Raw genomic sequence first — 67,604 nt, forward strand, 5'->3', positions numbered from 1 at the left:
GGCAGTCAGGCCTTCCTCTCCAGGGAAGAACCTGCTCTGCGCAGCCAGAGAGGGGACCAGCATGCTGGCAGGGTTCACCCTGATGGCTGGATGGTGACAACCACACCACACATGTGGCTGCAGAGCCCCTCAGCGCCTGAGCACTCTTACGCACAAATGGCACCAGACATTCGAGGAAATCTACGGGTATGAAAAAATCAGGGCCCAGTGTGAGCTCGGGAGAAACAGGCCCAGCAGATGGGGAAAGCGTAAAACAGGAAAGGACTGGAGACGCCATCCTCGGAAGGACATTCAGAGGAAGGATTTCTGGAAACCAGGAGGCAGGATAGAACAAGTGGACAAGTGAACAAGGGAACGAGGCAGGAGGGGGAGAGAAGAAACAGGACACAGAGCACAGCATCCAAGTGCCAGGGAGCCAGAGTGAGAGGCCTGGGGTTGGGGGCTTGTCCCCAAATACATGACTCAGGACAATCTGGCACCGAGGGCCACAGGGCCCTGCTGATGTCCCCTGGGACCCACACAGAGGTGAGCAGGAGTTGCCAAGGCACCCTGGGCACAGAGTAGGTCCCAGCAGCCGCCACTTCTCGAAGCAGCAACAGCAGAAGGAGATAGAACAGGACTCAGAGAGAGCAAGTTCCCACCCACCCTCATGGCGGCTGCTTCGAGGCTGGTAAGGACCTGACGGTGCAGGTTGCTGACCCCAGCACCTCTCCCGGAAGTCCCTGGAGCATGGGCCCCAGGACGATGGGCCCCAGGAAGGGGACTCCTTGGGACCCAGGAGAGGTAGAAGACACCCCCAGAAACAGGTAGGGGCTTTACCCAGGGGGACTGGCGCCCCCTTCCCTGACCTGCAGAAGCTCAAGTGAGCACGGAGACAGTTGTGGGGGCAGGGAGGGGCTTCCTAGATGCTCCAGCCTTTCCGTGGACCTTCTGGGTCGGCTAGTAGCTAAGGGCACAGCTGGAAGTCTACGATGGGGACCCTTTTCCCTGCGCTGAGCCGTCTGCGGGAGCCTAGGCACCGAGTCCTTGGCATTTTCCATCCTGGGACGGGCACTGGGGAAGGAGGGACTCCCCAAGGCCCCAGGCACAGGGGCCCCCCCAGGGACGCCATCAGCTTCTGTAATGGCCCAGCAGGAAGGCTCAGCCCCGGGACCCGGGACCCCTCGCCCGGCCGCGCCAGTGGCCCACCATCCGATGCCCAGGGCCGGGTCGTCGAGCAGAACGCGCACGATGTAGAGCAGGCAGGTGAGCAGCTTCAGGGAGAAGTTGAACAGCCGGATCCTCAGGCCTGCGGGGAGGGCAGCGGCCTCAGGGCTCTGACCCAGCCCTGGGCTTCGGGGAGCAGGGCCTGCACCCGGGTCTGGCTGGGCTCTCTGGATGGCCCCAGCTGGGCTCCCCTCCCGCACCCGGGCTGCACCCAGAGCTCTGGGTGCCCTGCATTGCTTGAGAGCTGATGCTCCTGGGTCAGCCTCCGAGAGGCTCCGTCCCTGGCCCCACCTTACAGGTGCCTGAACTTGGGGTGCAGGGGATTTTTAGAGGCCACTCCACTTCTTAGGGGACAGGATGGGGATTGGGGAGCAGGCAGGTGAAATGTGGAGCCCCTGGGGAAACCCCCAAGTCCTCACCTGCATCCCTGTGGGGGCCATGAGGCCAAGCTCTGGCTGGGAACGGGGCAGGGAGCTGTTGGGGAGGGTGGGGCTGTATGGAGGGGTGGGAGGCAGGGCGTGGCCACAGGGGAGACCTTGCTGGCCCTATGGATGGTCCTGCCCCATCCAGCCCAGTGTCCAGCAGGCAGGACAGTGTCCCCACGGGTCCCGCTGGAGAGGCCCTGGTCTCAGACAGTGTGAAGCTAAGCAGGGGCCACCCTGTGCCCCACTCACCATGCAGACCCACGCCCACCCTGCTTCCAAATCCCCCCGCAGCACTCAGGCGGCTACCACCCCATGGACTCCTCCCTGAGCTCACAGCCCCAGCCTTCGCCATTGCCAGGCTTGCTCCCGGCGCCCTCAACACCTCCCTGCCTGGGAGTGGCCCTCCAGGCACCCCACTCACTCGATCTTTGGTTTTTGATGAAGAACAGCTTGAGCCGCTCCTTGAAGGTGTTCTCGTTGACGTAGAACTCCACCTGGACCCTGGGGGAGCAGAGGGGGGCGTGGGGGGCTCAGGGCCAGTGGGGACGCAGGCTGGGGACACGCCGGGAGCCCCAACCTCACTGACTGCTTCCAACTTTCCAACTGCAGGAGTTGAGAAGTCAGACGGGGCCCAGCGGGGCCACTGCCTCCACCTCAGACCCTGGAGGGCCCTGGGGTCCGTCACACCCAGCAGACAGCCGACCCAGCCTCGGCTCCTCTAATGATTCCTCCCTGCACCCCTGGGCACTCGCTGCTGTGAGTCTGGGCCCTCCAGGCCGCCCTGTTGGGGCTCAGGGTGCGGCACTCACTCCACACACCCTCGCCCGAGCCTCCGTGGGTGCAGGGCAGCTGCCAGGAGGTAAAGTTGCCCATATGGCCCTGGGCATGGTGCTCAGGACACTGCAAGTGCTCAGAACATGCCATAGGACCTGCGTCATACAGGATGTCCACAGCTGATGGTCAGCTGCTCTGTCTGGAGGCCGCCGGTGGCTGTGCTCCCAGGCTATGGGCCACTGCAGCCTCAAGGGCTGTCAGGGAAGATGGGCTGGTGGGAAGTGGTCATCCCTGCACCCACCTCGCGGCCAGCTGTGGGGCCCCTCCAGCCAGGGCTGCTCCTCTTCCGTCAGGCTCACCTATGGCCGCAGCCACTGGTTCCCAGACACCCCTCAACCCCCATGCACACCACTGCTCATGGGGCCTGCCACCCAGCCCTCTGGCCTCCAACTGGGCCCCGGCGGTCCTGAGAAGAGACCACAGTGTGCCAGTTGCCCGGGGTGGCAGGTGGGGTGAGGTGGGGTGGGGAGATTGCATGGCTCACCTACCGTGGCCACCTGCATGACCCAGGCTGGCCACCAAGAGTAGGATGGAGCCTGGGGGTGGACGGCTGCTGTGCCCACAGCCTTGGACGCAGGGCCTCCTGTGCCTGGCTGTGCTGGGATGCAGGCCAGGCTAGGCCAGGGTTTAATGATCCCCTGAGAGGAAAACTCCAATGCTGCCAGCCTGCAGGACAGAAAGCAGCAAGACCCAGAGCCAGGGTTCCTGCAGCAGGCATGGCCGTCTCTGGAAAGGGGGAGCACGTGTCCCCCTAAACGACCTGTGCCCTGAGGTGCTGGGCTGTCCTCCATGGGACCCTCGGCTGCTCCCAGCCATGGCCGCTGTGCCCTCCATGACGTCTGCGCCTATCAGTTGGCTGCCTTAGCCCTCGGGCGCTGCCTCTGGTGCCTGGCCTGGCTCCCTGGTGTCAAAGAGAGGTGCCCCGCCTCCCTCAAGGATGGTGTGGGGGCAGAACACTCAGTCCAGGTGAGCTCCTCAGCATGGGCCCCCTGCCCAGTGTGGTGCGAGGGCCACAGCACAGTAGGGCAGACAGACAGGGGAGCCCGGAGGAAGACTTGTGCTGCCTGGAAGGATCCTGGAGGGCTGCATGGAGGAGGCAGCGTTCAAGCAGAGGTCCCAGGGCAGCTGTCCAGAGGTGGGGGGAGGTAAGCACCAGCCCAACCCCTGTTCCTGCCTCAACCCCCTTCTTGTCACAGTCCACCAGGTCAGGAGGCTGTGACATCCTGTGGGTGGGCTGTGAGCCTCACCTCCCCTCTGAGCAGGCACTGGCTCCCATCAATCGAATCTGAGAATTTGATGTCACTGCCTGGCCCGGGGCTGGTGACCCCAACATCTCCAAAAGTGATTAAAATATTCGATATTTCCCAAAGCTCACAGCACTCAGGGTAAGTGATGTGGACCAGGTGCGTGCAGCAGCCTTCGTGGTGGGGCTACTGTGGGGCCGGCGGGAGGGGCCTTGGTAGAGTCCCAGCACCTGCCGTGATCTGCCCCAGTGGCCACAGTGGCCTCTGCTGGTTACAGAGCTCAAGAAGGGGCCAGGGGCTGGTCACAGTGGCTCATGCCCATAATCCCAGGACCTTGGGAGGCAGAGGTGGGAGGATCGCTTGAGGCCAGGAGTTTGAGACCAGCCTAGATAACATTAGCAAGACCCCCGTCTCAATAAAAAATAGCCAGGCGTGGTGGCGCGTGCCTGTAGTCCCAGCTTCTCGGGAGGCTGAGGCAGGAGAATCGTTTGAACTTAGGAGTTTGAGGCTGAAGTGAGCCGTCAACACGCCACTGCACTCTAGCCTAGGTGACAGAGCGAGGCCCTGTCTCAAAAATGAATAATAAATAAATACATGAAATAAAGAAGGGTCCAGGGTCCAGGAAGAGGCGTGTGGCTCTGGGTGCCCTTGCCCCATGCTGAAGAGGAGGCTCAGGCCAAGTCCTGGGGCAGGCTGGTCACCCCACCTGGCATACTCAGGGCTTCTGGGGCCAGGCAGTGGGACAAGCCTCCCACAGACCAGTGGTGTCTGAACCCAGTGCTAATGGCGGGTCAGTCTGCCCCCAGAGTGCCCCATCACGCCCTGGAATCCCTCAGTGCAGACAGCTCTGCTGTGTCCCCCGGCCCCTCCTCCTGCCCCACGCCTCTTCTCTGTGTGCCTGGAGCCCTGGCTGGGGAGGCCCCTCGCTGCATGAGTGTCTCTTTCGGGGAGTCTGTCCGCCGTCTTTCTCTCTGAATGAGAGGCTCAGACAGGATGCTGGAGGTCCAGGCTGTGCTGGGCCTGGTCTGGCCATGTCAGGGGTGCAGGCAGGGCTGAGCCCAGGGTCTCCTAAGGCCCTCTTCCCCTCACTGCCGGGGGTACCCAGGGACCATGGGGTCCTAAAAACATGGAGCTTAGGAACCCACCCTCCCTGCCTCTCTACCACTGTCCTGCCCTCCATGGCAAAAGCCTCAATGCGGGGGGTCTGCTCACCTCACTTGCTCCTACTGCCTCCTCCCACCCTCTCCTCTCCAGCAGGGAGCCTCACCACGCCCTTCACGGTGACCAGGCCCCAGAATCTCCTCTCCTCCCTGGGCCTCTCAGCACGGCCTCCCCGAGCTCTGTTTTTCTCCTCTCCACTCTGTTCTCCTTGGGGGACCCCAGGGCTGGCCACAGGTGCCTCTCCCCCACCCAGCCCGGGAATTAAGTGCCACACAGGGATGACTTCCCAACTGGCTCTGCTGGCAGCCATCCAGCCCCACTCTACCCTCTGGCATCCACCGCCCCCCCTCCCTGAGGCAGAATTCTCCATTCCTGATGGCACCAAGCCAACCATCCCCCACCAACCTCAGGCTCCTGTACCCTCCCCTCCCCTAGACCACAGCCATCAGCAGGTCCCATAGCTCTGCCCTCAGGATGTTTCTTCCCTCTGACCTCCCTCTGGGCCTGGGGCTCCTGCCTGGCCACTCCTCCTAGGCGGGGGTGCCCAGCTCCGCCCTGATCATCACCCCACACTCCGCTCCAAGGCAACGCCCAGCCAGCTCCATCTCCCCAGCCAGCTCCGGCCACACCCCCAGCCCTCCAGTGGTCATGGGCCTCCAAGGAGCTCCTGCTCCTCCCTTTACCTCCCCGTGGACCTGGTGCAGCTGGACCTCTGGGCCTTGGGCCTCTGCAGCTGCCTGGCAAGACCAAGAAGCCAATGCGTCCCCCTGGGCTCCCCTTGGCCTCCACGGCCAGGAAACAGAGAAATGCAACCCTGCCCACTGCCAGGACCTCACTGGCTTCCTGAGAGCCAAGTTCCTCCCCAGGCACCGTGGGGTCGAGGGCTGCTGGTCTGGGACTAGTCATGCCCCCAGTAGCTTCTCTTTGAAGCCCCTTGACCTCCTCCTGGCACTCCAGAAACAGAGCACTGAGCCCCCCCTTAGGGAGAGAGCCCAGCCAGACCCTGGTCCCCTCACCCAGGGGCTGCGGGCCCCAATCTGGGCAGCCCCCACGGAGCTCAGCGGGGAGTGCCCACCCGCACAGATGGCACCCTCCACGTGGAGCCAGAGAAACGCTGGGGCCTGGCAGGCCTGCTCCCTGAGAAACTGGAGCCTGCAATGCCAGAGAAATTAATGAAGCCTCCTCTGCTTTTAATTTTTAATGAACTGTGGCCGCCCACTTCTCCTAGCACCACCACAAAAAGGAGATGAAAACGATCCATTTTCCCCTGAACTGTATTTCAGGTGACTGGTGTGATCTGCCTTAACGAATCACACAGCGGCACCTGGGGAGGGTGCCTGTGGCTGCAGAGGCCTGGCTGGGGTCACCTCCAGGCCGACCCAGCTGGGGTAGACCTGCCTGGTGGTTCCTGCCAGAGTGGCCCAAGCCTCCTTGCTGCGCCAGAGGTTCATGGACACTGGTAGCCTGGAGGGCTCCGCTAGCTCCTCAGAGTCACAGCGTGCCCCTGGCCCGGCAGCCAGAGGCCCAGGGCTGAGACCCAGTGAGCCCTGTGAGGCTACACGGGCCCTGCTGCTCCTCTGCCCGGCCGCTCCTCTGCCCGGCTGTTCCCCTCCACCTGCCAGCGCCTGGGCCTCCTCCCTGGGGAATGGGAACCAGGACACAGACCAACTCCTGGGGTGTCCTGAGGACAGCGGACAGGTGGAGGAGCTCTGTCTGTGGTGAGATAGAAACAATGGCCTCTGTGTCCCAGGCTTCTCTTGGGACGACGCCCTTGCTCCGTGGCTCCAGTGAGAGGCTGCCCCGGTGCTCATCTGGGGGCCAGCACCTGTCTGCTCAAACCATCAGGACCCACGTCAGCCAAAAGAGACAGCGCAGGCCTTCGACTCACCGTGGCTCCCAGGCTATGAAGCCACAGGTGTGGACCACAGGCAGAGGCGGGACCCCGGGTGGGGCCACACAATCCGTTTCCTGTCAGGGCCCGACCCGTGGGAAAGCAGGGGACCGGCTCATGGCAAGTTGCTCCTGGGAGCCGGGCTTGGTGGAGCGCCCTGAGAGGTGGGAGACGACTGAGAACTCCCGTGGGGAGCCGCCCCCAGGGCTGAGAAGAACCTGCCTGCGAACACAGGCTCCCAGGACAATGGGCAAGGACGGGGCAGAAGAATCTACTTCCTGTGCTCATTCTCATCCACTCATCAGTTCACTCATTTGTTGAGCGCTCATGGCAGCATCCGTCTGGGAACATCGCCATTCCCAAACAGAGTCCACACCCGGCAGCGGGCGCTGCACTCCTGGACCCCCGGCCACAGGTCCCGACCCCCACCCTGGGAGGCGGGCTCAGGACGCAGCCACACACTCACCACAGGGGACCGGGCCCGTCTGACCTCTGCCAGTCTGCATTTTGGCTGGTGGGGAGGACGGGGCACACCAGGGACCACCACTGCCCACAGCCTACAGCCCAGGAGCAAGGCGCATGGCCGGTGGGACTCACGGGAATGTGCGGGCAGGCCTGGCCAGGGGGTCCCAGACGCAGCAGGGAGCCTCAGACAGTCCCTTGTGCACCCCCTGGGGTGAGGCCATGGTCCCTGAGGAATCCACAGGCCAAACCCTGGCCCTGGCCCTGGCCCTGACCCTGGGAGAGCCGTCAGCTGCGCTGGCCCGTGGCAAACAACTTGTCCCCGGCACCGTGAGGACAGGGCAACTCCCGGCCAGCCCCATCCCTACACGGCTGAAGCCCGCTGTAGCCCCCTGAGGCTCCCTGAGGCCCACGCTTGCCCCAGCCACTCAGCAGGTCAGAGGCAGTGCCGGGCCTGGGTCCTTGGGGCTCCCCGTAGGGGCAGCAGGGGAGTCTGTCCCCAGGTGGCGGCTCTGCCCCAGTCCTGCAAGGCTGGTGTTGAGCCAGGCCTGGGCCCCGTGTGTACCCATGCCCACTGCCTGCCTGTGCCCAGGGGCTCACGGCACTGCTCTGCCTGAGGAGGCCCTTGTGCTGCAAAGGGGCTGTCACAGTGCCCACCCCCTCACCAAGACGGGACCCTTTGAGGCAAGTGCCGGCTGCCCTGTGACAAATGGGGTCGGCAGAGGCCGGGTGGCAACGGTTCTCCCTGCTGACCGGCAGGCCAGCTGCAGGCTGGGGGACTGGCCTTCCAGGGATTCCTGGCGGGTGGCCATACACAGATGGCCATGCCAGGAAGCCCCACACCAGCTCCAGGCTGCCAGGCACATGCCTCGGGCCCACCATAGCCCTGCACTCACATGGGGCCGAGGTCCGAGCTGCCTCTCTCTGGCAGTGGCTGGGTGCCGGCTGGCTCTTAGGCAGGTGCCTGGGAGCTCCACGCAGGCCTCTGCCCCCGGCACCAGGCAGGCAGGAAGAAAGGGCAGGCTTCAGGCCCACTGCCAACCCTGGGGCCAGCTATTCTGAGCCTGGACAGAGCATCTGACACGCCCAAGGGCCCAGAAAGGGCACACACATGGCTCTGTCCCCCTGGGGTCCCTGTTTTGACACCCTTGGGCCTCTGAGGCCCCCCATAGCTTGGCCAGGGGCCCAGGTGAAGCTGGCCCAGGGCTGAAGGGTGAGTCCAGCTGGACCTCCAAAGGTCCAGGAACATCCGCTGTGTCCAGACAGTGCCACGGCGGCACAGACCATAGCCTTGGCCGCAGACACATCCATTTCCTCCACAGGTCTGAGACCTGACTCCTGGGGAGCCTGGGGTGGGGCCAGGAGAGCCCTGGGTGGTGGGCACACCTTCTTTCTCACACCCGTCACCCTCTGCACCATGGGGCCCTGGGCTGGGAAGATGGAGGCCCGGGGGTGGCCACTGGCCTCCCAGCCTCCAGGACTCTTTTGGGATAATAATAGGCCCCACCACGGGTGCCGGGCAGCCCCTGGATGCTCAGCAGCCGTGAGTGCTGAGTGCTCGGTGGTTTCTGCTGCTGGTGCTGTGCATGGAACAGTAAGCCTGGGGCCCCTCCTGGAGACCGCGCTGAAGGTGGATGGTGGCGGGGGGCTTCCCAGGAGTGCGCAGGGCCCGGCTGCTCTGAGGGGCTCTAGCTGCCCTGGCCTCAAAGCCTCTTCCATTTGACCTACATCTTAGCCGAAGTCAGGAAGCACCACCGGCAGAGCCCTGGCAGCTCAGCGGGGAGTGGCACAGCCTCCGAGCGCACATCCCAGCTCCTGGGAGCTGGACCGGCACAGGCAGCCAAGGTAGGCTGAGCCAGAGCCCAGGCCCCAGCAGCGGCCTGCCTGCCTGTCCCTGGGAGGCACCATGACAAGGGCCCCTGCTCTGCCATCTGCCTCTCCTGAGGCCGTGGCCACCACTGCAGGGGCTGTGGAGCACCCACCTCTGGGAAGCCCGTGTCCCAAGTTCAGGCTCCTCTCCAAGGGGGGACACTCACTGTCCTGTCTCCAGCCCCAGCATCTGGGACCCAGGGGCACCAGCGGGTGCTGGGAGGTGCTGGCGGCCCTGGCCCAGCTGCAGGGGATGCTGGGTTGAGGGGACCCCCCAGAGACAAGGGCTCTCACGCCTCTAAGAGCCCTTGTCTGCCACCAAGACAGTCCCTCCCTTGCAAAGCACTTACTGAGACAGGGAGGAGTCCAGGCTGAAATCTTCTAGAGGAAGCCTGGGGACACAGAGGGGCATCAACCAGAAGGCGGCAGACAGATGGACGGATGGAGAAGGCAGCAGACAGATAGACGGACGGATGGAGAAGGCAGCAGACAGACAGATGAAGAGCCTGGCCTCTGGGACCAGGCGGGGCACAGACACGCAGGGAGGCTCTGGGGGGCCCGGACCTTTGGCGCCCCCGGGCACGGGAGAGGTGCCTGTGGGAGGCAGCCCATGTGCAGAGCCATGTGGGGCACTGAGCCAAGCCTGGTCCCCTCAGGGCCCGAGAAAGCAGCACAGCCCGCTTGGGGGTCCCCGCGCATGCACCCTCCTGTGCCTGGGCCAGATGGGGGGTGACACCCTTCAGCCATGCAAGCAGGTGACGATGCTTTGGGCACTCGCCCTGGCCCCGCTCAGCACGAAGCCAGCCCAGGCCTCATGTGTGGTCCCCAGCATCCAGGAGCTAGCACGGTGAGCTCCACTTCAAGCCGAGGTCTGCGAGGCTATCCCTTGTCTCCACTCCCCTGCCCTACACACAGGCCAGCAGGTGAGGCACCCGCCAGCCCTGCCCCAAGGCTTCCTGTGATAGGACAAGCCAGGGCTCAGAGCTGATGCCTCTCAGGGGACCTGGACACACCGCCCTCCACCAGGCCAGCAGCCACACACCTGCTACCCCTTCAGCCTGGCCCCAGGCAACCTGGCCCCAGTTGTCCCAGACTGGCCAGCAGGCGGCTGACACCAAGGTGGTTGCAACCTGCACTGGATGCGGAACTCTGAGGAAGAGGCTGGTGGGAGCTAAGGGCTCCGGAGGACTGGCCTGGTGCGGGGCTGGTCAGGGTGGGAGTGCCGAGGGTCTTTGCCTTCACTGATTATGTGCCTGTCCTGGACCAGCTCCTCCTCAAAGGACTTCGGAGGGACCTCTCTCTTTTAATCCTCAAAACAACCATTTTTTCAGAAAAGAAAACAAAGGTTCAGAGAGGACCACTGTCTTCTGAGGCCACACAGGCAGGAAGGAGGAAGCCAGCCTGGGGTCACAGGCACATGCTCACCGGCCTATGCCAGGCCCTGCGGGTGGGCAGCCTCCCTCCTGGTGCCCCTAGCCCTAGCAGCTTCTGGTCCCTGGGGGGAGGCAGAAGCTGGACACACCCCTGGGAGGGCCGAGGTCCCGGCTGGGCATGGTGGCCGGGCCAGCAGCTCCACACGGAGCAGGCAGAACCCCAGGCTTAATGGGGATGTTCTTTGGGTTTGCTGGGAGCTTCTGGCAGATTCTGCGTGTTTGTCCGGCTCAGGTTCCCTCTCGCTGGATCCCGGTGCTGCCCAAAGCTCTGAGCCAGGGCAACAGCTGTGTCAGAGGCTGGCAGGAGCTCGGCAGTGCCTAGGCCCATGGCAGCGGGTCTGCCTGGCCTGTGGGGTCAGGTCCGGCGTGGCCAGGCCCTGGCTGGGCTCCTCCCTGCTGGGGCCCACTGTGTCCTCTCTCCCAAGTGCTCCCTGGCTGCATCCCTCTGCATCTCCCGATACAGCCCTAGCTAAGTGTCTACTGAGCTGTGCGTGCGGCCTCCCATCTATTCTGCCCAAGGCCCTGTTGTCTGTGTTGAGGAAGCCACCACCTGTCAGACGTCCCACAGCCTGAGGCCCAGGACAGCCATCCCCGCTGATTTTGGGAGGGGCCACCAAGCACATGGGTAGAGGATCCACCCAGGGGCTCCCAAGGGGAGGACAGTGGCCTATGGGCAAAGGGACCTGGGGCTTTGCTGGCCTGTGCAGAACCTGGCTGAGGACTGGAGCCCTGTGCACACGGAGTCTGTCGGCTGCAAAAACCCTGCCAGGTGAACTGCAGGGTGAGGGGTGGGAGGAGAGGGGAGCTGAGGAAGCTGGGCCTCTCTCCGCAGCATCCAAACCCACGGTGGTCCAGTGGGACCCTGATGCTCGCCTGTCCCAGCGGTTGGTGGCCTGGATGTCACTCAGCGCCTCTGCCAGCCCTAACTTAGCTGCTGGGACCAAGTGGTGAGGGCCTCATCCCTGGGCCCACCCACCTCCCATGGCCGGGCTCGCTGTCAACACACAAACAGAACCTGCACCCGAAGCCGTCACTTCCCTCCTGGGAGAGGGTCTCAGCCCTGCTTAGGGCAGCAGTGGTCAGTGGAAGGGTCTGGGCTTAGCCCTGCCTTCCCTGCTGTGTCCTGCAGAGCCTGGGGTCCGGGTCGGGAAGGAGCCCAGGTGAGGAGGGGCCATCCCCACTTGACTTGTGCCCATAAGGAGCAGTCTCAGCTGCCAGCCTCGAGAGGGAGGGACCCTCTGGGCTCTCTAGGAGCCCCTCTGGGCTGACTGGGGGAAGAGTGGGGTGTCCCTCTGCACCCCACAACCCCAAGTCCCATAAGATGCTTCAGGGAAGAGGGGGTTCCCTGCTCGGGGGAGTTTGGGAGCCTCTGTGTTCTAAACCTGGGGAATGCCCAGAGCATAGCCATCCTGAGAGCTGCCAGGTCCCGGCAGGGTCCCACACACGACAAGGGCACCCCCTTATCTTGGGCGGAGTTTTGTCCCCCCAAGCTAACATGCTGAAGTCCTGACCCCCAGTATCTCAGCATGTGGCTGTGTTTGGAGAAGAGGCCTTTAAAGAGGTCATTAAGGTAAAGCGAGGCCATGAGGGTGGGCCCTAATCCCACAAAACCGGTGTCCTTATAAGAAGAGGAGATGAGGACACAGACACACATGGAGGGACGGCCAGGAGAGGACACAGGGAGAAGACGGTGTCTACAAGCCAAGGGGAGGGGCCTCAGGAGGAACCAGCCCTGCCCACACCTTGAGCTCAGACTTCCAGCCTCCAGGACTGTGAGAAACTGAATGAGGTACGGGCCCAGCAAACTCACCCCTGAAAGACAGGGCCTGGCGTCCCCCGAGGGCCTGGGAACACAGCCCCACCCCCGCAGCTGGCCACTCCCTGTGTACGCCCCCGGGTCAAGGATAAACCAGCCGCCCAAACAGGTGCATTCTAGGGTTGGGGAGAAAGAGCGCAGAGCACTGTGTGGAAAGAAGGTGCGCAGCCCGAATGGGGGCAAAGCCAGAGGAGGGCGGGGGCACCTCAGGGGTGACGGGGCCATACTCAGGAGGGGCCCTCCTGGGAGAGAGGCCATCTGGGGCGAGCTCCAAGGGGGGCTTCAGGCCCCGGGGAAGGGGTGTGCCGAGCCAGTGTGAACACCATGAAGAGGGCAGGGTGCCGGGCGTGTGTCCGGGGTGAGGGGGGCGTGGAGGAGCAGCCAGGTTCTTGGAGAGGAGAGGGGTAACCATGAAGGTCTGGATCTGCAGGGGAGGGAGGTCCCGGCAAGGGTGTCCAGGGTCGGGGGGCTCAGGGGACCATCTCCTGAGCCAAGGAACATCAGGGCCAGGGGCTTGGGGCGGGGCCGGGGCTCTGCGTGCCACAGCTGGACTGACAGGCCTGCGGCTGCCGCAGACACTGGGGTGCTGGGCACGGTGGCAGGAGAACTGGACCACACTAGACCTCAGGCTGTGTGGGGGCCTCAGGCTTTTGGGCCAGCAGAGGAGGATGGGGCTGGGGGAGCGGCCCCGGAGAGGATGTGGGGAGGGGGCTGCATTGGTGCCTTAAGTCAGGCATGAGGCTGGGAGGCCCCAGCTGGGAGGGGCAAGGCCGCCTAGGTCCAGGGTTGGTGGGGACACAGAGGGGTCCAGGGCCTTCTAACCCAGCGGGGTCTCACTGAGAGGCCCTGTCCCTCCACTGGGCCCTTTTACTCAAAAGCTCTGCAGTGATGGTCTCCTGACCCCAACACTGAGGCCACGCTGTCTAATCAGCTCCCAGTCCCTCCCCGGCCTCACACAGGGGAGTGAGAAGGAAGGAGGAGACCTCGGAGCTCAGGGCTGGGGGAGCTCGACTGTGTGGGAGGAGGGACAGATGCCGGCCCGCAGCACCCATGAGTGGGTGCAGGGGTGTTAGGGGAGCTCTGGGCAGGGGCACCAGGAGCAAGCACCCTCCCCCAACAATGCCTCCTGTGGCTCAGTCCCTGGTGGGCAGTGGAGACCTCTCCTCTGCTTCACTGTCTTCTCAACAATGAGACAGGCAGAGGCCGAGAGGGCTGAGGGAGCCCGGACCCTGGCTGGCCCATGAAGGCAGCTGCGGGCACTGCGACCCCCAGCTCCCTGGGGCAGACCACACCTGCCTCTCGGCTCTGGCCTTGCCTGCGTTTTCCGTGAGATCCACACTCCAGAAGAACAAACCCACCAAGTCCTCCTCTGCTCGGGAGCCTGCCCTACTCATCTCAGTGCAAGCCCCGTGGTGTGAACGCTCCAGGCCCAGGGGCTGCTCAGTCCAGCTGGGCAGCAGCTCCATTACCTCTGCTCTGCAAAAGGAGGCTATAAGGACTCTGCACCTCAGGGGCTGCCGGGGGATGAGTGAGGCCACCCATGTGGAACTGTCAGCACAGTGCACAGCCCACAGGGCTGGGATGAACATGCGGGAGGGCTTCCTGGAGGAGGTGGGCCTAGGCTACGGCTCCCATGCTGCACTGCACTGCGGGCTCAGACGCAGCCTGGGCAGAACCTGCTATCCCTGTGGGCCCTGCAGGAACAGGGATGGGGCAAGGAGCCTGCCCCTTGAGGGCTGGCTGTAGCAGGGCTTCCAGGATCACTGCCCTGCCCCTTCCCCCCACACCAGCATCCAGGAAGAGGAGGGGGAGGGGACTGTGGTCCCCAGGGCCTTGGCCAGTGCTCGCCTCCCGGGCAGAGGCTGCCCATTAGCTGCAGGAGGCTGCAGCCAGGCGCTTGACCTTAGCCTCAACAGCCTCTTCTGCAAATGGGACTAAGCTGGGCAGTGCCCCCCAGGGCTGCTGTGAAGAGCTAGAAATGGGGGCGCGGGGAGGGGCCCAACAGCCCACGGCCAGGTGGGAGGGGCAAGGGAGAGGCTCCTGGGCACCCTTGGCCCTGCCATCTGCCAGGCCCAGCTCTGCCAGCCCTGCCCCCCAGGCCTGATGAAACTTCAGCCCTCACTGCTCCCGCTACCTGGAAGGCCCCTGCCCATCTCCCCATGCTCGTCCCGGAAGGACCAGCACCCCAGGAGGCCCCGGCTCTTCTGTCCTGGCCTGGCCTGCACTTCTCTCTCCCAGGAACAGGTTCCGTGCCCACGACATGTGCCCACACCAGGCCAGGTCTGATTCATCCTCATTTCCCCCGCAGCATCTAGAATGGCTCCTGGCACGGGAAAGGTGCTGGCTAGGAATTTGCTGCTGCAGACGAGGCCTCGGTGTCCTCATCCGTGAAATGGGGGTGCTGCGTCCCACCCTGAGCTTGTGGAAGAGCCGAGGAGGGGTAGGCGCTGCTCCACCTGCCCAACCATCCCCAGAGGACGTCCACCTGCACCCCACCTGCCACAGGCACCAGACGCCAGCCCAAGCATACCCCACAGCGGGGCTCCCCAGGCAGCCTGAGCCCTGTGTCCCAGCCCCGACCTGCTGTGCAGGCTTCAGCCTCACTCACCTCTGGGGTGGGGACACGGATGCCGGCCCTGTCTCCCCGAAAGTAGCGCTGGCACCAGCAAGATCGGGGCTCCTGTGGGACAGGGCTCGGGCAGGGGCCCCCAGTGCCTGGCACAGAGCCGGGTCCACTTCCTCCCTCCCCTGCAGTCTCACCTGCAGCCCCGCCGTGCTCAGCCTCTAAGTGGGGGGAGTGGGGGTCCCGCAGGCTCTCAAAGGCTGGAGACACAGCAGGAAGCAGGGCGCTGTGGTGGGCTTAGGAGGGGAGACCCTGGCCTCCCCCCTTCCCCGGGCTGCAGGCAACGCAGGTGCAGCCCAGCCAGCGCAGCCCGAGCAGGATGCAAGCGCGATTTGCCAAGCGGAGTCCCAGGCCCGCGCGCCCCTACCTCTGGCCCACGTCGCTGCCCACGGAGCCCCCGCCGCGGGCCGGCAGCAGCGGGCTGAGCCCGTGCGGCTCCTCGGGGGCCGCGGCGCCGGCTGGGGCTCCCCCCGGGCCCGCCTTGCCCTCGGACGGCGAGCGCGGCAGCTTGGCCCGCGCCATCCTGCGGGGAGCGCTCGGCGCGGCGGGCGGCGGGCGGCGGGCGGCGGGGGCGGCGCCGGGCGGAACCATCTCAGCTCGCGCCGCGCCCTCCCCGCGCCGCCGCGCAGTGGAACGGCCTGGAGCCGGGGCTGGGGGGCTGGGGAGGGCGGGGAGGACCGCCCGGCTCAAACCACCGCCAGGACGCCCCATGGAGAAGGTTCAAGCACCCGGCGGTCCTGCGGCTGCTTTGGCAGAAGCCAAGCAATGGTAACAATGACAGTCGCGCACGGGGGGAGGGGAGGAGCCGCTGGGGCTGGTGGCCCTGGGCGCCCACCCCGGGCAGCAGATGCTGGAGAGGAGCCGGATTCCCGCTTGGCAGGGCAGGGCCCTCCAGCCGGCCTGCCGACCAGACCTGGCGCTCAGGATGGCCTGCCCAAGCTGTGCCCACCCCTGGCCCCCAGCCCTGGGGTGGGGTGGGTGTAGTACCCTGGCCGGGGGGTGGTGATGGCTGAGTTTGCCTGTCCTCACCAGGGTCCTCACCCCCCAGTTCCTACCTCCAAAGCTGTCAGGGTACAGCCCATGGGGGCACTCCGGGATGGTGCCTGTATGCCAGGCTGGGCACTGGGCACAGATCCCACCTGTGTGTGTGCAGCGCTGGTCTGCCCCAGATGCCTGGCTGGACCCGCACATCTCACATGATGTGGCTTTTGTAACCGTTCCCTTCCATGTCACAAACGCGGCTCCAGGTGACTCGCCCAGGTGACAGGCAGGTAACAGCTGGGAGGTGTTGGCGCCGGGAGGCCCGGCTGCCCCGAAGCCAGCTCGGTAGAGGCAGGAGGCTGTCAGATGTGCCCCTGTCCTCAGCAGTGCCAGGTGGCAGAGCCCTCCGGACTTGTCCACACTCTGACCCCAGACCTGGAGTCCTTGCAAGCCAGGGGTCTGTCTCCATTTCTTCCCCCAGCCGCGCCCCAACCAACAGCCACGGCCCAGCGAGTACAGAGGCCTGTGGGAGGCAGGTGGGCCTAGGACCCCCTGACAGCACCAACTCCAGGGAGTGGGCCGGCCCGCCCCAAACTCACACCAGAAGCCCTCCCGGAGCCGGCTGCCTGTTCCCCCACCCTGAATCTCCCCACCCTTGGCTGGACGGTTTCTGACCTCACTAGGCCCTGATGCACCCGTACCACAGGGGACTGGGTGGCCAACGCGGATGGGGTGGGGGTAAAACTCCAGCCACAGGTCCCTGAGCCCACAGCTCAGGCTTCCATTTCTTCAGCACCCATGCTGAGGGAGGGCTGGACCACTCGAGGGAGGCCGAGGCACAGGGCCCTGCTCCCTCTGGGGGTCCAAACGCTGAGCCGCCATCGTGCTCAGAAAATGAACAACTCACTAGCGCTCCCGATACCTGCCCTAGCGCCCTCCCCGATGTGGCTGAGTAAGGAAAATCCCCCGAAAAGTCACTGCATGTGGTCTGAGCACACAATCCTATGCACGTCGCCCTGGCTGCCTGTTGTGGCTCGGGTCTACCCCAGGGGAGAGCGCTGTTCATCCCTGCAAAGCACGAGGACCGTCTGCCAGCCCCTGGTGTTGGGGAGCACCAGCAGATGGAAGCCCCCTTCAACCCTCCTGTGGAGTGCCCCAGAACGGCTGCAAAGAATGAGGCTGGGCGCTTCTCCTGGGCGCGCTGCTGAGTGAGCCCCATGCCGTGCTGGGTGTAAATAGACCAGGCGGAGCCCCGCACCACCCCTGGGTGCCACCTGCAGGACCCTTCACCGCACCATGACTGCACAAAGGGCCGGATGGACATCAGGGCTGCCCATACATGGTCACCCTGAAGCAGGGAGGAAGCCAGGAGGGAGGGTGTCTGGGCTGTGGATGCTGTGGTTTCACAAAGAAACAGCTCACTCACTCCCTGGGCACGAACCCACAGCCAACCACAGTGCTGGAGGAAGCCTTACTCAGAAGGCAAACGCACGCTCCCACCCGGGGCAGCTATTCCATGATGCAGTGCTGTGACTTTTTCTGTTCCTGCTTTTCGAGAGTGCAGTGGGTCTTCACTTACTCGTGGCCTTTGAAGCACAGCATCAGAGTTAGGTGATAAGAGAACGTCTGTGCAGTGTTGTCCATGGAGTGCCCACAGCCGGCTGCAGCAGGTGCAGCCTGGGGTGGGGGGAGGGGAGGAGACCTTCCCAACTTGCTGCTGCACCACGTCTGAAGTTTGATTTATTTTGAAATGACTCTCTATGTTCGTCACAGAATGTCCAGTGAGATGATTCCCACGTGGGAAGGACAATCCCTTCGGCATCGAGCAGTGGTCCCAGAAGCCCCCTTTCCTGGCCTCAGGGTACCAGGACGGGTGCAGGGCACATGGCTAGAGCCAGGTGAGGAGGGGAGGGTGGGCTGCGGCCCCAGGCTTGGGGTCCACAGAGCCACATGAGCCTTGAGGTGTCCCCAGCACTTTCCGCTCCCATGGAGCCTAGAGAGGCTCAACCCCATGGCTACACAGAGGCAGACATCCTGGAAACTCAGGAAAAAATAACAACTGCCCTTTTAGGGAGCACAAAGATGCTGCGGTTCAAACGTGTGTCCAAACAGCCCTGCGGAGAGGGCGGGGCCTTGCTTCGCCTACCGTGAGCTGAGTGGGACTGCGGGTTGGACAGAGGACAGGGAACCAGGTGGACCCAAGGTGTGTTTTGAAGGTGGCACTGGCTAGACTTCCTGAAGGACTAGGGGGGAGGGACAGCGCCCAGGCTTGGAGGGAGGGAACAGGCAGGTGGCAACACCCCAAGGTGGGGGAGACAAAAGCAGCAGGCGGGGGTGGATTATGACACCCATTCTGGACATTCTTAAAGTGCCTCCCAAGTGACGTCTCGTGGGTCAGCACCCACACCTGGTGCTGTGGGGGGCTGCCAGTCTGAGACTGTCAGTCTGAGACCCATCTGGGTCTCCGGCTCAGCAGTGGGATCTGAAGCCCCAGACCAGCTGTGGTCACCTTTGTGGAGTGGTGCAGCCTGAAACTGGCCAAGTGGGAGAGGACTGCAGGGCTGGGCAGTGTGACATTTACAGATGTGAGGGCAGGTGCAAAGGCAGGTGTGGGGGCAGGTGTGAGGGCAGGTGTGGGGGCAGGTGCAGGGGCAGGTATGGGGGGCAGTTGTGGGGGCAGGTGTGAAGGCAGGTGTGGGGGAAGGTGGGGCAGGTGTGAGGGCAGGTGTGGGGGCAGGTGCAGGGGCAGGTGTGGGGGGAGGTACAGGGGCAGGTGTGGGGGGCAGGTGAGAGGGCAGTTGTGGAGGCAGGTGCAGGGGCAGGTATGGGGGGCATTTGTGGGGCAGGTGTGAAGGTAGGTGTGGGGGCAGGTGCGGGGGCAGGTGTGGGGGGAGGTGTGGGGGAAGGTGGGGCAGGTGTGAGGGCAGGTGTGGGGGCAGGTGCACGGGCAGGTGTGGGGGGAGGTGTGGGGGAAGGTGGGGCAGGTGTGAGGGCAGGTGTGGAGGCAGGTGCAGGGGCAGGTATGGGGGGCATTTGTGGGGGCAGGTGTGAAGGTAGGTGTGGGGACAGGTGCGGGGGCAGGTATGAGGGCTGCGCCAACCCAGGACAACGAACAAGCATAGTAGGAACTGGAGATGAATGACTCAGAGCCGACAAGGAGAGGGCAGGCCAGCATCACAGACCTCCTGGAGGGTGTCCAGGGGGGTCACAGAGGAGGTACAGGTGGTGCTGCTCCCCACACTGCTCCCATCTTCTGAGTCCAAACTGGGAGTGCTGGAATTCTCACCCTTAGTCCCCAACAGGAGGCAACCAGGGGGTGTGTCCTGACTTTGGTCACTGGCTGGCTGGGGAGACACCAGGGCTGACCCTTGGACTGAGGTGAGACCTCTTGATTGCCCCCAGCGGGAGAAGGGCATGGAGCCCCAGGAAGGAGGGAGGGAAGAAGGAAAGGAAGGAAAGGAGAAAAAAGAGAAGAGAGAGAGAGAGAGAGAGAATGGACTTCAGCAGACAAAGAACCCGGCCAACAATAAAACAAAACCCAGGGAAGAAGGAAGTTCCCAAGGAGGAATTTGGGCACTGGATTAACTTGATAAGGACAAGGTGCAATGGAAGCCACACTGGAAGATGAGATGAGCCTGTTCATCTCAGCAGCCAGTGGCAGAGGGGGAGACCACAGAACTCCAGAAGCAAGTGGAGAGCCCACACGCCATACAGTTATGACTCAATGAACCCAGGCCAGGAGGAACAGGAGAGGCATGGCTGAAATCGCATTATAGACATGTGGCTCTGACCATCATAGCGAAGGCACAACAAGATCCAGGCACCGGAGTAAGGGTGACGACACTTTCACTGGAGGATTGCTTGTGCCCCTGAGTAGAAGCCTCAACGAGTTTTTGGTATTTAAAATATATTTGAAGCTGGGTGCGGTGGTTCATGCCTGTAATCCCAGCACTTTGGGAGGCTGAGGTGGGCAGATCACCTGAGGTCAGGAGTTCAACACCAGCCTGACCAACATGGTGAAACCCCATCTCTATTAAAAATACAAAAATTAGCTGGGCATGGTGGTGGGTGCCTGTAATTCCAGCTACTGGGGAGGCTGAGGCAGGAGAATCTCTTGACTCCAGGAGGCAGAGGTTGCAGTGAGCTGAAATATCATGCCACTGCACTCCAGCCTGGGTGACAGAGCGAGACTCCGTCTCTCTCTCTCTCTCTCTCTCTCTCTATATATATATATATATATATGCATATTTGAAAAGTATTTAGATATGTGATGATGAAGCAAAGAAAGAACTGTGCATGGTGTCCCAGGAAAACAAGACACAGGATGCATTCCATCCAGATATGGATCCTACTCCACCTCTTCAGCTGAGGGTAAAGAAGGTTCTGCAGGTGCACAAGACAGAACCAGCGAGTCACCATGAAAGGGGTGAAGTGAGCTGGCTGCAGATTTTCTGCAGAGGATGACGGTCCCATGCTGATCAAGTTCTAACAGGATTAAATGAGGTCTAGGACTATCATACCCAGCTAAAATGTCCTCCAATGCAAAGGAACGTGAGAGAACGCAGCACAAATGCAGACACCCTTGTTGGGAGAAAAACCACCACAGCCACCTCAAACATGAAATGAAGCTGCCAAAAGAAATGCCAAGGAAAGAATTCCAGCATGAAGAAGCCGTATGAAAGGGTGGGTGGGCAGTGGGAAACCCATTGAGGGGGCTACAGAGCGTTAGAGAATTACACAAAATATGGTTATAGAACAGGTAAGCATTTAAACCTTGGTGGAGTAAAAACAATGATAAAATTAGTAACATTGTGGGTATGTGGGACACTGTGATCCAAAATGAAGACACGCCAGGCGACAGATTCTAATGTGAGCTGCAGTGAAAGACCCATCCCCAGAGAATGACTGACTCCAGGGCAGGGAAGTTTCGAGAGTGTGAAAATCTAGTTTTGCTAGAGAACAAGGAAGTTGCAAAGAGGAATGGGGTCATGTCCAAGGGTACGGAAGTCAGTGGGAAGGGCTCCCACTGGCCAAAGTGGAGGCAGTGGGATCTCAGAGGGGACAATGATTCAAACATGGTGTGTGGGCTTCCTGCTGCTGTGGTTACAAATGACCACAAATTCAATTGCTAAATCACATTTTTTTTTTTTTTTACCTTGAGACAGGATCTCACTTTGTTGCCCAGGCTGGAGTGCAGTGGCATGAACGTAGCTCACTGCAGCCTGGACCTCCTGGGCTCAAGTGATCCTCTTGCCTCAGCTTCGCAAGTAGGTGGGACTACAGGCATGCACCACCATGCTCGGCTAAGTTTTGTATTTTTTGTAGAGATGGGGTTTTGCCATGTTGCCCAGGCTGGTCTGGAACTCCTGAGCTCGAGGGATCTGCCTACCTTGGCCTCCCAAAGTGCTGAGATTTCAGGTGTGAGCCACCGTACCCGGTCAACACAAATGTTTTAAGCACACAATCCCGGAGGTCCGAAATCCCAAGCCCGAAGTGCTGGCAGGCTGGCTCCTTCTGGAGTCCCAGGGAGGAATCCATTTCCTTGCCTCTTCCAGCTTCCAGTGACCACCACCCTCCCCAGCTGGGCCCCTCCTCCCATCGCTCCAGTCCTTGCTTCCGCCGCTCATCTCCCTCTCCAGCGACTCTGAGCCTCTGCCTCCCTCCCCTAGGAATCTGTGATGATCTTGGCTCACCCAGATCATCCACGATAATTTCCCATCTTCAAGGCTCTCCACTTAATCATATCTGCTAATCCCCCTCGCCACGTGTGGTCCCCCTCGCCACGCATGGTTCCATAGTCACAGGTTTCTGGGATCAGGACATGGACATCTTCGGGGGAGCGTTATTTGGCCCACCACACACGGCAGGTCCACAGAACTCCATGGGTCCACACCTGATGCTCCAAAGGGGGAGTCCAGGGAACCCCTCTCCTTGTTGTCACCACTAGAGGCTGCAATTCAACACGGCCTTACTGTGAAAATCTGCCATGAAAGAGAAAGGGTCGAGGGTGTTTCCAGCAGGAATTGTATTTGGGGGTCCACAGCTCCCATGGATGAAGGATCAGCACAGTGCAGAGGAGAGTGTGGGTAATGCTGATGGAGTGAGGAAGAGAAAAAGGCGGCCAGCACCTCCCAGTCCCCAGTGGAAGGACGGGCTTGGGCAAGGGCCTTCAGAGGGGGCCAAGAGCCACAGAGGGGGCACTGGGTGCTTGTAAAGCCACAGGCCACCTTGAGGTGACCAGGGGGAAGTACCTGCCCAGTGGTGGGGTTGGGCTGGCCCCAGCTTGTCCATCGGGCCATCTTTGACATGGGCAACCAGGACCTGAGGCCACACGCAGACACCAAGGGCACGTGCAACATTTTTGAGCCTCGATCAAGTAAGCTCCGTCCAGCAGGCCTGCAGACCCAGCTTCCACTTTGCAAAAAATACTGGAGGCAGAAGAACAAGCTGAACCACCCACAGAGAGGCCACCGGACACGTGCAGACGGTGGAACCTTCTGCAGGACGAGAGGCCTGGTGTACGTGCTACCTCTGTTGCATAACGAACCACCACCAGCCTGGAAGCTCACAGCAGCACCCACTTATCACTTCTCAGTTCTGTAGGGTAGAAGTCCGTGCACAGCTGAGCTTGGTTTTCTGCAGAGGGTCCCGTGAGGCTGAGACCGAGGCATCTGCAGGGCTGGGCCCGCATCTGGAGCCCAGCAGGAATCTGCTCCCAGGCTCATTCCTGCCATCCGCGGAATCCCCTCCTGCACTGTGGGACAGAGGACCCCCTCTCTTGCTGGCCGCCGGCAGGGAGTTGCTCTCAGCTCCCCAGGGCCACCTCCTTCCTTGGTGTATGCCCTCATCTCTAAAGCAAGCACGGATGTGTTCAGTTCCCTGCTGCCTCCAGTCACTTCACCTCTTCCACTGCCAGCCAGAGGAAACGCTGCTTTCAGAGGGCACGTGTGAGTAGACGCAGCCCACTCGGATAGTCACCCTTTGATTAATTCAAATTCAACTCATCAGCGAACTTAATTATATCTCCTGGGTATACCTGTCTCCCCATTCCTCCTTTGTATAAACAGGGGCCTTAGTCCTATTGAATTAGGGCCCAACCGAATGACCTCATTTCACCTTAATTACCTCTAAAGAACCAATTTCCAAATACAGTCATATTCTAAGGTACCATGGGTTGGGGCTTTGATATATAAATCTTGGGGGACACAGTTCAATCCCGAACACCATGTCACGTGACAATCATGGTGTGATGTCTCAGATTCGCAATCCCGGGGGTAGGGTGGGAAATCCTGGGGGACCCGCCTGGTGGGAGCTGTTCCAGATTAAAAAGGGGTTTGTGAATCATCATAACCAGACCCGACAAAACACTCCTGGATTGAGCACACCAGCTGGTGAGGACATGCCGGGGCCGCTCTCGGGCAGATGTCTCTCCAAGCTGGGCTTGGGCTGCCCCTCTCCCAGGACTCCTGCCCGACCCTCTCCCCTTCCCAGCCCGTGGCTGCGGCCCTCACTCTCCGGCCCCCCCGGCTCTCCGCCCCTCCGTGGGCATGGCCTCGGCCTCCCTGAGTTCTGGGGAGATGCCTCCCCCTTCCTGTCCCCCGGCACAGGGCGTGAGTCTTGGGAGACCTAATCAGGGCTTCCTGAAATCTGGGCTTTTCCCAGGCAGGCCGCGGGTGGCGGCTACATCCTCAGTGAGGCTATGGGGGTCACTTCCCAAGGAGGGGCCTGGGGGTGGCTTGGCCGCTGGCTCTTTTCTGCCCCACATAGAAACCAGGTGAATCTGCCCCGATGTTCTCCCTCCAAACAATTGTGCAATTTCCTGGTGTCGGGTGTCCTGGGGCTGCCGTAACAAAGTACCACAGCGGGGGGGCTTGAAGCAACAGTTCTGGAGGCCAGAGTTGACATCAGTGTCCCTGGGCTGAAGTCCAGTGTCACAAGGCTACGCTTCCTTGGAGGTCCTAGGGAAGGTCCTTCCTGCCTCCTCCAACTTCTGGGGACTCCAGGCACCCCTCGGCGGTGGCCACATCACTCCAGTCTCTGCCCCCGCCTTCACACGGCCATCTCCTTCTGCCTGTGTTAATCGTCTTTTTCTTTTTTCAGTTTTTCTTAAGGCGAGCTTGTTTTTGTAGTAAATACGCGTAACACAAACGTTGCCATTTTAACCCTCTTTGCCGCCCTCTTTTAAGGACCTTGTGACGGCGTTTTGGGCCAGGATGGCCTCCCCACTGCCACATCTTTCCCTCACTCGCCTCTTTAGAACCCTGCACAGCAGGTCCCAGTCCCAGGCTGCGGATTGGGACGGTCAATCGGGATGGTCACCCTTCGGCTGGTCTGAGAAGGGCCCTGGCGTGGACCCACGCTCTCTGGGTGGCCCTTTGCTCCCCTGCGGGCCCCACCTCTGTCCAGAGAATCCAGGCCAGCGAGTAGGGGCTGGAGGAGCAGTACCCAGGGGCCGGGATGCGTAGTGACCTTTGGCATGGGGGACACCGCCTGGCCTGGTGCCACACCTCCCTTCAAAGGCACGACAGCACCACTAGGCACGGAAGAGGTCCTCCCCTCCCAAAGGTGACACACGGCTGGGCTCCCCCCCCCCCATTCCCAGGCCCCTCGGGCTGGGCCTTGGCTAATCACTGTGAAGGGGGCCCTACAGAGAGTGGGGAAACTGACAGAGGAGAGGGAGAGAGAGAAAGAGAGAGGGAGAGAGGGGGAGAGAGGAGGAGAGAAGGGGAAAGAGAGGGAGAGAGGGAGGGAGAGAGAGAGAGTGGGGGTGGAGAGAGAGGGAGAGGGGGAGAGAAGGGGAGAGAAGGGGAAAGAGAGAGGGAGAGAGGGAAAGAGGGAAGGAGAGAGGGAGGGAGAGGGAGAGAGAGAGGAAGAGGGAGGGAGAGAGAGGGAGAGAGCGGGAGAGAAGGGGAAAGAGGGAGGGGGGGAGAGAGGGAGAGAGATGGAGAGGGAGAGAGAGAGAATGGGAAAGAGAGGGACAGAGAGGGAGAGAGAGAATGGAAAAGAGAAGGAGAGGGAGGGAGAGAGAGGGGGAGAGAGACAGAGAATGGGAAAGGGAGAGAGAGGGAGAGAGAATGGGAAAGAGGGAGGGAGGGAGAGAGAGGGAGGAAGAGAGGGAGGGAGAGAGGTAGAGAGTGAAAGAGAGAGAGTGAGGGAGAGAGGGAGGGAGAGAGAGAGGGAAGGAGAGAGAGAGGGAGGGAGAGACAGAATTAATTAGCTAATCATCAGGTTGGGGGCGGGACTGGGGTGAGGCCTCGGCAGAGTCTGATCTGGGTCTCCAAGGGGCCCCGTCCGTAGCAGAACTTGGCTTACCCGGGGTGCCTCGCTTTACCCTCCCAACAGGTTCTACCTACTGAGGGACCCACTGAGGCTTGGAACGGGATGGGGGTGAAGATGCGGCCCTGGCCACATGGCAAGCCACGGAAGCCAGGGGGAGCTCTGAGCTCAGACCCCTCCCCAGTGGCCACCCAAGACTGGGCTGGCTTTGCTCCCAGGGGGCTTCTGTCCCTGGGGGTCTGGCCTCATCCAGGTCCCTAGAAGGGATCTGAGACCCAGGGAGGCTCCAGAGGGTCCTGCAGGCTGGGAGTCTGCCCTGGGGGCTGCTGGCCCTGTGCCACGTAGTGGTGTGCAGAGGGGCTGGGAACATCCACGCAGGCCCTCAGCTGCCCCTGCCCCTGCCCCAGCCCAGCCCCCAGCCCAGACAGCGTCCTGGCTCCTCCTGTCCCCTCCCCTCATCCCCCTGCCCCCACGACTGCAGGCCTTTCCCCAGTCCTTTGCTGGCCCTTTTGTGGATCAAGGTCAGGGGAGGATGTGGGGGTCTCTTGCCCTGACAGGCCCCTCCGAGCCCCCACAGCCGTGGCTCCTGGGTGGTGGCTGGGGAGGCTGCTGCCCACCAACCCCTCTTCCTCCCCAGACCCCTATCGCCCAGGTGGTTCCTCCTGCCGGACCTGGGCTCCCAGGGCAGACAGGAGGGGGCCTCTTTTCCGGCATTTCGGCTTTCCAGCATATATTCAATCAACTTAGGACACACCCAGGCGAACCGCCCAGCAAAAGGACGGGGCTGTGCTGGAAACAGACTCTGTCCGCCTAGACCTGGCTGAGGGTCCCAAACCCAGCAAGGGCAGCCACAGCTCCATGTGGGAACCTCCTTAGTGGCCCCTGGGCCCCCCCAGCTTTTGTGCTGTCCCAGAGTGACCCCTGCACCCTCCAATGTGTGCATCGGTGTCCTGGGGCTCAATACCACAAACTGAGTGCCCAAAACTGCAGAGGTCTCTCCTCTCCGTTCCGGAGACCACAATCCAAAATCCTGGTGCTAGCAGGTCCACCCTCTCCCGCAGGCAAAGGGGGTCCTCCGCCGTCTCCAGCTCCTGGTGGCCCTGGGCTCGTGGCAGCGTCGCTCTGATCTCTGCATCTGTCCCGGCGTGGCTTCTTCTCTGTGTCTCTGGGTTTGTTCCTTCTCTTCGTATGAGTCACTGGATCTGAGCCCCTCAGTCCAGAATGGCCTCACCTTGAGATCCTCAACTAATCACATCTGCAAAGACCGTGTTTCTACATAAGGCACATTCTGGGGTTCTGGGAGGACAGGAATCTTTCGGAGGCCCTGTTCAAACACTATAGGGGACCTGGAGTACTCTCCACAGACCCCTTCTTCTGAAGTCCCCCCAGGCAGCTGTGTGGCCCTCGACAGGCCCCTCCCTTCTTAGGACTCCGTTTTCCTGTCTGTACAGGGAGGGGGTTGGGGATTGAGCCACCAAGGGATCCTGGGCTGGGTTTGTCATGTGTCCACCACACACCCCCTCACGCAGCTGCCTCCTGTGGAGCGGGGGCAGGGACAGGCCCCGGCGCTGCTCCCACCAAGATTAACCTCAGGATCACATGGGGGAGCCCAGCACCCGCTCTCATCGGGGGAGGACCCTGTCAGATCTGTTGTCTGCTAGAGGGAAGGTTCAGGGTCATCCTTGAAGCCAGCGGTGGGGGGCCCATCTGTGCCTGCAGGAGCCCAGGCTCTGGCTGGGCAGAGGAAGCTCCAATCCAGGTGGGTGGCCGGGGCCTTCAGGTCGGGCCTCTCGGGGCAGCCCAGCCCAGCGCATCTCAGCCCAGCCGACCCGGCCGGAGCTAGGGATCCCAATGAAATACATGACACACCTGGTGAGGTTTCAATGTCGGATGAAAAATAATCGTCTTCAGTATAAGCACGTCCCCGATATTGGATGGGATACACTTCCACTGGGAAATGATTCACTGTTTATCTGACAGTCATATTTAACCAGGCATCCTGTGTTTGTATTTGCTGACACTCAACTCGACCTCTGTTGCATGACTGAATGAATGAATGCCTGCATACGTGGAGGAAGGAACAAGCAGACTGGCCACGCCCCTCGCCCAGCACTGGCCTGCCTGGATCCTGCAGGTGAGGACCTGGTTCTCCGGCCCCCACAAGGCTGTGCCTGCCCCCATTGGCCTGTGCTTCCCTGGGCGCTGCCTTCACTCTTGTTTGAGGCTCAGGGGGCTCAGGATGGGAGTGCACATGGGGCCCGCTGTCTCTACCCACCCACTGCTGCCCCCTGTACAGATGGCGCTCCCTGAGCCACCCCCAGCCTGGCCTCCAGGGATGAAAAGCACCCCATGGGGAGGACACGAAGTTGAGGCCCCTGGAGGCCTGACCCTGAGGCTGGCCTGGACTGCGAGGCCCTCGGTGCCCTCCCCCTGTGCCTCTCGAGCCTCTGAGCCCAGATCCCACAGTCAGCTCTTATTCAGGGGCCCACGATGGATAAAAATTCAGAGGGGAAAGCAGGAGTGCTGGGAGGAGGGCGTGGAGCTTCCCAGGGCCTCTTATGAAAACCTGGAGAGGAAGACACTGGCTCAGGGCAAAGGTGGCAAGGATACCCAGGCCTCCCCAGCCCACAGCACCCTCAGGAGAGCGGACGCTGGTCTGGGACGGGGCTGTCCTGAGCCATGGCGCTCAGACTGGATGGAGGAGGGGGTGTCCAAGGACATGAGGCACCTGTGCTAGGCCAGGGGCAGCTGGACACCACCAGGCCTGCAAGCCCCGAGGGGTGGCCCTGCACTGAAGGCGGTGATGCCTTTGATGGACTTGGCAGACTGGCAGAATTGTCAGTAACAAGGTCCCTGGGACAGGGCACTTCCTGGGACAGCTCTAGATGCTCCGGAGTCCCACCAGGAGAGCCAGGGCCCCCCTCCTACTGATAGGGCTCTGAGGTCCCCCGAGCCCCGGGGTCCCTCCAGAGGCAGCATGGCCATGCAGCAGACATGTGGATACAGCTGTCGGTCGCACAGGCACAAAATGCCCCTTTGGGAGCCACATGCTCACGTGGTACACAAGAACGTCCTGCCAGGGAGCAGCAGCCTCTCCTCCCCGCCTGCCACACTGTGGAGCCGAGCCTCAGGCAATGGCAGTGAATGCCGGTGCTGGCCCTGTTCATGCAGGCGGCACTCCGTGCTGACCCCAAGATGGACGATACCTCTTGGAACAGGATGCGGGACAATTTCTAGGTACAGCTGGAACTCCTGACACCCCACCAACATTTTTGCTTTTGGGACCTGGTGGAGGGGTGACGGGTCATGGGACAGCTCATCCACCCTGCCAGGCCTCTGGGGTGCTGCCCTGCAGGCGAGCTCTCCAGCCCCCAGCTTCCTGCGCTCTGCAAGTTCACTGCCTTGGACAGCCACGCCCGTCGCTGAATGCTGGGGAGGCACAGGCAGTGTGGCCTCGACCTTCACTCACACAGTGGCCTGAGGCTAGCGGGGGCCAGCAGGGAAGGACCTGATGAGCGCTGGAGAGGAGAGGGAAGCTGCACACAGGAGGCTCTCTCTAGGGACCTGGCAGACGCCCTTGAAGTTTAAGGAATTTGAAATGAAAGTGCAACTTAACCCCCCGGAGGATTTCCCATGACCTCTTTTGCAGCATCCCCTTCTTTCCCTCCAAGCCTGCTCCAGACTGAATTGCGCCCCCCAGATTCCCTTGTTGAAGCCCCCACCCCGATGGGATGGTATTTAGAGACAGGGCCTTCAGGAGGCGAGTAGGCTTAGACGAGGTCATGAGAATGGGGCCTCGGGATGGGATCAGTGCCCCACAGGAAGAGAGCAGAGGGCCTGCATTCTCTGCCCCGTGGGTGCAGCGAGAAGACGCCATGTGCAAGCCTGGGAGCTGCTCTCACCGGGAGCCAGGTCTGCCAGCGCCTGGATCCTGGGCTTCCAGCCTCCAGAACTGAGAAATAAATCTCTGTTGCTGAGGCTGCCGGGTCTGTGGTGCTTTTCCATAGCAGCTGGGAAGACTGAGACGAGGCATAAAAACACTTACACCCATTCCATTTCAGCTGGACGCGCCGGATGATGGAGACGGAACACTGGAGGGAGCGCATTGGGAATTACAACCTGAAGCCCAAACGGATGGTGGCTTCCTGACGCGGAGGATGCCAGCCCCTCCCACTGGGCATCTGTGTTCTGTTTTACACTAATGCGGGAGGAATTTCATTTTGTGTCACGCACATGAGTCCCTGCGACATAGGCTTGGTGACGAAGCCGTGTGCCCTGTTGTGCCAGCCCCAGGGGTGGGACGGGGGATGCAGCACCAGGGGACGTGGGATTCGCCCTCTCAGGGTCTCCCTGGATATCCCTGGGGTTTGGTTGGGGAAGCCAGAGCCCCCCGCTTAAGTCATAAAGATGCAAAGGCTGAGGACTGAGCCAGCCCTGGGCCCAGGGGTATCACGGACCCTCCTCCACGCCCCTGCAGCCAGGTGATGCCCCACAAGACGCCGCTCACATGTGGTGGGTCCTGGTCACCGACAGCCTCTGTGGCCCTCTGGCCCTCCTGTTGATCCTGCCCACTCCTTGGCCACCCAGGGCTGGAGGCGACCCAAGCCCCTGGAACCCACCGTCGGAGGGAGAGACAGGGCTAGGAGGAAGGTGCAGCCCACCCCAGGAGGCACAGTCTCCACAGCAGAGGCGTCACCTTCCCCCACTCGGACTCAGGCCCACCTTCCAGGACCCTGCTTCCTGGCAGGGAGCCCAGGAGACAAGGGTGAGCAGGCCCGGCCCCCAGCCCTGTCCACAGCCGAGTGGCGGCGACGCAGGCAAACCCTGAGCTGGAAAGAGACTGGAAAAATCATGACGCGCAGTTCACTCACTCAGGACACCGTAAAGCACATGGAACCTGCCAGAACTTTCAGACACCATCCCGGGCCTTTCCTGCTCCAATAAACTAGACCTTGACTCAATCACGCAGGCGGCAGACCAAGGGGGTCCAGGAAAGACAGACAGGCAGCCCCGCGGCTCTGGGATTGGCTCCTGGTATGCACATGGTCGGCACCCTCCCCTGGCCAGGAGTCCCCAGCCTGCCTGGGCCCCACTGGCCTGGCCAAGGCCATTTCTCAGGCTGGCTGTGTCCTCCCAAGCCTGTGGGTGTTTGCTCTGGAAAGGGACCCAGGGAGAGAAGGGCCAGGGGCAGGACTGGGCTCCCACCTGGCCCCTCCCTGCCCTATCAGTGTGTGCCTGCACACAGCAGGATGGCCCCGCGCAGAATGTTCAATATAACCACCCCCCACCCCACCACCCCTGGGGACTGAGCAGGCTGGCGTTTCCCTGAGCTAAGCAGCTCTGGGCAGGAGGCACGCCAGGGGACCTGGTGCTAGAGCGGAGTGGCTTCCAGGCTGGGGCTGGCCCAGCAGCTCAGGCTGAGAGTGTTGGGGGCCACTTCAGCCCCTTCTGGGGGGTCCCCCAGTCCAGGGGCCACGCTTCCCAAACCCAGCTCCAGGCCTCTCCCACCCCAGCCGTCACCCTGCATGGCTCCCTGACTCCTCCTCAAACCTTCACTGCCCCTAAACCACCACTGCCCCTCTCGAACCTTCACTGCCCCTCTCGAACCTGCACTGCCCCTAAACCACCACTGCCCCTGAACCTTCACTGCCCCTTGGGCTCGGCCGTGTGTCCCCCAATCCCCACCCTCACCTTTGGGTCAGGCCTGGCCACGCCCTTCCTCCTGACTGTTCCACCATTTCAAAGCTCCAGCCACACCTGAGTCTGTCACATGGGGACCCGGGGCCCTAAGGCAGGAGCAGGGTGGTGCAGGCGCAGCCCAGCCCTAGCTTCCCCAGAGCACCCCCGAAGGAGAGCCAACCTGTGTGCTAGGTCCTGCCCAGGCCACTCACGGGACTTCACACAAAAACTCTGGGCTCAATGCCCCTCAGGGAGCTGGGGCTAGCTCCAGGTCCCAGACGTGCCTTCTCAGCTCAGGGTCCCAGGGTGGCCTTCGGAGAGCAGGTGGGGGTGGGGGTGCAGGCAGGACCCAGCCCCCAGCCCCAAGAGAAGCGGAGCAAAGCTCCCTCCGGAGGAAGGCTGCCTGGGCCCCCTGCTTCTTCAGCAGGAGCCGGGCTGGTGTGTAGGGGCAGGATAATGGGGGTGGGGAGGGGACAGGAAGAGATGATGGAGCCGGGAGGGCTGGGCAGGAGGAGGGCACTTATTGCAATCCCAGGCTCTTTGCAGAAGGGATGATTCTAGAAGGCCCTCAGCACACCCAGTCACCCGGGGCTCGAGGCACTTCCCCGATCAGCTGGGAAATTGTTCAGTTATTAAGGATGACAGATGAGGGCTCAGAGGGTGGGGCTGTTTCCAGAGACATCCCCACCGCACCCCCTCCTGCTTGGAGGCCTGCTGGGGCCTTCACCCTGTGAGAGAAGCCTCTCTCTGTTCCCAGCCACCCTGTCCCTGTGGGGCAGCTGGATTCACTGTGGGGTAGGGTTGGGTGAATGGAAGGGGTGCATCCGGCAGGGCCAGGAAGGGGTCTGGGCCGCCCCCTCCTTCTGCACCCATCCCTGCTCCTGCGAGGCCACCGCTGGGTCCCTGCTGGCCCTGCCTGGCCCGTCCACAGTTGCTGCCTGTGGGGCCGGCAGGGGTCCACCCTCCACGCAGGCCCGCTGCCCCGTGTTCCCAGCAATGCCGGGCCCTGTTTGTGGTCCACTTCTCAGCTTGTTGTGTGAAAAAATATTTGCTGTTGCTCAACTCCAGAGAACCAAGTCAAGTTCCGTTCTCTGCTGTCGGAGGAGCTAAGGAAACAGCCTGGTCAGGCCCCTCTGGGGCAGTGTTCTGACCCCGGGAGGCCTGCACTCGGGCCGGCCTTTCTGCAGCAAGGCGGCCGCTCCCTTCCCAGGTGACCCTGGTGCCTGGGCCCCATGGCGGGGGGTGCTGGGCTCAGTTGGGGTGGCCCGAAGAGCCAAGGCAGTGGCCCTGGCCATGCTCAGGGACGAAGCTTCCTCTTGCCTGCCAGGAGCCCCAGCCAGTGGGCAGGGCCTTCCTGGCACCTCTCATGTCCTGCTTAATGCCTGGGAGTGTTGGCGACCCTGACGTTGCCTCCAGTGGTGGCTTCAGTGGCCCCGGTGGGCTGGGTCCTGGTGCAGCATGGCGGGGGGCGGCTGCCTGCCCCACCCCTCCCCACTGGGACTCTTTGTCTGGAATCTGCCCCTTTGGAGAGATGGGCCTGTGGTGTGACAGCCCCAAGTGCCCCCAAAGCATGCATCCCCCGACACACACAGCATCTTCCTGGGTCTCAGTGCAGGGCAGGATGGAAGCCGCGCCTCCACTGCCACAGACCGGGGTCTGCGCAAGGTGCCCGGGACCCAGCTCGGGGACACCGCCAAGACCCAAGCCCTCAGGCAGCCCCTGTCCCGCTGGCTCCTCAAGCTGCTCTTTGGGGGCTGTTAACCCCTCTGCAGAAGAAGAGGCCAAGTCTGTGTCCTCCAAGGGCCATGATGCTCATTTAGGCTTCCGGGACACTCTCGAGAGCTGGCTCTGGCTGGGAGGGCCAGGGCCTCCCTCAGCTGCCCCGGGGCTCCCAGGCAGAGGGGCAGTGAGACTCTCAGCATGGCTCAAGGGCTCCAGATCCTGGGCGCAGGTGGGCTGTGGCTGAATGCTGCTCCAGGGAGCACCCGAGACACCATCTGGTAGGCAGTGGGGAGGGTCCACCCAGGACCTCATCAGGTCCCTGAGGCGAGTGAGCTCCCAACTCTGCTCACTTCCCCGACCAGGCGGTACCGACGGGCTGGGTCATCCCCGCTGGGAGCGGCCTGCCTAGCAGTACAGCCTCCTGTGCCCACGTGGCCAGCCGAGCTCTTCCCAGCCCAAGGCCACAGGCGATGGAGGCTGTGGTGACTCACTGCCAGAGGCTCTACTCCCTGGGGAAACAGGAAGCCCGAGTCCTGCCCGCCCACCTGCTCGCTCACAGCCTGCCAGGGGTTGGCAGCAGCACCCGCTCCCCTCACAGAGCCTGCCCTGGGGTAGAAACAGGGAGGGTGTGAGGGGCACCAGTCTGTGCTGAGCCCCAACATTGAAACAGGGAGGGTGTGAGGGGCGCCGGTCTGTGCTGAGCCCCCACATTGAAATAGGGAGGGCGTGAGGGGTGCCGGTCTGTGTTGAGCCCCAACATTGAAACAGGGAGGGCGTGAGGGGCACTGGTCTGTGCTGAGCCCCCACATTGCACCTGCCCTGTGCTGGTGGTTGGGTCTCCCTGCCCCCCACCCTCTTCCCCTGGTGCAGAGACAGACCAAGCGGCACTTCCACCTTATCCAGACCTGAGACGCCCCCATGGCCAAGGCCACCGTGCTGGTCCCTCAGAGGCCCGAGCGGAGCCTGTGCTGCCGTGTCTGGGCACATGAGCCCTTCCTTCTGCAGCCCAGGACCCCATCCCAGCGTCCCCTCCCCTTCACCTAAGGGCTCTCTCACCCAGAGCCGGCAGGCAGGTCTTGCTGGGCTCAGCCCTCTCGGAGCTGGGCTCCCCATGGCCTCCAGACCCCCACCAGCGCTCCCTCCCGCATTCAGATAAGCACGTCCTCCCACCTCACACGGCCCCTGTGAGTCACTGCGGTACACAGGAAGGGGGTCCCACCAGGCCAGGCAGACGACCCCGGGTCTCCACTCCAGGAGGGGGAAGGCATAGGCACTGGGGATGAGGAGGAAGATGAGGAGAGATGGGGTGGGTTCTCATGGCAGGTAGAGGCATCAGACCCCACCCCAAGCACCCAGGAGGGTCCTCCAAGCGGCCGATCCCCTCCTCCAGGTCAGCTTGGGGTTTCCACAGAGCCAGGGCTGGGGTCCCCACATGCATGTCCTTATGGATAGGGGAGGGCTTGGGTGACCTCAGGACCCCTGGCAGCATCCTGATTTCCCTCATCGTTACCCACCCATTCCAGCATCAGGGGTCATGAGAGAGGCCAGGCCAGACTCACCCAACCCTGCCATGGAGGCTGAAGCAGGCCCCTTTGGGCAAAGAAGTTTGAGGAAGAGAAAGCCTTCAGGCCAGGCTCCCTGAGCTGCCTTTGAGAGGAGAGGCCCCCAGGCTGCTGCTGAGACCAAGGAGCTGCCATTCCTGGGTGGGGTAAGTGGGGGTTCCCCGGGCTCCCAGACCTCTAGGGCACCCTCTCCTACATCCAGTCGAGGCAATCTCAGGAAGGCCTGAGTCCACGTGAGGAGTGGGTTCAGCTGTGCAGGGGGGCGGCTGGCGAGCTGGCAGGTGACTCGGGCAGAAGCCCCCAACTCACTTGCCCCTGCGCCCCTGGAAAGCTGCCCACTCCTGTACTGTGCCCAGCCAGCCTCACTGGCCCCCGCAGCCTCCACGGGGAGCCAGGCAGAGCTGCTGGGAAGCGAGCTGGAGACCAGCCGACCAGCAGCCCCCCACCTTCCAGATCTCAGGGTGCCCAAGGCCACCATCTCCACCAGGCCCAGGCTTCCTCTCAGAGGTGAGAAGTGGGGAACCACTCTAAGAGGGAAGCTAAGTCCCCTCCCTGTCCCGTCCTATAGACACCAACACCACAGGAGCCAGGTCCCCTTCCCTCCCGTCCTATACACACCAACACCACAGGGCCAGGTCCCCTCCCATCCTTCACACACGAGGAAAGGTATGCAGCACAGCATCTCTGAGGCCATCTTGAGGGACAGCACCACAGGACAGGTACAGTGACCACACAGCCCTGATGCTCTACACCCCTGGCCACTCTCCCTCCAATAGAACTTCACTGTATACTTCATTTCCAACCAGACAGAGCAGGGCACTTGTGGGGTGGCACAGATGCCCTGTACCCCATGGGCCTTTCCTGGAGAGGACCCACAGCCACACACATCCAGCGGTCCACCTCCTAATACCATCGGCACACAACCCATGCGAACACTGGGCACAGCACGCCAAGGCCACTGGAATGCAAATCGGTGGCTGCCAGGGGCTGGGGGATGAGGGAGCACTGGGGAGTGAGTCCCAGTGGTAAGGAGCTTCCTTCTAGGGTACACAAATATTCTCGAATTACAGTGGTGAGGGTGGCACAATGTTGTGTACTAAATGTCACTAACGGTAAATTCTGTTTTACGTATTTTACCACAATTTTAAAAAACCGCACCCAGGATCAGGGACTCATTGTGAAATCCCAGCTTCTCCTCTCCCAGGGACGGGCACGGTTCTCTCCAGGCAGACAGCGAAAGCCTCTGCTGTCCACTCCTGAACACTCAGGAATACAGCAGTACAATTAGATCAACCACAGCCACAGGCGTTATCGAGTCATCTGGGAGCCCCAGGCACCATTAGGCGGATGGACACTACTTCCTGCCCAATATTGGAAGGATCTCCCAGGGCTGCTGTTTTCAAGAATTAACCAAGTCCCAGCTGAACAGGCACCTGAGGGGCTGGTGCTGGCTTAGAAAGATGTTGAGTCCACCGATTCCGCCTAGGGAAGCTTTGCGTGGCTCCTAGGAGAGCCTCCCAGCCATGCATGCCACCCTGGGACCAGCCTGGCTGACTGCCCTCTGCCCACACAGGGAGGTAAACTAAATTCTTCACCTGGGCATTTGCGCTTAGGCGGGCTCATTATTAGAGCACCGAGTTCAATAAGATAAAAAACCAGTTTAAACGGCCTCTCTGCAGGACGCGCACTCCCTGATTCTGAGTGGATGAAGACTAGGCTCAGTCCCCACTCCTGACTCTTGGTTCACACAACCCAAGTTATGGGAGGTCTGGCAGAATATTCCATTCCCCGCAGGCAGAGGGGTTTTAAGATCCCCTTTTTTACAAATCTTCATGGTCCTGGTGGATACAGTCCCTAGGACTGACCCTAGTTACAAACATGATTTCTTTTTCAGCTGCGGTTTCAGCAGTAGATTACTCTGAAAGCTCAGTTTGTGTCCTGACCATTTTCAACCTCATGTACTTTGTGTGCCAACCTGAATAACTGCGTTGTTGGGGGAAACTGTGGATTGACTAGCTGAGCCCAGGGCTGGGTGGTGACGGAGCCCTGGAGACAGTGACAACTCCGACCCTGCCATACCCTACCCGCTGGAAGGGCAGCGGCTCCTGACCTGAAGCCCCCGCGGGCTCCAGCTCCACGTGAGTCCTCAGAGCACTTGCTTTCACTTGCAGGCGAAAAAGCGCCTCCCCGGAGCCTGGCAGAGCTAAAGTGCTGGGTGTTTACCCAAGACAGCTATTTGGGGAAAAGGAGGAGAGAAAAGCAACATTTCTTCCAGCTTCCTGCCAGCCCCCTCAGCGGATGAATTATTCCCATGGGCTCATCCTGTTGGTCCTTAACTGAAAGGCACAATTCATTTTGCCTTTTTAGCCCAGGAGATGTTGAGGGGACGGGGACACTGACTCGGAATAAGTGACCAGGTCACGAACCTGAAGGACACGCTCCCTCACTGAATAATTAATCAAGGACCGCTGCCTGAGCCTGGAGGACGCCAGCCCTCAGCCAGGCTGCGGGCTCCGCCACCGGGGCGCTTCCGGCCCCGGCTTGCCCCCAAAACCAGAAAAACTGGGGTGCTGGGGGCTGGGAGCAGACACCGGAAGGCCAGGCCGCCCTCCGCCTCCGCGCCCCAAGTCGGGCTGTGGAAGACTCCGCAGCTCCGAGCATCCCGCGCCCTCCTCCGGAGACCCCCTCCCGAGAAGATGCTTCCCCCTGCCCCCACCCCCTCCGAAACTTCTGCGTCCCCAGAGGCCGGGAAAAGTTGAAGGGCGCCGGCGGCTGCGGGGGCGCGCGGGACCGGCCGTCAGCACCGCGGACAGCTCCGGGCGTGCGGCAGCCCCGGGACGGCGACCGCAGCCTCCCCGCAGCCCCTACCTGTCGTCGTTCTGGAAGGACGGGTCACCCAGCAGCAGGTCCCGGAAGCGGTAGCGCGGCGGCAAGGGCAGCACCTCCGAGTCCAGGTCGCTCATCTTGAAGCCGGCGGTGTCCAGGAGCGCGCCGTCCCCAGCGCAGGGCCGCCTGCGGGCACACGCCAGCGCCCCTCAGCCCGCGCCCGGCGCCCTCGCGGACGCGCGCAGCCCCCGGCCCGCCAGGCCCGGCCCGCGAAGCGCAGCCCGCGGCCACCGCGACCCACCGGGCGGGCGGCCGGGCGGGGGCGGGCCTGGCGGCACATGCGGGCGGGGGCGCGCGGGACCGGCTGCGCCGGGCTGGGGCTAGGGCGGGGGCTGCGCAGGGGCAGGGGGCGGGGCTCCCTCCAAAGCGGCCCCGGGGCCTGGCAGGAGGTAAGGGGGACGGGAGCTGTTATGGCCAGCTCAGGGACAGGCGCGCACCACTCCTCCCTGATCCCCCAAGAGCCAGGATGGAGGCCCTCCCCCTGCTCTGAAGCCCCGCCAGACGCCTGCAACCCCTCCCAACTCCCAAGCTCCCCTCCCCGTCCCCAGGGTCTTTGCCGAGGCCGGCTGCTCAACCTTCCTTCAGGGTCCAGCCCCAGAGACCCCCGTCTCAGACCCTCGGGCTGTTGAGGGGTGAGGGTGGAGTGACCAGGAGGCCTAAGAAGCCACCCTTGTTTGCAGCCTCCCCAGGCGGAGCAGCTCAGCTCAGGTCAGAACCCCGGGGGGCTGCCAGGCCCTCTGGGCCCTGAGCTGCCCTGCCATTGTCACCAGGTGAGGGATCAAAGAGACACAGAGAGCTGGCAGTGCTGGGTAGGGGCATCGTGGCACACCGGGTAGAGTGGGAGGTCCCCTGGTGGTCTGCAGTTCTTGGGGGCCCAGGCAGGTGTCTTCCAGGGGTCTTGCGTCTTTCCTGTCCCCGTGTCCCCCATTGAAGTGAGTTTTGGCTGCTCCAGAAGAAGCAGGAGCTGAGAGGCAGGGAGCTCCTTACCTGGCCCAGGCTGGCCCTTGTTCAAGGCTTCGAGGCCAGCAGGAGAGCAGAGGGGGAATGGAGGGGACTGGCTCCCCCACAGGCAGGGGCAGGAGGCTCTGACCACACCCAGCTCCCCGTGCTGTGCCCGTAGGCCCTGCAGAGGCCACTCACTTGGAACACCAGGTCCAGGGACGCTACAAAACTCTCTTCTCTCTCCTCAAGTTGGGAGGGGTGGGCACATTCCTTGAGCCCCCACCAAGTGCCTCTCCTGTGTCCCCTAACCCTCAGACAAGCAGCAGGTAAGGAGCTATGGGCACCCCAGGCTGAAGCTGCAGGCAGCAGGTGCGTGCCCCAAACCCTGCTCCTTGTTCTGAGGTCACAGGTTCAATCCCCAGGATCTGGCAGCGTTTGAAAAATAACATTTTCCTAATTGCATCAGCGTAGCTGCATGTTTTTCCTTAGTCACAAGCTGGCTGGGCCATGGGGAGGTGCAGGCAGGCAGGGGAACCACGTGGCCAGGGGTCGGGGCTCTATTTTCTTGATTTTGTGCCTTCCTTACTGAAAGCCCCTTTCAATGGCAAAACCCCAAGAGACTGCCGGCGCCTCAAGCATGGCTGCCTCCTCCCGTCCCCGCCCCGTCTGCCGTTTGAGTGGCTCTGGTTCCTCCTCCTGGCCTCAAGGCCCGGTCTTGGCAGGGCCCATGGACAAGCTCAGGGGGGTTGGACCTTGGCTTGCTTCAGGGGTCACTGGGGGAAGGAAGTGCACCAGGAGTCCAGAGACCTGGCCCCACCCCTGCTCCCCAGATGTGGCCTGGGGAGGGTGACAAGGACAAGCTGCCCTCGGGAAGCTGCTTTGACACTTGAGTGAGCACACGGCCATGCGCAGGTGTCCCGCAGGCCTCCTGGCATCCTGCCTTGTTCCCCCCACAGAGCCAGAAACCTTGAAAATACTTGGCTGTTGTGCTGGCTGAGGGCCGGGGCTACAGGGTCTCTGGAAAGGTGCCCATCGCAGGAGGACAGCAGCAGAGCAGCTGCTCCCCGTGTCCTTGGGGTCTGGTTGAGACTTTTCCCAAGCAGGAAGGCCTACATCGGCCAGCTTTTTTGGCCACAAGGGGATAGGGGAGTTTTGGGGGGGTCCGGTCCCTGCCGAAGCTGGCTCAGGTGGAACTGGAACACAACCCTGGCATAGCCAGACATGGGGACCCTGGGGCCCACCTTGAATTCTGCGCCCCCCTTTTCTCTTGCGCTCTCCTCCCTGTGTGACCTAAGGGGCCCTGGAGGACATCTAGGACCCCCCAAGGCCACATCCATGATCTTTTTATTCTCTGAGTGACGGCTGTGCCAAATAATTACCAATTTCCATAAGAATTCTGTGTTTGGTGGCTTAAGGAAGGTGTCCATCTCCTCAGCCCTTACACTACTCTCTGGACAAGGTGTGGAGCTCAACCTGTGGGACTCACACACCCCTTGGAACCAGGGCTGAGGTGACGGGACAGAGCACACCCCCTAGGCAAGGCCAGGGGCTCGGAGCACCCCCTGCTCCTCTTGGGGACTCTCTGGGCTGTCAGCACACACCCTGCAGGCCCAGAGAGTGGCAAGAGTCCCGCTGGCATGAGCACGGCTCAGTCCTGGCCCATCAGTCCTGCTGGGCAGCCCCCGGCGAGTCACTTCACCTCCCTGAGCCTGTTTGCTCATGCGTGAAGGGAGATACTGACACCTGTTCCCTTACAGGACGACTGTGAAGATGTAACCAGACAGCACGCCTGAGGCACTCAGAACAGGGCCTGCACGTGAGTGCTTCAGCTACAGCAGGTGTAGCGTGGCCAGCAGTTTGGCTGAGCTCTCATGGACAAAGGCTATGACCCAGGATGGCCGGCACCCAGCGTGCCCCCTCCGCTCAGCTGAGGCCCATCAGAGAGCTCAGGCTTGGGACACTGACTTTTGGAATCCATCTGGAGAGGCCAAGAATGAGCAAGGCAGTCCACACCCGGGCACGGCAACAGGAAGTCCCCGTCAGCTGTTTGGTGCACACATAGTCACGTGCACTGACCCTGACAACCCCGTCAGCCGGGAGCCTGGCAGCTGTGCTCAGTGCCAGCTGCCATGGACTGAGAGCCAGCTGCACGCCAGGCACCCTGGCAAGCCAGGTGGTGGCACGGAATCCTGAGAACAGTTTTGAGAAGCCAGGACAATCGCCATCCCTAGTGCCTGGCGAGGACAAGTGGCTCCTAGAGCCCAAGGAGCATCACTGAGGTCCTGGCAGAGGCACTGGGGTGGGGGCCAGGTCCCGGTTCACCTCGGGCTGTGCTGCCTTTGGCCAGATGGGGGGCTCTTCTGATAGCCGGGACTGCCTGCTTCTCACTCCCCCTGCATCTGTCCCCGGCGGCCACGGAGCCAGGGCTGTCTGACAAAGTGCTTAAAGACAAGCTTCTCCCGCCAAAGGCCCGGGGCATTCCCGTTCCAGTTGGGAATGCAAGGCTGCCCGTGCCACCATAATGGAGGCTTTATCTATGCACTGCTGTGAGAAAAAGGATAAAAGGAGGGAGTCATGAAGGGGGCTCTGTTTCGAGCTGAAATGCTTACTGGAACACCCAAGAGGAATCAACTGAAAACCTACCAGAGCAAACACAGAACCAAGTACGGTGGCCAACCCAGGAGCACCACGGAGAGGAAGAGCAGAGAGCCACCAGAGAAAGCCCTGCTTAGAGCAGGTGCAGGAGCTCTGAGCCCGGGCTCCACCCTGCCCCAAACCCACAGGGGCGCACAGCATTCCTGAGAGATGGACTGGAAGCTGTTGCTGGCGGGAGACGGAGGTCTTCTTCCCGAGGGTCCAACAGTCCCTTCTCCAAATACACGGGTAAAGGGAATCGCCGCCAATCAAGAGCGCATCACTATTTTCTCAGAATTTGATGAACTGTTTCAAAAATTAATCCTGAAGAATATATGTGCAAGAACAGCCACAGCGGTTGTGAGAAGGAATGCAGAGGGCCCTCGTCTTCTCCTGCCAGCACTAATGTCCAGCCACAGCAGCTGACACTCTGCGGTCTGGCCCAAGAAAAGACAGAGAGCGGCGAGACACAGCAGAGTGCCTTGACCGGCTGAAACCCACGTTGGAATCCAGGCTTGAGAAAGGAGGCGGGGGGCACTCCTCGGTCCTATGGTATTGGAACGAGTGCAGCTCCACCTGTCCCGACTCAAGTCATGGTCGCAAATATCAGGAGGGGTGACATGCTTCCCATTGTGTTGATGGAGAAATGGAGGCCGGAGAACTTCAGAAACGCACTTGACCTTGTTCCTTATTTATCCTTGTTTATCACTTGTCCCCTTGCCTCAGGAGGGCCAGTGCTTGAACCCAGTACCTGGCTCCAGCCTATGCTATGCAACGTGTCTTCTGTTGGATAAAATAAGATTAGACCCCACGCTGCAGCCCCAAACCAAGGACAAGATGGAAAGAAAATACAGGGAAAAGTGTTCAGAGCTGAGAAGCCCTTTTATTTAATACACAAAGCCCAAAAATCATCTATTCCAAGAGGAATAGATTTATAAAAGCTTCTACATCTGAACAAAACACTGCTGTTTAACAAAAGACATCACTGGTAAAAGGAAAGAACAAGCGACCAACAGGAAGAACATATTTGCAACAGAATAATCACCAGAACACAGCCCGGTGCCTACAAGTCCCGTGGAAAGGAAAACAAAATCTGGCAGAAAACGTGGCCAGGCGCGGCGGCTCACGCCTGTCATCCCAGCACTTTGGGAGGCCGAGGTGGGTGGATCACCTGAGGTCGGGAGTTCGAGACCAGCCCGGCCAACATGGTGAAACCCCATCTCTAGTAAAAATACAAAAATTAGCTGGTTGTGGTGGCACACGCCTATAATCGCAGCTGCTCAGGAGGCTGAGGCAGGAGAATTGCTGGAACCCAGGAGGTGGAGGTTGCAGTGAGCTGAGATCGCACCACTGCACTCCAGCCTGGGTGACAGAGCGAGACTCTGTCTCAAAAAAGAAAACAACTCAAAGGATGGATGAGTGAGGTTCAAAGAAGAGGAACGGAAAACAACGCACAAGTAAAGACAAGCCACCTAGCTAATAATTAGAAAGATGCAGAGTTGGACGGTCTCCTGCGCCAGTGATCGGCTGTGGTTAGAGAACGGGGGGTTCTGCAAGCCAGGGCTCTTGTGTAGTGTCCCGCCAGGAGCAGTGGATTAATTACCATGGAATCGTGGGTCCTCTCCAACTTGGAACCTCTACCTGGGGACATTTTTGATCTGTGTCCGAGGAGGCCCAGGCATGGATTTTCATCACGGCCTCACGTATGAAGGTGAACACTGCAAACAGCCTGCACGTCCCTGAATTCAGGAGCGGCTGACAGCTACAGCCAAGACTGCTCTGTGAAGGCACAGGTCTCTGTGAGCCTGCGTTTAGCCCGCGTGGATGCATCACTACACAAACTGAATGACATATGATGAACCCCATTTAAAAACTAAACACGACTTCTTTCCACAGAACCCTAAAGAGGAGGTGGGTTTCTCTGGGCACCCAGCTTGTAGGTGATATAGAGACTGTCCCCACACACTGGCAGCCACAGTGCTGGGGGCAGGGTGGGGTTCTAGGGCAGTGTCTCACCCATTGTGCCTTGCAAAGTGAATATATCCTGCATGACGGGTGCTATGGCAAACGGAACGGCTAAGGGCTAAAGACGTCCTTCCCTAAACTCCAGCATCACCAGGCCCTTATTTCTGCCCCCGGTTGGGGCTCAGAAAGAAGCAAGGAGCCTGCCTCTCAGGATCAGCATAGGAAGTCCTGGATAAAATGTCCTTTCCCGCAAAGACTTCTTTTAACATTGCTTGTGGCCCAGCATGGTGCCTCACGCCTGTAATTCCAGCACTCTGAGAGCCTGAGGTAGGCAGATCACTTGAGCCCAGGAGTTCCTGATCAGCCTGGGCAACATGGCAAAAACCTCCCTCTACAAAAAATAACAAAAGTTATCTAGGCATGGTGCCTGTAGTCCCGGCTACTCAGGAGGCTCAAGTGGGAGGATCATTTAAGCCCATGAGGTTGAGGCTGCAGTGAGCCATGATTGCGCCACTGCACTCCAGCCTGGGTGACAGAGCTAGATTCTGTCTGAAAAAACAACAACAAAAAAAGATTGTGACTGTCTTTGGCTAAGGGAATGAGGTTTCTCTCCTAAAATACATTCTTGTTCACACTCAGTTCAAAATTTCCAGGAGCTGGGTGAGCCATGTTTGACAGTGAAGTCAGGGAGGAGGGAGGTGAGCACATGTAAGCATGTAAATACGCACATGCATGCTGATGTGTGTGTAAATGAGCATGTATGTGCATGCGGAGGTATGTGTATGAATATGTGCATGCATGGATGGGATTGCATGCATACATGTACAATGTGCATGTATGCATACATGTACCTGGGCATATGTATACATGTGCACATGCGGACATATGTGTGCATGCACATGGATCTGTGTGCATGTGCCTGTATGTGCGTGGGCATCCCTACCCCGCATCCGGGAGAGCCCCCCAGGCAGGCACAGCATCACTGTGATGGGGGCGTCTGAGTGCTGGGCTTAGTGTCCAGCAACTGCAAAGCTGCAGAACCTCTCTGCTGACCATGGCAGAAAAACTCAATGCTTCCTTTGCACAACGATTACAAAGTCAGAGCTGCTCAAGATGCCCAGGCAGCTGGGCAGGCACGCGTCCTGGGTGACGTCTCTCTTTAGGGGAGGGGCTTCTTGCCCATGCGAGGGTGGCTGCTCAGCACCGTCTCCTGAGATGCTTTAAGATCCAAAGTGAAAGCTCAGAACACGTGGAGGAGCCGAAATCAAGCTGTAGATTTATCCAGACAGACTTCAGAGCAGCCTTCTCCCAGCCCGGAGGGTAGAGGGGAAGGCCAGCCGCACAGTGGACACAGGGGCCCCAGGCGAGGCTGTGGGGGCCATCACCCCTGGACCCGTGCCCAAGGTTGTCGGGGGAGGCAGAAGCCTGGGCTTGGGCCAGACGCCAGGTGAGCTCTTCTGCTGTCCCCACCCCCTGCAGCAGGCAGCAGTGTGCTGGTCACTCAGGGTCAGATGGCAAGTCCATCTCAGGGTCCTGGGTGCCCGGGACCCTTGGCTGGTCCTTCTCACAGGCCACACCCTGTTCTCCAGCTGCATCAGCCCACAGCCCCTGCCCCCGGCCACGCTGGGGCTGCTGGGAGATGCCTGGTGACTGCACACGTCAGCTGTCAGTACCCTCGAGCTGAGCAGGCTGCTGGGGGCAATTGTGATCGTAGCAAGAAGCACAGCCTGGAGCCCGCAGGGGACCCTTGGGGACAGCCCTGCCAGGGTGGACAGCCTGAGGGTGGGGAGGCCGTGGTGGGGGCTGGACCTGGAGGAGAAGCCGCCCCTCTCCCACTGCTGTGGGAGGTACCACCATGCCCCTGCTCATTCCCCCAGAGAACTGTGCCAGGTCCCTGTGCTGGTCATGCTGAGCACCTGAAGGCTGGCATGGCCTGCAGGGGTGCACCGGGCCTTATCTGATCTTAATTTTTTTTAATTAAATTAAATTTTTTTTTTGTAGAGACAGGGGTCTTGCTATGTTGCCTAGGTTGGTCTCGAACTCCTGGCCTCAAACAATCCTCCCACGTTAGCCTCCAAAAGCACTGAGATCACAGGCATGGCCCACCGTGCCTGGCCTTGGGCCTCTCTGGAAACTGAGGCACAAGTGGGGCTTCCATTTCCTCAGCACCAGTGAACTCTGGGAGGGCTGGGCTGCTTTAGGGAGGCCGAGGCACAGGGCCCCTGCTCCATCTAGGGGCCCTTACCCTGAGCTGCCATCGTGCTCAGAAAATGACCAACTCACTGGCGCTCCCAATACCTGCCCCAGCCCCAGCCCCCTCCCTCAATGTGGCTGGAGTCAGGAAAATCCACTGGAAAGCCGCTGTGTGTGGTGGTCTGAGCCCTGGCTGTCTGTCACAGCTTGGGTCTGCCCCAGGCAAAAGCACTATTGGTGCCTGTGAAGCATAAGGACCCATTTCTGGCCCCTGGAGGGAGTCACAGGCAGATGGAAGCCCCCTTTGCCCCTCTTGTGGAGTGCCCCAGAGTGGCTACAAAAGAGGAGGCCTGTGTGCCTTTCCTGGGCACCAAGGGGCCAGCTGTGTCTCAGCCTCCAAGGCCTGAGTGGTGCCTGGCAGCACACAGGTGCCCCAGGGCGACGGTGCCAAGGAGGGGACAGTGGCAGCTGGCACACGCCGCACCCTGGCACTGTTGTGAGGGGGAGCCATTCCCACCCCTGGGGGCCGTGGGCCATGTGGCAAACATTAACACTGTAGGAATCTTTCAACCGGGCAATTCCACTTTTAAGAATCCATCTCAGGGAAGTCACTGGACAAATGCCTAGCTCTGATGTGTCGACACAGGCTGGTGCGTGACGAGGCAAAGACGAACTGGCTGGTGTGCAAGCTCCTGACACCAACACAGCTTTGTAAACACCCGAGTATGTGCTGTCAGCATGGGCTCAACACAACCTCGTAAGGTCCGTGCTAGCACTCCCATTCTACAGATGAGGAAACTGAGGCCCAGAGAGGTGAAGTGACTCGCCAGAGCTGACACAGCTACTGCATCTCACTGCTGGGATGGACCGACCTCACAGACACAGTTCCCAGAAGCTCCTCCAGGCCCTCTGCTCCTCCCGGGGCGCCCGCCTTGTGCCAGTCCAGACCCTGGTCCTGCAATGCCCTCCATCTCCTGATGCCCCCACCTCTGCTCCAGTGAGGCCACCCTCCTCTCCCACCTCCCCACCTTCCGCCCCCGATCTAGGGAGCAGCTGGAGGCCCCCCTCTCAAGGAGGGCCTTCCCAGGGACCTACCCCAGGAAGCTCGCGGCCTCTGCCCTGCCACTGTCCCCTGCAAACCTTTTACACTTGCCAGTTGCTAGTACTGGTCTCACCTCCCTGGGCCAATCGCAGCCTGGCCTCAGTTCCAGCCCCGCTGGCTCACTTCCAAGTTCCACAGGTGGCAGTGGGTCTGGGTGAACATGGGTGGCCTTACCCACACAGCTGGGAGAGGTCCCAAGACATCTTTGAAAGATGCCCATTTAACCGGGCCTTGGCACCCAGCCACCTAGCACGGGCACACTGAGCCCAGCCTGCCTTTCCCCAGACTCATGACCAGTGACTTCAAGGTCACACAAGCTGGCTGGCGAGCCCCACATATCCTCCTCCAGCTCTCACACACGTGCCCACGTGCGCCTGCCTGGCTCACGGAGCGCCCAGGTCCACAGGCACACGCAGCACTTGTTTTTGGGTACACGATACCCGCTGAGCATCCCTCACCCATGCAGGGCTGGGACACACTTGGACAAACTTTCCTGTTGCAGAGAAGCCTGGGATTTTTTGCGGGAGACACAGAAGTGCCACCCCTCCCAGGGCTGGTGGCACCTGGGGCAAAGCCTGCAAGTTTGCATCCCTGCGAAGCAGGACAAAAAGCCTCGGGGAGAGCCTGAGACGCCCCCCAACACCCTCCGAGGGCATGAGATGGCCCCACAGCAAGCCCCCGCTGCTGCCACGCCAGGCTCGTCCCAAGTCATTTTCTGTGTTAATCAAGAGCTCCGCATACAGTGGGTGAACCAGACCAGCACACTTGGAGGCTGCCGGGTGCAAGGACACAGGCCACACCCAGGCCAGCCACTGGAACAGAAGCAGAGGCCCTCGTGGGGACCCCATCCGCTCCCTTCTCACTCACCTCTGTCCTCCTGAGCTGTTGTTACTGTGGCCACTCCCGGGCCACCGCAGACCCCTGAGTTCCCTGTGGCCCGAGCCGTCCGTCCTGCTGGCCAGCGCTGGGCAGTACCTTGGGCCCTCAAACCTTTCCCACGGGCCCTGAGCTACTTCTTGCTGCTAAAGGCACTGCTCCCTAATATGGGCCTGGAGGGCTGGCCAGGACCTTGGGCCAGGCATGTACCCTGGCAGGATGCCAGGGCCCGATCCCATCAGGGCCTAGAGGGTCCCAGGCCCGCCCTGGAGCAGGGCTGCTGGGAACTGGTATTTCCAGGAAAGGCCTGGCAGGGGCTCTGATGCGAAGAGCGTTGGGCACTGGCCAGCTCTGGGGCCACCAGGGCCACTGGCCCCTCCCTCTCCTACAACAGCTGTCATCTCCAGGGCCTGTGGGGAGGCAGCTGAGGGCCTGGGACTCCATGGCATGGGGGTGGGAGCAGGAAGCCTGCAGGCCAGAAAGGGGGCCAGAGGCCTGTGAAGACCCGTGCAAACTGGAAGGCCAGGAGCTCCTCTCTGGAGCCCCACTTTCCGGTCTGGTGGCCTCGGGGCTGACGCAGGGACACCACTAGCATGGAGCTGGGGGTTTGAGCTGGGGCACTGGGGTGGGGTGGGGTGTCCAAGCACCTCCTGTCCCCTCTGAACCACAGCACCAAGGCTGGCATCCTCCAGCACCCGGGAAAGACAGAGGCCTGCTCAAGGCTGGGCACCAAGGCCTATGGATTCCAGGGCCCGGGTTCTGACCACGCTGCTGCCTGGCACCCTCCTCCCCACGTGAGAGCTGGTGTGGAAACCTGCCCCGCAGAGCTCCCCCCACCACCAGGCAGCACGAAGGTTCTTCTTTCTGCAGCTGAAGCCACCTGTCTGGGCCGCAAGCCTTGGACTCACCTGGAGCTTAGCTCCCCGCTCCCGAGCCCAGCCAAGCCCAGGTCCTGCTCCCTCCCCAAGCCTGACGCCTCCCCAGTGTCGGCAGCTGCTCTGCCTGCAGTGTGACAGGGAATCTCTGCTGCAACGGAGGCCAGCTCAGTCCAGCGAGGAGGAGGAGCTGTCCTGGGCGGGTGGGCAGGGCCAACTGGGAGACACAGGTGTCTGGGAGGACCCAGAGGATGAGGCCTGGAGCTAAAGGCTGCACCCTGAGGACACAGTCCTGCCACCTTGTCTGGAGCAGGTCAGACCCAGCAGGGCAGGTGATAAACTCCAGCAGAATGGCCAGGGAGAGCAACGCTAGGCTGGGGAGGGAGATGGTAGGGGCCGGCCAGCACACAAAGACAAGGGCAATCCAGGACCCCCTTGGGGTCATTTTCTCTGTGCCTGACAGGCATCCCCCGGATAGCCCCTCAGAGCACATCCAGGCTATGCCCACTTCCCAAGGACATCACCAAGTCACTGTCCACCCTCAGGGCACCTGCTCCTCACCCACGCTGTACCCCGGACTCCCCCGGGTGCCAGGTGGGTGCTGTGCCTGCCTCTTGATGCTGGGAACCTCCTCTCCAGCCTGGTCCCTCACCAGAGGCAGCCCTTAAAGACCATCCAGCCTACCCCCTCATTTTACACATGGGGAAACTGAGTCCCACAGAACAAACAAGCAGCAGCACCAGGCCTCCCGCTCTCACGTATGCTCTTCCACCCCCTTCTCTAGCCTCAGGACAGCCTGACACTGGGCAGGATCCAGAAGAAAGGGCTGTGTCCTGGTGGGGAGGGGCTCACTCAAGACAGTGACTGGCTCTGCCCAGGGTCCCCTGGAGTCTGGCTCTGGGGACAGGGTGAGGGGCAGACCTGCCTGTTTTCAAGAGCCGAGGGATGGGGGAGAGGATGGGGAACCAGGACCCTGGGGCAACCTCCGCTCAGTACTGTCCCACTCAGCTGCTGGTCCATGCCTCTGCACTGGTCACTGGGTGGGTGGGAGCCGTGTGGCATCCCAGGACACTGCACAGGGAACAGCTGGCTCCAGGTCACCTGAATGCCCTTCTCAACTGGCCCTCCCCTTCCAGGGACGGCCGGCGGGGAACGAGGAGTGACCAGAACCCAGGACTCCTGCCCTCATCTGACAGCCACTTAGCCCACTTCCCACTGGGGACTCTTCCTCGGAAGGTTGCTGTGGAAACTCCCTACTATGTGGGGTAACCTCACCGGGCACTCCACCCTGGCCCAGCACTGCCATGCCACATAAGAGGGATGGAACCTTCCTCCCTAAGCTGGGGTGGGGGAGGGGCTGGGGGGATGGAAGGCCCTGCAACGCCCCCAGCCTCCCTGCCACTCCCCCCACCTGGGAGATGCTCAGGACCCCATGTAGCCACGGCCGCTCCCCCCAGCTTCTTACCAGGCCGAGGACAGATGGGGACGGAAGCTGCTGCCTGGGCACCTGCTGATTAGCGTGACCCACCCTGAGGGGCGCCCCTGTTCCCCAAGGTGGTTGGGAGGGCACTCGCGGGTCCTGGGGAAGTTGGATGGCCCTGGGAATGGCGGGTCCTGGAGGGTGCGGGAGCCTGAGGGGGAACTTGGGGGGTCTTAGGTTAGACAGGGGCCTCCCTGCATGGGGGACTGTACCTGGGGGCGCATCGGCCGTCGTCAAACTCGAAGGTCCGGTTGGTGTAGCCCCCGCCGCGCGCCTCCCGGTAGACGCCCCCTGGGCTACGCGCCCCGTCGGGGAGTGGCATGCGGCCCGGCAGCTCGGACCCGACCCGAGGGAGAAGCGAGCGGGAGCCGCCACCTTCTTCCCTCGCTTTGCCCTGAAAAACATTTTTTTTTCCTCGCAGATTAGCGAGGAAAAAACGCCAGTTTCAGGGTCGGGTGCGGGCGTCTGTCCGCGCGCGCCCCCTGTCGGCCGCGTCGGGACCCGCGGCGGCTCTGGCTCAGGCGGGGACCGGGTTGGGGCGTAGGGAGGGCGAGGGTCCAGGGATCCGCCCCCGCCGCGGCCCTCTGAGCCCTCAAAACTCCGAAAAACAGGACGGGGTTCGTCAATGGCTAGGAAAGCCCAAGCGCGCCGCCACCGGGCCCTACACCCCTGGAAGGGTTCCGTGGTGGGCGGGGGCTCAGGGGGCTCTGGGTCCTCTGCGGGCAGCAGGGCACATGCGCTGCTCTGACCGCCAGCGTCCAGCCGCTGCGCCCGGGGACCGTCAGCACCTCCCCCTTGTGCTGCTCTGCCGTGGTCAACACTGGTCATTCAACACAAGCCAGATTCAAGACGACTCCCCGCCCCCCGGTCCCCACACCCCCCGCAGGCTGCGGCATCTGTCGGTGGGCACCGCATCCTGGGCTTGGCCTGGGGGAGGGGGATGACTGCACCCCGCCCTGTGCTCTCACCCAGACGGGCACACACAGCACCTTTAGACGGGTAAGGAGGGGCCCCAACTTAAGATGCTGCAGGCCAAAGCCTAGGAAGCAGAGGGTCCCCCTGCGGGCCCCCTTTCCCGCGCACGTGCTCACACTGTCACACATGCGTCACCCTGGCTCAGCCTCACACAGAGCTCTGGAGAACTGCGATTTCTGTCCCCAGAGCTTTGCTGGTTTGCAGGGCGGACCAGGCCCCTCACTAAGCCAGGACTGTGCCCACTAGGGGCAGGGGGAGGGCCAGGTCCATTTGGAGGGCGCATGGCATGTATTTCGTGGTCCCTGGCCTCCCCAGTGTCTCTCCAGAAGGTCCTTCCCTGTTTCTCCAGGAGGCAGCAGGCTGAACACGGATGCTTTTAGGGGGTGAGTGGGGAAAACTTGGGGAAGTCTAGGATGCCAAGTCCCCAGCAGAGGTTCAGCCTGTGCCCTCGCCACACAGCTCGTGGGCATCTTGGGGGTTTTTCCTCAGGTTCCCTAGAGAGGCCGGTGCTGCTGCCGGGGTCCCAGCACCCCTGGGCGGGTGCCGCCGGGGCAAGATGGTGGCCTTTCTGCCAACGCCCTCCTGCCTGGGGAACTCAGAAAAATCGCCACTGAGAGGCCTGCACCATCTGCATCTGTGATTAATTAGCAGTAATTACACGTGTTGTCAGCGGCAGGAAAGTCGCAGGTTTGATGACGTTCGGAGGGCTTTAGGGAAACAAAAACTTGGCCCCACTCTGCCACTGGGAGCCCCAGATCGCCAGCCCGTCCATCCCTCCCTGGCCAGGGGCAGGGCCGGGAGAGGCGCCCAGGTCCCTGAGAGCTTTTGCCCTCCTCTCCAACCCGGTCCTCCTCCATGTCTGACCTGCAGCCATGGCTGGGCGGAGCAGGGATGGAGAGACCACCTTATATTACATAACCTCCGTCTGCTCCAAACACCCTTCACCCATCTTTAGCCCAAAGTCCAGGATGCCAGCCTGAGGCCCAGAGCCGCGCCTTCTCCACAGGATATTGGGTCACCCCGGGCAGACGCCCCCATGTGGTGGCACCTGCCCGGGTTCCTTCTTGCCGCCCCTCTCGGGAGGAGAGGCCCTGCCACCCACCCCACCTCCTCCAGCTATGGACCTCAGCACGAGCCGGGCCAGGGATGTCCTCCCAACAGTCTAGCCTCACCCCCCACCCTCATCCCCTCTGCTTCCCTGAGGGCCCCCCCACCCTCCATGAAAGAGGAAGGGTCTCCACCTCCCCCTTCCCTCCGTCATCCCCCAAAAAGTATTTATTGGGGGACTCAAGCCCAGCGCAGGGCGGCTCCTTGAGTTCATCGGGGAGGTGAGCGAACACCTGGCGCCGGAGCTTTCTGAATTTGGATGGGCAGGACCCCCGCGACCCCGCAGAAACCTGCTGAGAGTGTGAGGGCTCGAGCTGGGGCCCCAGGGCATAAAGCGGGGGCTGTGCTTGGGCAGGGCCAGGTGAAGGGACAGAGGGTTCCGAGGTGCCCGGCAGAGCTGAGAGGGAGGAAGAGCACGGACGATGGTGGCCTGGGAGTGGGGACAGGATGCCCCTGGCTCTGGGCGACCCAGAAGGGCGGATGGTGACCCTACCCTGAGGCGCATGCACCTGCAAGCGTACTAGATTTGGCGCAAAAGGGAGGCGTGGGGGACTGGGGAGCAGGCGAGTACGCTTCCCCCTTCCCTCTTCCCCCTTCCCCCTTCCCCCTTCCCCTTCCCCCTTCCCCCTTCCCCCTTCCCCGGGTCCCCCAGGCCGGGGCTAAACGGCTCAGCCCAGCCTCGCCCACTCCCAGCAGGGGCTGGGCTCCTAAGGGCAAGGCCCGCGTCTCCAAAGTGCCCAAGGGCACCGAGACCCCCGCATAAGTGGGAACCGAGGCGACCCCCGGGAAGGTAAGGGTGAAGGCAGGGCCACCTGGGCTGGGGCCCCTTACCCTGGCGTCCTGTGGGGGCATAGAGTGGGTGGACCCCCCAAGTCCCTTTCCAGCACCTTCTTTGCAGGAACGCGGGTCACATGGGCCCCGGGCTGGATGCGTGGGGAGGGCTAGAGCGCATGCGCTAGGTGGGCGGATTGCAAGTGGGGGTGGGGGCGGGCTAGGTGGAAAGCACGTGGCAGGTGGGCAGAGCACACGTGAGGGGGCGGGGCTGCCTGCGGAAGGGGCCGTGTGCGTGGGGTCGCTCTGCAGCTGCGAGTTCATGGCGTCTCGGTGCTCCGAGCCCGACCCGGAGGTCTCCGGAGTGCCCACCGTCAGGAGATGCAAGTGAGGAATTGGGCTGGAGGCCAAGGGTGTGGGGGCCCAAGGCCTGTACCTAGGGGTGCTTCCGCAAGTCGCCGGGCTCCACCCATCCTGGCCCTCCTGGGGCAGAGCCCTGAACCCTGGGAGAGGGCAAGGGGTGCAGAGAGGGCCAGGCCGTGTCCCTACGTGACCCAGTCTTGGCTTCCACCCGCACCCCAAAGGCGCCCATTCTGGCATCTGGGACTCCTGGTGGCCTTTTCTGGGGTTCTCAGGGCCCGGTGCTCTTGGCTCTCTCGGCAGCGGCTCCTCCCTGTCTGGTGCCCTCTCCTGCTGCGAGGACTCGGCCCAGGGCTCGGGCGCGCCCAAGGCCCCTAGGGTGGCCGAGGGTCCCACCTCCTGTCTTCGGCGGAACGTGATCAGCGAGAGGGAGCGCAGGTGAGCGGTGGTGCCTCCCAGGGGTGAGAGCGCTGTAAAGGGGTGGAGCAGGTGAGATTAGGTTCGGGGCTGCCACCAGGTGTCAGGCAGCTGGAAGGGGCTTGTGGCCTGTGCCCAGGAGGACAGACTGCACATCTCCAAGTAAACCAGAAAAGCCGCGTTGGGGAACATCCTGCAGCCCCTCTTTATCCTGAAGCCTTGGCCTCTCGAGGCTGTGCACCTGTGATCCTCTGCCTTTCTGACTGCCTCTGACCCTCGCTGTCCTCTCCACACCGCAAAGCAGCCATGGTTTGGGCCTGGGCTGCACAGCCTGTCGCCGGGGTCCAGGGGTCAGGCCCAGGCTGTGCTCTGATGTGGATCTCGGGGCTTCAGATCACGGGGGCAGCTCTCAGTCGTCTTGTAGCCCCCTCTACCTGACAAGCCCCCAGGCGTTTGTTCTAGAACCTGCTGGCAGGTTCTAGCAGTTGCTGTCCCTTCTCTGGGAGGGCGGGAGGGCCCACAGATATTTGTTTCTTGATCGGAACCAGGAAGCGGATCTCGTTGAGCTGTGAGCGTCTGCGGGCCCTGCTGCCCCAGTTCGAGGGCCGGCGGGAGGACATGGCTTCGGTCCTGGAGATGTCTGTGCAGTTCCTGCGGCTTGCCAGCGCCCTGGGGCCCAGTCAGGAGCAGCACGCTGTGAGTTGTAAGGGTAGACGCCATCAGTCCTCTGGCGTCGCGGTGATGGGACATCTCACCACCTTGCAGGCAGTGCGTCCCTTGTCATCCCGTCTCCTTCAGCCTTCTCGGTCTCCACGGCTAGAGCAGGCCATGTTTTCGGCAGGGCACTTCCTGATTTGTTCAGGCCTTACCTGTTGTTGGAAAGGAACAAGCCTTCCTTTCCAGCCCTCATGTGCCCCTGAGTCCTGTTCATTGATGGGTTGCCCAGATGCTGCGTGCCAATTTGGGGGAGAGTTGGGGTCCCCCGATCCTCCCTGGCTGAGCACCCCCTAGATCATTTCTCTGCATGTCCCCAAGAGAGGCTCCTCTCCCCTCTCCAAAGCCCTGGGGGCTCTGGCTGACCCCATGAGTGCTGGGGCTGAGGACCTGCGTGGGGAATGAAACTATGTTGTCGTCTGTGAAGTCAGGGGTCCCAGCATTTGCGGTGAGGGCCCTGAGTATGCATGGCCTGATTCAGGAACGGTGGGGTCTTTCCGGGGTGGAACCTCAGCCTCGTCAACCTGTACTCTCGCCCCGAAGTCCCAAGCGGGGACCGAGCTCACAGTGACCCTCCAGGCCCCGGGGTAGCAGTCTCGTCACAGTGTCTTGGGTTTCCCAGCTGACTGTCTCTGTCCTTGTTTTACATGTTTACTTAAATTTCAGATTGTTGCTTCCTCCAAGGAAATGTGGCACTCGTTGCAGGAGGACGTTTTACAGTTGACGCTGTCGAGTCAGATTCAAGCAGGCGTGCCAGACTCTGGGACGGCAGCGTCCGGCGGGACTCGGTTAGTGTCTCCTGGGGGCCTGCTCTCCAGGGGTGGGTGACCCTGGGAGCAGCAGACCCAAAGCCCCCTGGCACGTCCTCGGGAGGGTGCGGCCTGGAGGCCTGGCTTGGCCTCCGCAGGTGGTGATCTGCCCAGGGCCCTGCCGACTCAGGTGGCCAGGCATGAGGTGACCAACATGGGCGAGCTCCAGCAAGGGGGGAGCGCAGTCAGCAAAATTGAGGGCCTGGGCTGGCGTGGAGGTGGGAGGTGCCCAGGAGGAGTCTCTTCTGCTCTGGTGTGTGGGGAATTTACAGGTGGTCAGGGAGGTGTCATACTTCTCCCCATGGGCAGCTTCAGGAAGGGAGTTTTCTGAAATCAAGATAATTTGGTTCTTTTCAGAATGGCAGCTCCCTGGATTGAAGGACTGTCTGCATCTTGTGTTTAAATGTACCCATTTTACTCCAAAGCAGGCTGGGGCATGGGGCTGGTGGCTAATTAGCTGTGGAAGAATCTAGAACCACGGGAGTTGGGCAGAGGGAAATTGGGCAGACAGCTGTGGAGCTTGGCTGGCCCAGGACCCCTGGGCAGAGGCTGGCTTGGTGGTGGGTGGTGCCTAGGGTGTCCTGGGGATGGGTTCAGCCCTCTGCTCCTGGGGTGGGTGGGTGGGGGCAGCCTTCCGGGAGGCTGGGGGATAGACCCAGGATCCTTGTCATGTTGCTCCTTCTAGAACCCCAGATGTGAAGGCATTTCTGGAAAGTCCTTGGTCCCGGGATCCAGAGGCGGCCAGCCCAGAGCCCCTGCCGCACATCCTCGCGTCCTCCAGGCAGTGGGACCCCATGAGCTGCAGGTCCCTGGGCACGGACAAGTGTGAGGCACTGTCGGGGCTGTGCCAGGTGCGGGGTGGGCTGCCGCCTTTCTCAGGTGAGTCCTGGGTGTGCATGTGGGGTGCCCTTGGCCTGGGGAGCGGGGCCGGGCTGTGTTTTAGCCCTAAGAACAGGGGGGCTGTTTGCAAACGCGAGTTCGAAGTTTTCCCAGGCTGTTGTGTTGGTGAGAAACCCACGTGTTGAGGGATGAGCTTGATTCAAGGCCCCTGGGCTGTGCCTGCTTTTGTGCAAAGGAGGACGTGTGCTCTCGGGAGGGAGGAAGTGTGGCTCGAGGAAGGGAGAGTCCTGGGCAGAGGCCACCATGGGGCTGTTCCCTCCATCCTGTCTCCTCCTGGGACCTCCATGTGCTCCAGGGAAGGGAGGGCCTGACCTCCTCCTCCCTGGGTCCCTGGGTCTGCAGGAAGCATGGGGACGTAGAGGGACTTGGCCCCATCCTGGTCACTCCCTGGGCCTGCGGGAAGCGTGGGGACGTAGAGGGACTTGGTCCTGTCCTGAGTCTCTGGGTCTGTGGCAAGTGGGGACGTAGAGGGACTTGGCCCCATCCTGGTTGCTCCGTCCAGCTTTGTGGCCCTGCTTCTTTCACCCGCCTGTGGCTGGTGTGTTTTGGATGTGGCCAGAGATCTGTTTTCCCCGGGGTGCCCCATCTGCCCTTCCGCCTTTGCTGCCTGCCCATGGCAGGAACTGTAATTGGGGTGAGCCAGGGGCCCGAGGCCTCCCAGCTGTTCCCTCTGCCACCCGGGGCCTTTGTCCCTAATGCCACCCACAGCTGAGCTCTGGTCCCTCTGTGGGTGGCCCTGCAGGGCACCTCTGATGACCGAACTCCCCTCGGCCCCTGCCATGGTAGCGTCTGAAAGTCGCCAGGTGCCATGAGAGGCAGGGCTGTGCCTTTTGGCTCCCCGTGAGCGTGGCTGTGGCTGGGAGCAGTCGTGCGGTTGGCAGGGCTGGTGGCAGAGCTGGGGTCATCAGGGCACTCCAGAAACCTGTCAGCCAGGCACGTGGGGAGGGAGCAGGTCTGAGGGCAGAGCTCGAGGTCCGGGAGGCGGTGCTGAGAGGGTCCCCAGATCCAAGCCCCTTGCAGCTGGCCAAGCCAGCACCCCCTCTAGGAAGCCCTCGGCCCCCAGGTGTTGGGCACCCCACCTCTGGGTGTTCGTCTTCTCCCTGTTTACCTGTTTGCTACCCACTTCTGAGCTTCCTCCCATGTGTCCCTGCTGCAGGGTGCAGGCAGCAGGGCAGGTGCTCGGTCAGCATGAGTGGACCAAGCCCGTGAGTCGCAAGGTCCTCAGGGGCAGCCTGTGGGTCCGGGCAGGGAAGGCTGACCCGCATCTGACTTCTCTCCCAGAACCTTCCAGCCTGGTGCCGTGGCCCCCAGGCCGGAGTCTTCCTAAGGCTGTGAGGCCACCCCTGTCCTGGCCTCCATTCTCGCAGCAGCAGACCTTGCCTGTGATGAGCGGGGAGGCCCTTGGCTGGCTGGGCCAGGCTGGGCCCCTGGCCATGGGGGCTGCACCTCTGGGGGAGCCAGCCAAGGAGGACCCCATGCTTGCGCAGGAGGCCGGGTGAGTGCCCAGGTGGTGTGCACGCCTGTGTGTGCGTGAGCGAGCATGTGTGTGCAAGCCTGTCCCGCCTCCTGCCAGTCCTGCCTGGGCCCACTCTCTCAGCATCTGGAAGCTTCCGTCCCTGCTTCTGTGCCTGTGGGAGGGAGGCCAAGGCCACAGCTCAGGACAGGAGCAGCCAGCCTTGCCGTGTGGCTTTCTGATGTGTGTTTCTGGAAACACTTTTGTCTTCCTAATTGTCATTTGTTTTGGCTGATAGTAAAATGAGTTTGTGTTTCGTGAGCACATACCAGCTGGGGTGTGGGAGGGGGAGGGGAGGCGGAGGGAGGGGACGAGATGAGCGAGACTGCGGCTGGAGAGAAACCAGCAGAGATGCTCTGCAGGACGGATCGGGACCCACGAGAGCCGCTGGCCCGTGTCCTCAGCGGCCGTGGCTTCTGCACTTCTCCCTGCTGGGCAGGGTGGAGCCTGTCGGGAGTGGTGTCTAGATCTTTGCATTTGAAGCTGCCTTTGCGGGACTTGGGCCCAAATGTTTCCTTGAGCTCCAAGGCCTGGGTCCACTTGTGACCACTGAGGAAGGGCTTGTCGCCTCCAGGTCTGTGTTGGGGTCTGATGTGGAGGATGGGACGTCATTCCTGCTGACTGCTGGTCCCAGCTGGTGGCCGGGTGAGTGGGGCCCTGGGTCCAGGGCTGGTCCCCCCGCATCAGCACCTGACACGAGCTGGGGAATTGGGACTCAGGCCCAGCGTGTGTGACAGGGGGCCCCAGGGTCTGTGTCTGAGCCCTTATTTTCTCCGCCGTTGGTGCTTAGCTATTGGGCCGTGTCAGGTATTGAGCGTTATAGGTGATATGTGAGTGTGTGAGTGAACGTGATGTGGGCGAGCCCGCATGAGAGCTGGCGGTGCTTGGAGCCGTGTATTCTTCCCCTTGACCCCGTGTCAGCCAGGCCCCTGGTCCAGCCCGTGCTGGCCGGCAAAGGTGTATGGCCCTGTGATGTGGCGTGTGTCCATTCCATTTAGGATTTAGTGTTTGGGAGCCCGTTCCTGGTTCTGGTCCAACAGGTGTCCTGGGCCTGGGGCCACCAGGTATGAGCTCACCCACCTCATCACAGCCTCTGTGCAGCGGGGACAGGACAGGGCAGATGGACTGAGGTGGGAGCTCTGTTCTGCCGACCCCACCTGTCTGCCTCCGGCTCCCAGAGCACCTGCCTGCCCTGCCGATGTGTCCTGTTTGCTTCCAGGATCTCTGGAGGGCCGAGGAGGCAGTGGCCCTGCGTGGGCCCCAGCTGAGAGCAGTCCACTGGATGAGGGAGAGCCAGGCTTCCTAGGGGACCCTGAGCCTGGCTCCCAGGAGCTCCAGGACAGCCCTCTGGAGCCGTGGGGCCTGGATGTGGACTGTGCAGGCCTGGCCCTGAAGAACGAGGTGGAGAGCATCTTCCCTGACTTCTTTGCCTGCTAGCAGCCAGGCTGTGGAGAGGAGGCGGGCGGGGCCGGCGGATCTGGAGCTGTGTGTGTCCCTGTCGCATGCTTGGGCATTTTATTTTGGGTTTGGGTTGCAGCTGCACCCTAATTTGAGCGAGGCTTACAGGCTGTGAGAAGAGGATACTGAATATTAAAGAGGGAAAGCAGTTTTCCTGGAGGAAGCAAAACCCGTGTGGCTTCTGTGTAATTAGCCCGATTCATCAGGCAGATCGCGCCACCTCCGTTCAGCGTGCAGGCAGCTGCCGGGGATTTTGTTCTCCAAAGTTCTCAGCACTGCGAAATCCCAGAATAACCCAGTCCTGGTGCTCTGGGGTAGGGGCGCTCTGGGACCTGCTCCCTGGAGGCCATGTGGCCTCACGGTCTTGGTGCCTGGAGGCTGCTCTGTGAGCTGCTTTTCCTGCTCGGTGCCACTCAGAGCTGCAGGGAGGAGAGTCCTTTCGGAAAAGCCTGCTGTCCTGTCCCGGCCCAGGGGGCTCCAAGGGAAGGGCTGGCTTCCACCTCCACTGCTGGTCACCTCTGCACTCACTGTGCATGGGGAATAGGGGACCCTGGGCAGAGGTTACCTGGCCTCAGTGTCTGGTCCTGTTCCCAGCCCTACACCCTGAGATCTGGAGGGGGGCTGGGTTACTTCGGGGTTGGGGGGGCAGGTTACTTAGAGGAGGGGCCGAGCTCTTTGGATGGTGCTTAGGTGCCCATCTGTTTTTCAGCCACAGCACAGGTGGTGCTGGTCTCTGACCCCGGATGCTCAGGGGCTCACCCTGCTATCCCCATCTGGAGACACTGGCTCCAGGCCCCGTGTGATCACCCCCGCCAGGGCAGTGTTCCAGGGGCCAGCGCAGTCACTGTCGCCCAGGTAGAGGAAACAGGTCTGAGCGTGGGCTCAGAGCCCCACCAAGCTGCAGCCCTGTGCCTGCATGCAGCCGCCCCCGCAACCAGCCAGAATGTTCCATTCATTGCTCTGAGTCATTCAGACAAAGGCTCAGGAGGGCCTGCCGTGGGCAGGAGGTTAGGAGGCTCCAGGGAGCAAGCGCCGTGCAAACACCAGGCTGTGGGTGGCGGGAAGACCCCAGAGAAGAAGAGGGTAGGGGGCTTTGGTGAGGGGCCCAAGGCCATCAGGACTGGCTCTGAGCACCCGTCATGGTCCCTTGGAAGGAGGTTCAGGTCCAGCTGGATGCCTGAGACGTGGCTGTTGGCTGCAGAACAGCATCCTTGGGATGCCGTGCCACTGGGCGCTGATGGCCCATCTTGCTGAGACCCTGCAGCAGAGGCGGAGGAGCCTTCAGACCTCTGGTGGACAGAGTGGTGGTTGGGGCCCAGCCAGGAGCATGAGGCTGCTCTTCTGTGTCCTGCTCATTAGGGGTCGAATCAGGCAGCCAGATTTCAAGAGTGTCTCCTAGAAGACCATTCTGTTCACTACTGCACTGCTGTAAAGCAATACTTAAGACTGGGTGATTGAGGAAGAAAAGAAATTTAGTTGGCTCACGGTTCTGCAGGCTGTACAGGAAGCGTAGTGACTTCTGCTCCTGGGGAGGCCTCAGGAAACTTCCAATCATGGCAGAAGGCAAAGTGGGAGCAAGAGAGAGGAGGGAGGTCCCAAACGCTTCAACAACCAGATCTCACATGAACTGACAGCGAGGACTCACTCATCATCAAGGGGCTGGCACTAAGCTGTTCGTGAGGGACCTGCCCCCATGATCCAGTCATCTCCCACCAGGCCCCATCTCCAACACTGGGGATCACATTTCGACATGAGATTTGGAGGAGACGTCCAGACTGTGTTACCGTGTGTGCATGTGTGTGCACACATGTTCGTGGGTATGCACAACTTCGTGCTAGTACTTGAGTGTTTGTTCACCCATATGTTGGTGTGCATGTGTGTGTTCCATGTGTTGGTGTGTGTCCACGTTTGCACTGTGGTGTGTGTGTGTGCACCCTGTTGCCATGCGTGCGTTTGTGTGCTGTGTTGCTGTGTGTGCGTTTCTGTTCCCATGTGTGTTGGTATGCATGCTTTTGCACTGTGCAAACTGCAGTTGTGTGTGTGCACGGGTGCTTGTGCTAGTTGGTGTGTGCATGTTTGTGTGCAGTGTGCTCGTATTGCACGGTGTTGGTGTCTGCATGTGTGTGCACTGTGGTGTGCATGTGTGTTATGTCTGCACTGTGGTGTGCATGCGTGTGTGCACTGTGTTGGTGTGTATGCATGTATTTGTGCTCATTGTACATGTGTGTGCACTGGTGTGTGCATGTGGTGCATATGTGTGCACTGTTGGCAGTATGTGTGTGTGCACTGTACTGGTGCATGTGCATGTATGGGCACTGTGTTGGTGTGTATGTGTGTGTGCTCCCATGTGTGTTGGTGTGTGTTTGTGCTCCCATGTGTGTTGGTGTGTATGTGTGTGTGCTCCCATGTGTGTTGGTGTGTATGTGTGTGTGCTCCCATGTGTGTTGGTGTGTATGTGTGTGTGCTCCATGTGTGTTGGTGTGTATGTGTGTGTGCTCCCATGTGTGTTGGTGTGTATGTGTGTGTGCTCCCATGTGTGTTGGTGTGTATGTGTGTGTGCTCCCATGTGTGTTGGTGTGTATGTGTGTGTGCTCCCATGTGTGTTGGTGTGTATGTGTGTGTGCTCCCATGTGTGTTGGTGTGTATGTGTGTGTGCTCCCATGTGTGTTGGTGTGTGTGGTGTGTGTGTGTGTGTGCTCCCATGTGTGTTGGTGTGTATGTGTGTGTGCTCCCATGTGTGTTGGTGTGTATGTGTGTGTGCTCCCATGTGTGTTGGTGTGTATGTGTGTGTGCTCCCATGTGTGTTGGTGTGTATGTGTGTGTGCTCCCATGTGTGTTGGTGTGCGTGCCTGTGTGTGCACTTTGTTGTGTGTGCATGTGTTTGTGAATTGTGTGTTGGTGTGCATATGCATGTGTGTGCACCCGCGTGTGCTGGTGTGCGTGTGCATCTCAAGTACAGGCCAGTGCTGTCTCAGGAGGGTGGGACGTTGCTGGCCTCTGAGGTCCTGCTCAGCAGCCCCACGTGTGCTCCCGCCCACCCCATGCCCATTGCCTCTAGGAGTTGGGGGTGGAGACAGTGAGCTTGTCCCCCGATTCCACCCTGAGCCTAGCAGGGAGGTGACTGAGCATGAGCTGCCCTGGGGCTGAGGCCAGCACCTGGCCCTGCTGCTGTGAGCTTCTGGTCTACAAGGCAGGAGGGGGCCTCAGGGCAGAATCAGCACTGGCCTCTCCTCGGAGCAGATGGATAGGCCTCCCCTTGCCAGCTCTGCCAGGCTCCCCTCCACAACTGGGCTTCAAAGTCAGAGGCCTCACTGTAGACAGGTGCTGGCGGGCAAGGAACAGGGCCCCGTCTCAGGGCAGACAAGCCTCACCTCCTGCCTGGAGCCCAGATTCAGAATGACCCTGAGGCCCAGCCTGGCTTGTGAAGTGAGAACAGTGATTGATTAGCAATGCCTGTCCCAGGAGTGGGAGGAGGAGCTTGGAGCTGCAGGGGCCACCCTGCCCCAGCTTCTGGTGTCCTGTGGTCTCTCCCTCATGTCATGGGACTGTGGACAGTCCGTTTCTTTTGGTCTTTTTGCTGCATCTTGGGAGGGTCGGGGGCTTCAGGTGCTCCCCCAGGCTGGCTGTGCCAGGGTCTGGCCCCTTTCCTTTGGGCCATGATGGTGGCAGCCTGGGGGACCTGGAGGGTGGGGTGTCTGGGCCATCACTGGAAGCCGTCTCTTCCCCCCAGCTGAGCACCGGACAGGGCCTGCCAGGGCCTGGTGGGAGCCTGGCTGGGGTTGCTCCTGGGGCTAAAAGGAGCAGGTGGGAGTTGAGGGGAGCCATTCCTTGAGCAGGTCTGTCTCCCGGCCCCCATCTCCCCATACCTCCCGACTCCTGGGGCCTCCTCTCTGGACCAAATTACCACTCCAGTTGGTCGTGATTGCGAGGCGGCCCCAGTTCAGAGGTGTGTCTGGAAAACCAGGGGCAGCCGCTCCCCTTGGAGTTCTAGCTGTCGAGGGTGGGCTTATTTACAGGAGTCAGGTGGGGGGTCTGCAGGATAACTGCCCCACTCTGTGTCTGCCCCCACCAGGGTGTCCTGTTACCTGGGAGGACAGCTGGCATCTCCCTGTTGGCCCCAACCCCGGGTGCCCCACGAATGAATAGAGATGGGCACCCCCTTTTTTTCCCACCAGCATCCAGGCCTCCCTGTTTCCCTGAGAACCCGCCCTCTCCACGCTGCCAGTGCCCACCCTTCGGGGCACCTGGGCAGAAGGGAGGCCCCACCAGTCCCGAAAGCCAGACTCTTGGCTCTTGGAGGCCTGAGGGAGCCAAAACCAGGCCTCAGCCCTGTCCCGGCTGACCAAGGAGACCCTACCACCCCTCTGGTTGGCACCCAGCTGCCCCTGGCTGTCACGAGCTGAGTGGGGCGTGGCTGTCCAAGCATGAAGGTGGCCGTGGGGTGGCGCGGCAGGGTGGGCCACTGTGCTGCCTGGCTTCCCCTCAGGGTTCTTCGGTGGTCAGCGTGGGGAGAGGGGTCTGTGCTGCACCCCAACTGGGAGCCAGGGGTCCCCAGTCAGGGCCTCACCTAGTCACCTTCCACGGCCCAGCATGAGGCCCTCCCTCCCCTTTCTTTCCAGAAACTTCCAGAATCTTCCTGACTCCTAGACTTCTCTGGCCTTTTCTTTTGACCCTCATCAGCTGTCCCTGCAGTGGTCCCTGGCACCCAGGTCATGGCTTGTGTGTGTCTCTTCGGCTCACAGTGTGTGAGCAGCCTTGGTGCTCCTTAATGCCCAGGGGCTCCTCGGAAGAGGAGACCCGAGGAGAGGATGGCACACCTTGGACCCTTGAGGCAGTTTGGGGGAGGTGCTGGGTCACATGAGGGTGGGGTGGGAGGTGGGGTCCAGGGAGGCCCCAGGAGTGAACTCTGATTCCCATCTGAAGGGTCTCCACCGACAGGTTTCGGGGCTGACAGTGGGAACTGGCATGCAGATGGGAGTGGGGTGCCCTCCCCCTGCCTGCCCCCAGCTGTCTCTGAATCTCTTCACCCAGGAGGTGCAGGAGGCCCCCAGCTCTGAGACGCCCATGCTCAGCTGCCCCTCCGGGAGCCACATTCCCTCTCCAGGCGTCCATGCTGGGGTCGTGCCTGGTTCCCTGAGGGGAGGGGCGGGGTGGGCAGGTGTATCAATCCCTTTTCACGCTGCTATAAAGAATTGCCCAAGACTGGGTAATATATAAAGGAAAGAGGCTTAATTGACTCACAGTTCAGCATTGGCTGGGGAGGCCTCAGGAAACTGACAAATTGTGGTGGAAGGGGAAGGAAACACATCCTTCACGTGGTGGCAGCAGCAAGGAAAAATGCAGAGTGAAGTGGGAGAGAACCCCTTAAAAAACCATCAGATCTCACGCGAACTCACTCACTATCACGAGAACAGCATGAGGGTCACCGCCTCCATGATTCCATTACCTCCCACCCGATCCCTCCCACGACTCGTGGGGATTACGGGGACTGCAATTCAAGATTTGGGTGGGGACACAGCCAGATCACGTCTGCAGGCTCCAGGTCCATCTCCGTGCGCTGCATGAGCAGGAGTGGGCAGGTGGGCTGCCTGGAGGAGCCCCCAAGGCTGTGGACTGGATGCCCGTCTGCCTGAGGGTGGCCAGCCTGTCCCTCCCATGGGCCCTGGGAATGGACATCTGAGTCTGGGAGGTGTGGGATTCTGTCCTTTGGTGAGGGTGAGGGAGGTGAGGGGGGAGGCTGGCGGTGGGTGCGTGTCGGGTTCGGGCTGCTGTGGAGGCTCCCATTCACACCTGGGTCCTTGGACACCTCAGACATAGGAGCGGAGCATTCGGGCCTGGCCCTTGGCCCTCACTGTCCCTTCCCTGCTCCCCGTTATCTCTGCCGTCCCCAAAGTTCAGGCCTCCGTTGGTGGCACCCGTGAGTACCCCTTGCCCTGGGCCCTGCCTGGCCTGTGAGTCGTTCCTTTGGCTCTGCCTTCCGGGTTCACCCACAACCCCTGGCCCGGCCGGCAGCCGAGCCGGGCTTAGTTCTGTCCTGTCTTGGATGCTGCCTGCGTTGAAGCCTCGCCAAGCCCATTTCTCATCTGTCAAATGGGCTTGGTAGAGAGGGGAGGAGTGAGAGTGGATAGAGGTAAATCACTCAGAGTAGTGTCTGATGCTAGGTAGACACCTCATAGGGTTTCAGACTCATCTCTGGGAGGATTTATTGAGCTGATGAACGCGCAGCCGCAGACGCAGGCAGAGGGCTCCACGCACCTGGGGGTTTTGTTTTAGCAGCTGCATCGAGATGGAATTCACATCCCGTACAATGTGGTCGGTGTCCGGAGGCACCATCCAGGGCCATCAGCATACTGCACACATCGCCTGCTTCTCCACACCCCTCCCCACCTCCACGACCCCATCCCTCACCTGCATGGAAGTGGCAGCTGCCTGCCTGGTCTCCATGCGCTGTCCTGGGCCTGCAGGATGCTCTCCTCACGGTGCCCAGCGTGAGCCTGACATCACACATGACGGTGTCACCTGCTTTTACAAGTATGTCCGGGCTCCACCCATCTCCTTGGCTTGTGAGGTCTACAGGGTCCTGGGTGGCCACAGAGGGGATTGATCAAGAACGTGGCCTGTGATTGACACATAATTGTGTCACAGTGATAATAAGGTTGTGTCTGACCTGGGAGCGGGGGTTGTGACCCTGCAGGACGAGGGTCCATCCTCGCTGACATGGAGCAGTGGCTTCCAGGCTGGAGGGCTGACGGCCACACCCTCAACGCTATGGGATTTCCTGGTCCCTTCGTCCCCAGAAGCGTGGTTGCTGCACCATCAAGGCTCCCTTGGCTCCAAGCAGCGACGTTGCCACCTCCACTGTGTTCAAGCCAGTCCTGGCCTCCCTGGATACCCCTGCTGGCTCCTCCCTGGGACCAGAGAGGCCCTAACACCCAGCCCTTGACCCGGGAGGCAGCCCTGTCCTGCCCTCTGTGGGCTCTTAGAACGCTGAAGCCCCGGCAAGCTGCGGAAACTTCTGGTCTGCACTGGGACCGCCTTCCTGAAGTGTGGCCCATGGACCCCTTCCTGAGAGAAGACATTGGGGGAGTGGGGGCATCGGGAGGGTCTGGGCCAGTCCTTCCTTGGGAGGCCGCTAGCTGTTTCCCAGCCTCTTTGGCCAGGAGCAGCCGGAAGGCAGGAAGTACGGCTGGCGGGGCCGGCAGGAGTGTGGCCTGTCAGACATCGCCACCCTGGTCGGCCTGGAAGGTGGGCACTGCTGTGTCCTCAGGTTACATGAAAGAGAAGCAGAAGTGGGGCTCCCTGGGGTACCTCTTGGGAAACAGAGCTTGGAAGGATCAGCCGGACCTCAGGTGAGCCCGCCGGCCTCTGGGGTCCAGGCCTCCCTGGAGCCTGGGGTGTCAGCCTCTGCTGTTCTGAAGCGCAGCTTGGCCCTGAGGGCAGGGAAGGCCCCACCCCCCACTGGCTCTGGGACAAGATGCTGAGGTTGGTCCCCAAAGCAGTGAACTAGGGCAGCCATGTGTTGACCCCGGAAGGGGTGGCACCTCCTTTTGGACTCCCTGTCTCCCTGATCCACTCCCACCGCACGGTCCTGGCTCCCCCGGGACCCACCACCTCAGCCTGTTTCTGCCCAGGGGTGTCCCCCCAGGCCCAGCCCCAACAGCCAGAAGTCTTGGTGCTCTTTCCTGCCTCCCCACGCCATCCCGCCCCGGCATCGCCTGCCCACCTGGCCCCCACGGCAGTTAGGATGGATGTGCCCACCTTTCCACGCTGCACGGCTGGCGGTCCCACCCGAGAGACGGAGTCCGCTCGCGGTCAGCAGGCCATGGCCCTCCACATGCTGGTCACAGCGCTGGCCGGGGGCACCTTCCACTGGGAGGGTGTGGGGGTCTGGGCAAAGCCAGTGGTGAGGTGGGGAGGAGGGTGCTGACAGCGCCCCCGGCTGTCAAAGGGGCCTGGGCGCCAAGGGAGGGGGCGTGTCCACAAGGACCGAGGTGGCCGCCTGGTTTTTATCCAAGGCCAGGACCCCCCCTGCCCCCAGGGGATGTACTTAATGGTGCCAGCTCTAAGGAACGTGGGTTCTGGGTCCTCCCAGAACCTCCTGGAGTACTGGGGTCTCAGCCTTCTGAGGTGATGAGAGAGACGTTTCTGGATCAATGTGAGTTTCCTCATTCCTCTGCTAACTTAAGGGGGATTCTGGGTTGGACCAGAAGGGTTAGCAGGATGGACAGACGCTCTGTGGCATCCTCAAGGGGGGTGGCAGCTGTAGCCACATGGAATCGCTCGTTGGAGAGGTGGGGTTTCCTCCTTAGCGAGCACGAGGACGAGTTATACTTTCCTTGCTTGCCTGTAGCCCTCCAGCCTAGGAGGCAGAGACATCGGCCAAGGCAGGCCACAGGCAGGCGGAGTTGGGTTTGTGCCAGAGCCAGCTCCTCCCGACCTGGCCACCCTCTGGGGCAGATGGGGGCAGAGCTGGGCCAGCCAGGAGCAGCCTTTATCGGCGGCCCGCCTCTGCCTGGGGACAGGCCGTGGGGTCTGCGCTTTCCTTTGCTGGGTTTTCTGAGTGATTTGTTGCTGCCCAGCCTCCCCTAGGCTGTTCCAGTCACTGCTCCTAAAGTGCCCCGTGTCTGTGTTTGGGATGGACCTCAAGGCACCGATGACAGCACAGTGGCCACCAAGACGCAGATGCTTTTTGGCAAAGACAATGAACTTTGGACCTTGAGGTCTGCCCTGGTCCGGCCCCCAGGTGCCTTTCTGAGGAGCAGGAGCTGGGCTAGGGGCCTGGGGCTTCCACCAGGTCAAACACAGCCAGGCCAGGCTGCCCTGTGCAGGCAAGACCTTTCCTGGCCACCGCTGTTCCAGGGCCACCCTCCCTGTGTTCCCACGGATGCACATCCTGCGGCTGCTGCCCCCAAAGACACAAGGCCCCGAGCTTCACAGAGACATGAACGGGGCCTGTGCTTGTGTGCGCCGTGGGCCTGGCCGGGTGCGAGGCCGGGGAGGGGGCTCTTCAAAAGGATCATGAGCGGCACAGCACACACTCAGGAAGAGCCCTCAGCTCCTGGAGCCTTGACGCCACTGCAGGAGGCTGGGAGAGGCCCGTCCACCGAGGGTCCTCTGACCCCACTCTTCCTAGAGCATAGCTGTGCAGGGCTGTCTGCAGCCCGGCGCCCAGGCACTCCCCCTGCAGTGACCAGGAGCCCCAGGGCTGCCCTTTTCAGTTCCAGGGAGCTAGCCAAGGAGCGCCAAGGCCACCCGGGAGCAGAGCTGCCCACCCCAGGTAGAGGCGACCCAGTTTCTCATGCACAAATCCCTCGGGGACTCTCCAGGGCCCCTGGTAGCTGGGCCCACTGAGCAGCTCCGACTCCCACCCCCTCACCGCCCTGCTGACCTTCTCCCCCAAGTGTCACCCCACTCTGGCCCACCCCGGGTCACCCCACCCCCAG

General features: G+C 61.5%; 2 protein-coding genes and 1 long non-coding RNA gene across 6 annotated transcripts; 2 read left to right on the top strand and 1 right to left on the bottom strand.

Annotated features, from left to right (window-relative positions):
* Nucleotides 1-6: 6 nt before the first annotated feature.
* LOC100588032 (potassium channel subfamily T member 2) lies at nucleotides 7-47,380 on the bottom strand. Of its 4 annotated transcripts, none has more exons than XM_030808721.1 (4): nucleotides 46,774-47,380; nucleotides 37,053-37,196; nucleotides 2,053-2,132; nucleotides 7-1,288 (listed from the first exon to the last, which is right to left on the bottom strand). In XM_030808721.1, exons 2-4 carry the CDS (start codon nucleotides 37,145-37,147, stop codon nucleotides 816-818), a joined length of 648 nt encoding a protein of 215 aa, XP_030664581.1. In that variant the 5' UTR covers nucleotides 37,148-37,196; nucleotides 46,774-47,380; the 3' UTR covers nucleotides 7-815. The 4 variants fall into 4 exon arrangements, with proteins under 4 accessions (XP_030664581.1, XP_030664578.1, XP_030664580.1 ...); XM_030808718.1 differs by lacking the exons at nucleotides 37,053-37,196; nucleotides 46,774-47,380 and adding exons at nucleotides 9,443-9,484; nucleotides 15,332-15,726; XM_030808720.1 differs by lacking the exon at nucleotides 46,774-47,380 and having other exon boundaries at nucleotides 37,053-37,376.
* Nucleotides 23,467-29,447, top strand: LOC115833893. The gene is made up of 3 exons (XR_004029114.1): nucleotides 23,467-24,510; nucleotides 25,288-27,355; nucleotides 29,283-29,447. It is a non-coding gene; the product is annotated as an uncharacterized LOC115833893 (long non-coding RNA).
* A 4,710-nt stretch (nucleotides 47,381-52,090) lies between the features above and the next one.
* SOHLH1 (spermatogenesis and oogenesis specific basic helix-loop-helix 1) lies at nucleotides 52,091-58,330 on the top strand. The gene is made up of 8 exons (XM_030808722.1): nucleotides 52,091-52,377; nucleotides 52,654-52,788; nucleotides 53,316-53,463; nucleotides 54,148-54,269; nucleotides 54,976-55,169; nucleotides 56,472-56,685; nucleotides 57,278-57,348; nucleotides 57,923-58,330. Exons 1-8 carry the CDS (start codon nucleotides 52,313-52,315, stop codon nucleotides 58,138-58,140), a joined length of 1,167 nt encoding a protein of 388 aa, XP_030664582.1. The 5' UTR covers nucleotides 52,091-52,312; the 3' UTR covers nucleotides 58,141-58,330.
* Nucleotides 58,331-67,604: the final 9,274 nt, after the last annotated feature.

The sequence above is a fragment of the Nomascus leucogenys genome, unplaced genomic scaffold, assembly GCF_006542625.1.
Source record: "Nomascus leucogenys isolate Asia unplaced genomic scaffold, Asia_NLE_v1 000771F_98928_qpd_obj, whole genome shotgun sequence".
NCBI classification, from domain to species: Eukaryota; Metazoa; Chordata; class Mammalia; order Primates; family Hylobatidae; genus Nomascus; species Nomascus leucogenys.

Coding starts and splice junctions, on each gene's coding strand:
- LOC100588032 (XM_030808718.1), bottom strand. CDS start 15,675: ATGGGGCGTCCTGGCGGTGGTTTGAGCCGGGCGGTCCTCCCCGCCCTC. Junction 9,485..15,331: donor GGCAGCGACGTGGGCCAGAG/GTAGGGGCGCGC, acceptor CTGTGTCCCCAG/GCTTCCTCTAGAAGATTTCA. Junction 1,289..2,052: donor CATCAAAAACCAAAGATCGA/GTGAGTGGGGTG, acceptor CCCTCCCCGCAG/GCCTGAGGATCCGGCTGTTC.
- SOHLH1 (XM_030808722.1), top strand. CDS start 52,313: ATGGCGTCTCGGTGCTCCGAGCCCGACCCGGAGGTCTCCGGAGTGCCC. Junction 52,378..52,653: donor CCCACCGTCAGGAGATGCAA/GTGAGGAATTGG, acceptor CTCTCTCGGCAG/CGGCTCCTCCCTGTCTGGTG. Junction 54,270..54,975: donor GCAGCGTCCGGCGGGACTCG/GTTAGTGTCTCC, acceptor TGCTCCTTCTAG/AACCCCAGATGTGAAGGCAT.